Raw genomic sequence first — 72,089 nt, 5'->3', positions numbered from 1 at the left:
CCAGCAGTAGAGAGAGACCTGTGAGTACAATGCGAACATAAAAGAGCTGGTTTTGAAAGCATATGATACGCTTGCAAGTGTAAGTCTGTGGTGATTTACTCTTGGCCCTCAAGGGGATGAGAGATTCAGTAGGCACAGAGATGTTACGGGCAGCGTGACAAGCCGTGGGTGCCATAACAACAGGGAAATCATTGGTCTATTATCACAACTGAGTAGGCAGGTTTGGCTGGGAAATGGAAGTAATGGCAAGTGTTTAAAGTGAAAGCTGGTGATCAGCATATCAATGTCCTTGAACTAAAAGCTGTTTTGGTTACTGCTGCAACATTTCCAGGAACCCTTAAGTGGATCACATTTACTTAAAACTGCAACAGACAAGAGTACAGTGGTGTTTTACATCAACCACCCAGGGAGCACAATATCGCAAACAATGTTGAAATCTGGAAATGGGCAGAAGTACACTTTATGTCTTGGATATCTGCCTACATACTGGATTGTCGCAATTAGAAAATTGATTACTGATTGTTCGCAAATTGTTAAAGAGGTGGTTGAGCTATTTTGAAACACTTGTGGCAAAGCAGACGTCCGTCTATCCAATATGGTTCACAGACAGGACGGAGACCGAGGCTCTGTGTCAGGAGGCATTCACACACGACTGACCTAATTATCTGACAGACTATACAGCCTGCATTATTCATAACTCCATTTTGGCAAAACAGACCATAGTTCCACCTGTTATTGATGTTACTGAGCTCTCCATGGCCATTTTCCATCAGATAAGACCTGCTCTCCCTGACACACAGGTCACTATTTCACAGTGCCTGAAATTGTTGGTCTGGCATCTGGACCCATATCCAAAGTACTGGCATGTTTGCAAGGGGTCAGAAACGCTCTGTCTACATGCAGGTTGTGTGCAAGAAAGGGGAAAGTTCCCACTGCAGTGTGAAATTCTGGCCATTGCACTGTTAACAAAGTTTTAGAGTTTTGCAAAGTCAGCTAGACATATCTGTCTTGATCTACCCTAACGGTGTACATAGCTGTACTATCTATATAACAGAGTCTGACATAAAATGGCCTTTTTTTAAAGACAGCTTCCTTAAGGCCAGGCAAACTGCATGCATCCGTCAGCACACAGTGCCTGCACACTGCTTTGGGGACCAGAATTCAAGCATGTCATGCTGTAGCTGACCCAAGCATTACTGCCAAAGATCCTGACCTATCTGCACTTGCAGATGAGAACATGCCCAAGCCAGATCTGCATCCACACAGGGCTCTCAAGTGCTACGTGAAACTGACTTACAACTTGCAGGTCACTGACCATCTGTTTGTGTGCAGAGGGACGAACCTTTACAGGTTAGCCAATTTGTTAAAGGAACTGCACACTTTCTTTCAAGGCAGCACAAAGAGGAGTGCAGTGACATGGAGTTCACCGTCCACCTTCACCAGATCCTACAGACTAAACGTTGTGTCATTACACCCCATGTGTTCTGTGGTGGGTTTGAATGACTCTTGACCCTCATTCAGGAACAGTCCCTGACTGATACCCACTTTAAGGAGAAAGCAGTAGCAGTACCATGAGTGATTATCATCCTTAATAGAGTACAGTATTAATAGAGTGAGTGAGTGTAATTGTCAAAAAAGTACAATAGTGATTCTCATCATCAATAGAGTACAGTACTAATAGACTGAGTGATTCTCTTCATCAATAGAGTACAGTACTAATAGAGTGAGTGATTCTCATCATCAGTAGAGTACAGTACTAATAGATCGAGTGATTCTCTTCATCAATAGAGTACAGTACTAATAGACTGAGTGATTCTCTTCATCAATAGAGTACAGTACTAATAGAGTGAGTGATTCTCATCATCAGTAGAGTACAGTACTAATAGAGTGAGTGATTCTCATCATCAATAGAGTGCAGTACTAATAGAGCAAGTGATTCTTTTCATCAGTAGAGAGCAGTATCAGTACTTGAGTGAGTCTTAGCCTCAATAGAAACAGTACAAGCATTCGATTGATTCTTCTTCTCAAACAGTATCAGCACTTGAGTGGATCTCACCCTCAGTAAATATCAGCATCACACTCGATTGACTATCATTCTCAAGAGGGAGCAATATCAACACTTTCTATATAGAAAAAGATACCAGCACTTATTTAAGTAATTTTTAAGGGATGCACTGTGCTTAAATAAGTACACTAATATGCAACCTACCTGATATCACCATCCCACTTACACAGGGTTTATGTTTTGTGCAGGTGGTAAAAACATGGCTGGCTGGGAAGGTGGCATTCGTGTTCCAGGAATATTCCGCTGGACAAATCGTCTTCCAGCCGGAAAAATTGTTAATGAGCCAACAAGTTTAATGGACATTTTTCCTACCGTAGTGAATCTAGCTGGAGGACAGCTGCCTAATGACAGGCTAGTACTTGTTACTCATTAACACAAGTGACAAAAATAATTATTACATCTATCTGAACGTTCTGTTCACACTATTTACTTCATATATTTAATTCCAGTGGTAACACATGTAGCTCCTAGCTGTAGTGATTAACAGCACATAATAGTGACTCAGCTGCAATATGTGATAAGCTTTTGTATATCTTTTAGTGAGAAATGAACGAATTGCAAATAATTAGTGTGTGTGTGTGTGTGCTTTAAAGAATTCTGGATGGTCATGACCTGCTGCCGCTGATGGAGGGAAAACTAAAGCGTTCGAAACATGAGTTCATGTTTCACTACTGTGGTGTTCATTTGAGCGCCGTCCGCTGGCATCCTCCTGACAGTGAGTACACACACACACACACACACACACACACACACACACACACACACACAAAGTAATAATAGGTTGAATGTTTTTTTTTCTTTAGGCGACTCAGTTTTCAAAGTGCACTTCTTCACTGCGAATTGCAACGGCACACAAACATGCTTGTGCCACGGCGACATCATCACACACCACGACCCGCCACTTGTCTTCGATGTGACCTCTGACCCCTCGGAGGCAGTGCCCTTGACGGCGGAAACCACACCACGTCACGGCGAGGTGCTGCAGCGGGTTCGAGATGCCGTGCAGGAACACCAGCGGACACTGACGCTCCCTGAGAACCAGCTGTCATGGCCGAATGCGCTGTGGAAACCATGGTTACAGCCATGCTGCGGCGTTTTCCCCTTCTGCTCCTGCTCGGACACTTGAAGGACGTCATGACAGCATGCACATGTTTGGACGGAGAAAACTTTCTTAGTTCCGTTTGAGACAAACTGACGCGTGTAAACTTTAATAAACGCTGCACAAGACTAATTTTTTACGTGCTCAGCCCAGTTCCTGTAATAAACACATCAACGTTATCCATGAGAGTGAGTGTGTGTTGAAAGTATGTGTGATCCATTGTGTGTGTGTGTGTGTGTGTGTCCCAAATATCACCCTCTCCCTCTTTTCTGCAGTTTTTTTTTTTTTTTACAAAATTTTCTCTCAATTCATTCATTTTTATTTCCTATTCCAGAGATGGTGTTGATCAGTTTTCTGTGTAATGCGTTCGTTCTAACACGTTATCGTTTCTATAGTAACGGCTCATTCACAGAACAGTGTCAGCGCTTCTGAGACCGAGCCTGAAGAAGAACCTCAGATTCTGTGCTGATGTTTTTAGTTGAAGAAGTGAAAAGAGTGAGAGCTAAAATGATCCTGAAAAAGGATTTAAAGGATCTTGTTGTTTCATGTTAGAAGAAAAGGCTATCGTGCCACAGAAACAGGCCGACGAACAAAAAGAGAAAATAAACACTGGATGTGATACTCAGTATATTTGAAACTAGCTGTTTATATAATTATCTGATTATTTATCGAGCGCCAGCTCCGTGTTTTTCATGTTCAGGTGCTATTTTTGTGACTATAAGTGCTTGGTAAAAGTTTGTTATTAGCACATTTTGTAGCCCTATACACACCTCAGGCAGGAAAATATACTAGAACCAATCAATTACAGCGTGTTGCAGTTAATAATGATTAGTAATTGTAAAATTCTTCGTGTAACTGAGATCTCTGAGGCCACAGGGAGGCGCCGTTTCACTTACGCCAGTGGCGTCAGTAACGGTGGTAAAATACTGTAAAGGCCTGATGACAAAACGGAGCATGATATCAAATCTATACAATATAAACGCACGAGTGTAATATAATATAATATAATATAATATAATATAATTAATACATAAAGACAAATCATTACGAGAAGAAAATATAGTCTAAAAAATGTTTTAAAAATGCACATGAATTAAATAATCATTCTTAAAATAACAAATATTTGCACAAATAGAAATATATAATTTATAATATATATACGAAATTAAAATTACAAATAATTTATCTAGCACAAGACATTGCTATTATTGCAATTATTATTATTATTATTATTATTATTATTAAGTGTGACAAGCAGACAGACTAACTACATTAAACCTTTAAAATAATTCAGTTGTTTATTATTGTTGTAATGGTTGTAGTCCAAAGTTTTTTTTTAATATATATTATTTTCATTTCATTTTAAATATGGCTTAGTTTTAGTTTTTATTGTGGTTTTACTAGTTCATTTTGCTTTTCTTAGCTTTTGTATCATTTTACTTCATTTTATAATGTTATTTATTATATCCCACTCACATTCTGACAGCTAGAACTCACATCCAGCGTCAGAATGCTGTCCTGATTATTAGAGTCTTTATGTCTGTCTGTCTGAGTGTCTATACGTCTATATCTATCTATCTATCTATCTATCTATCTATAGTCTCTTGTGTGTGTGTGTCGTAATATAATGTCACAGTGAGCAAGAATTTCACTACAAGATTTATATGTTTTATTTGTATGTGACTCTAAAACCTGAAACTTAGGGCTCAGTAGGGCGGATTCTAAGCACTCTCAATATTAAGTTACCTGAAAGAGATAAAATATGTAGATGGATTAAATAGCGTCCAGGAGAAATAGAAAGTGGGTGAAAACTGGCAGTGACTAAAATAAAGGGGGGAAAAAAGATGACTTGGAATGCTAAACAAAGCTATCAAATGGACTCCCACTGACTTTATAAGGTGTGATGTTCATGAAGTGAGGATCCAGAGGATTTACAGCGTAAAATCCTGCCTTTCTCTCGTCCATACTGTCTTTGTAGAGAAAATTGCTGCCACACAATGAACTTGACACCAAAAAAAAAAAAGGAGTGAAAATAAAATAGACGTCCTAATCTCATAACGTGATTTATGACGCCCGTAAGATAACGTCGTCTCTCTCCTCTTAGCCCGTCTCGCTGACAGGAGAAACGCGAGATTAAGGTAAGATTAAGGTAAGTATTTCCTTAAGCTACTGCTTACAGAAAGAGAGTATAAATGTGTAAATCTAAGCCAGGTGAGCTACGAAGCTATTACGAGACTTGTGTAGATGAAGAGCTCTTACTCGAGAGAACTAGCTGAGAGAAGAACAGGACTCTGCATGTATAAATTTGTGCTATCATATCCTAACCATTAGCTATTTAGTAAATATTAGCCTATTGGACTATACCTAACTATACCATCTTTTTTATTTTTATTGCACAATTTACGCAAATCTCGTATTACGTGTGCGTCAGACATCACCTTCTGGTGATCTTTGGTTAATTTCATAATTACCCATAATTTCCAACAGTGGCTATATGATGTTGAGATCCGTCTTTTCACACTGAGGACAGCTGAGGGATTCGAACACAACTATTACAAAAGGTGCAAACATTCACTGATGCTCAATAAGGCAACACTAAGGCAACATTAAGAGCCAGGGGGGTGTAAACTTTTGAACAGGAAGACTTTTTATTTAGCACTGCCCTTCAGGAACTACATAAGATATTTACGTTTCCCAGAAGACAAAATAATATCAATTTACACCTATCATCCTGTTCAAAAGTTTACACCCCCCCCCCCCCCCCCCCCCCAAGCTCTTAATGTAGTGTGTTTCCTTCTTGAGCATCAGTGAATGTTTGCACCTTTTGTAATAGCTGTGTTCGAGTCCCTCAGTCGTCCTCAGTGTGAAAAGACGGAAGATGGTGGAATCGCTGCAATTGCTGCAGGAAACGCTGGCTAAGCGAGAAGAAAATGTCTCCAGACGACGCTAGGTGAGTGACAACTTACCCAGTATGTTGTTCTTGACGATCACTCAGGAATCGGATGCAACGGAGAAAAAAACTTACTTTATTTACAGCTGTAGAAAATCGCTTTTCTGAAGTAAAACAAAACCCGCACTTCTCCACTGCAGCGCTACTCCATCCAAGCTAACTTACACAGCTAGCTAATGTTATCTAGAGGGGAAAATGGCATCCTGAATTATTACAACTCCACACAAATTCATCCTGACCTTGATCTACTCAGCCTACTTTTCAGGATGTTTCATAAAATGGCTGCCGTTCTGGTACATACACTAACCTGAGATGAGTTCTAGCATTTGGAACAAGTTCCATCTCCATATTGTGCTTCCTTTAGTTTTTTTTTTTTTCTGGAGGCTACGAGGCTAACCTCACTAACAAGCAATGGATAATTATTACAGCTAATCAGAATTATGCTAGCTGAAATGATCACATACTTGCCTGAAACTAATTAAAGGCTCAAAACTGAACGACTCCATGTGGTTTGAAGTGAGTATGTGATGATTTCTGCATGTGTATAGCGTAACGCTAATCAGGTCGCCATAAGCTTCTATCACTTGTTAACTGTGTTAGCGTTGAAGCTCCAGTGCAACTACAGAAGGAATTTGGAATATAGCTCGACTTGGAAAAGAGAAACCATGTGTCAGATAGATGTTTACTCTAAAACCTTTTCTTTGAGAGATGTGATTTTTTTTTTCAACAATAGCAGGACTGTTACTTGTCAGCTTTGCTAGCCACAATTAGCTCTGAGGTGAGTTTGAGGCAATTTTTTTTGTGAAATAGCTTAAACTATTTATGAACGTCTGCAAGAAATTATTTGTGACTGCCTGGTGTGTGTATATAGATGCACTCATTGGAAAGAGATGACGGGTTCATCATGGCTAATGTTAGCGCTGATTAGCAAGACACACCCCAGCTGTTTTTCTTTAAATTGAATGAGAATTAGCTTAGCTGAATGGAGCCAGGGCCCCTACTCTGGACATCATAACGACCCAAAACTCCTTTATCCTATTTATACACAAAGCATGGAGCGCCCAAAACCACAGAGGATTAGTGATTTATATCAAATAATGTGAAGTTTTTCTCAAAATCGTTGGGTAAAAATGATTTTCCCACGTAAAAGATGCGGTGACGCAGCGCCCTCGCTGTCCTTCAAGGTAAACGGAGAATGTTTTAAGTTCATTAATGTGAAATAAAATATATCAGTGTGTGTTTAATGCTGTTTTCTCTCCTGCGCTGGTCAGCAGAGTCAAGCCCATCGTGACAGAAATTGGAGTGAGCATATACAAAGGGTTTTACGGTAACCACCAGGTGCTTGTGGGGAAAAAAAGATGCATACTTTCATATTAATTCCTGCATGTAGCATCTTTTTTTCCCTAAAATAGGCAGAAAGAACGTGTGCATGTAAACCTTTCCAGCGTCTACATCTTAACCTAAACAGACAAGTCACAGCTTTTTCCCCTCAAGCACCAGGTACCGTAAAACCCTGTAAATGATTGCGAAGTGGGCGGAGCTTAAGGCCTTCTTCAAAGTTGTTACGTTTAAGATAATATGGTGGACGTGAGTGGAGAAAACCGATGTTTTTTTTAACTACAGTTTAGGAGAAGATGTGTTTGTATATACAATTTATCCAAAAATCTAAAAGAAATGACCAAAATCATCATTTCTACCTGCAGTGGCTCGCCTGAATTACTGCAAAAGTACTGCGAGTGATAAGTTTGTGTAATAAACTAACGCGTAAATGCTAACTTTGGTAGCTGCAACTGATTTCTGTCAGCACTAATTAGCAAAGCACTACTTCACAGATTAGCTAGCAGGCTAATAATACTAGCCTACAGTATTTCTTCGTTCACTTTATAGATAAATAGCTACTAAATATGACGTTTTGTCTTGCGCAGTTTTTAATGACCATGTTAGATCAATCATATAAACCAATCACTGATTGATCTATATTGATAAAATTATAAATTATACACAGATTAAAAATATATACATACAGGTTCAAAATCACTAATGGAGGAAAGCGATGGCTATAATAATAATAATAATAATAATAATAATATTCCTTTGCTTAAAAAAAAGGGGCAAAAGCTTTTCATCTCCAGAAAAGTGACCTCTCTGCCTTAACAGCCTCGTCTACCTGTGGAAACCATTAAAATACGGTATGTATGCCTGTGTCGAATGAGAAGAATCTGTTTTTCGAACCCTTGATTGACGGTTTAATGATTAACATCTGAGCGAAACCAGATTTTGTACGTATACAACAGGCTGAAACTTGAAAAGTCTCAGCACTTCGCTTGTAATGTTAAACACACAACTTTACTTTAGATAAGGATACTCAAGAAAGCCCTATTCATGCAATTCTTATGGTTTGGTTCAATATTTGTTGACTTTCGCAAGATCTAGTTAGCTACTCTACTCTTCCGTTTGTCACACATGAATGTAATTCCCTGTTGCACTGCATTTCGCTTTAATCAGTGTGTTGAAGTTGTGTTTCACTGAAATGCAATCACTGTCCAATTGCTGAAGGGCTATAGCTGTCGTGGACTAATTATTTATAGTAATTCCTAAATACTAATTCATTTATTATTTAAATGTAATGACAAATTAAAGCTTCCTAACAAACCAAAAAAAAAAGCCTTTTGGGAGAAATAAATATTGTAAAAAAAAAAAAAATATATATATATATATATATATATATATATATATATATATATATACATATATAATTTTCTATATCTATATCTATATATATATATCTATATATATATAGATATATATATATATATATATATATATATATATATATATATTTTAAAGAAAATATTCAGTGTTATTATTTATTGTCTTAATATGTATCTCAAAATAATGAAAATTGATCTTAAAATTACTAATATTACAGTGATAAAGTTAATTTTATTTTAGATATTTGACACAACAAGGTCCTGCCTTACACACTGTATTAACTTTATTATATATATATATATATATATATATATATATAACTCATATAACTTCATGAACTTTATATAACTTTCTGAATAACATTTCGCATAGCATAAGCTGTATGTATAGTCCTCAGTGTACTGAGAAACTGAACCACAGAGAATCACACTGTGAACTGACACGTATGCTGTATCTGGACACAAGGTCAGGACGCTCATTAAACACTTAATTGCAGGCTTATTTTGGCCACCAAAAAGCAGATGCCATCGTCTCCTATCTGGGGGTAAATTCATCAACTGGAACTTTCAGTAGCCAAATATGACCTGAACCCTGGGGCACCGTCTACGTTTTATGAGAGTTTAAGGTTTAAAGATTCTGGTTCACTGAGCATCTGCTGCTCTGTATGTTAAACCGCTCAGTGTGACCTGGGCCACTTCACTGCGATTTACGTTCTGATGGACAAGTTGATGTGCAGATCCAGGTTTAATGTGGGGAATTGCCACTGAATAATCAAAAATTATTGGGGCTCCCAAAGTGGCCCAAATCCCCATGATGCCACAGCCGTCAGTGGCCAGGAGTCCAATGCTCTCAGGAATGGAGTGATGGCATACACTCTCTCTCCTTTCCTCTTTCCTAAATATGTTAAATGTTAGACAAAGCCAACGATTGCACTAAAACCTGAAATAGCATGACACAGCAAAACTGCTCTCATCGCTCTTTATAAATATGATACTTGTAAACACGTCTCAAACTCTGTGCCTGAAGTACGACCCCAAATACCGGTCAATATTTCCTTAAAAACTCGACTGAAAGACTGTGGAGAACATTTCCACAAGGCTCTTTGATGTTTTAGCTGCACACCAGGAAACACCAACTGATTAGCGGTAGCATGTGTTAGCTAATGCCATCCATATGGTGCCTCGGCGCTAAAAGAACATTAAAATAAAATGTCGGGAACATTTTCAGGGTATTCTTGTCCATACTGCATAAAGTGTGTTATTTCAAGATATTATGTAGTTATTTTGAAGTATTGCCTTGAAATACAGAATTATGATCTCATTATTTTCTCATTGTTTCAAGATATTATGTCCTTATTTTGAGTAATTCTTTCATTATTGTGTCATGTTTTCTTATTACTTTGATTTGACTTTAATAACTCAATCTTACAAGATATCTCATTATTTTAATTTAATATCTTAAAACAAGTTATCTCATTATTTTGACTTATTATCTTGTTATTTTGACTTAATTATTCATTATTCATTATTATTTTAAGATACTGTATTTTGTCATTGTTTCAAGTTATCTCATTATTTTGATATATTGATATCTTCAAATAATGAGTTATTATCTTGTAATTTTGCCATATTATCTTGTTATATAGATTCAACATTTTGTTATTTCAAGATATTGTGTTCTTATTTAATGAGATATTATCTCATTATTTCATGATATTATCTCGTTATATTATATACTTGATATCTTGAAATAACAAAGTTAAAGTTATTATCTCACTGTTTCAGCAACTGATTTCATTATTTTGACTTTACTCAGTATTTCAAGATGTCATTGGTTATCTTGTCATTTCGTCATATTATCTTGGTATTTGAACTTTAGCATATTAAATCTCATTTTTTGACTTAACTCATTTTTCAATATATCATCTTGTCATTTTATTAAGATCTTGAAACAACATGTTACTAACTAGTTATTTCAACACAAGAAATTATTATTTTAAGATATGTTGTTAATTTAAGTCATTATCTCATTATTTTGTCCATATATTATCTTTATTTCAACTTAATAATTCATTAGTTCAAGATATGATGTCCTTATTTCAAATAATTACCTCTTTCATTCACCATATATTTATTTCAACTTAAGATATCTCGTTTTTTTCAACGTACTATCTTGAAATAAAATTATGTAGTTATTTCAAGTTATCTCATTTTTATCTCGTTATTCCAGTGTATCACCTCTTTATTTTGAATTAATAACTCATTATTTCAATATAGTATGTCATTATTTTAGGCCACTATCTCATCATTTCAACTTAATGTCTCTGTTTGTTTTCGCACTGCACTTGTGTAACCTTCGTGAAGATGCAGGACGCAAGTGCGCAAAATCAGCGGAAACAGGGAAGGCTTAGAAACACACAATAACGACAAATCTTCTCAACAAGACAAAGACAAAGACAAAGGACACTATAATTAGACAAACTAATCAATATCTAAACAGAGAACAAGTGAGTAGACCAATGACAGGACAGGGGCGGAGACAAGACTCAAATTAAAATGAAGTTACATGTCAAATCGTGGCAACGTAATTAAACAAACCAAGAAACAAAAAAATAGCTGAAGGGCGTGTAGGACTGAAAACGCACACGTTTAACTCTTTCATTCACTGGTCATAAATACAGCGATGGAAAAAAGCGAACAAAATACATTTTTGACGATGTTTCTTTCTTTGTTTTGAATTTGCTAAGGCCAGGATTTGCCGTTAAAAACATATTATCTGAAATTATAAGTTTGTAAAAACCATAACCCTAAAGCCAAAGGTGAATTATTCAGGACTCATAAGAAAAAGTGGACACTTTCAGAGTGGTTGAACTCAACATCTGGCCAATCACAGTCATCTGTCACGCTCACGTCCATGAAGAGAAGTGAAGAGTCACAACGGAAGATATGAACCGTAATGAGGTAAGAACTTCTACAGTTTTTATGATTGAATGAAATAGCTAAGTTCCTGTTAAGCAGTTACCATGGACAAAGCTAACATCTTATGAAATATGCTAGCATTCTGAATATAATATCACACAGGCTCATAGGCTTGTCATAATGCAATATCATCGAAAGCTTGACGAACGTATGCTCATCTGTTTGTTCGTTGTGTTCAGTGGGGTCGGGGAATAGTTCACTCCTGTGTTAGCTAGCTAAACGTATTTGTTCCTGCATATTATCTTATTTCGACTTAATAACTCCTCAAGGTATTATCTCATTATTGTGACTTAATATCTTGAAATAATGAATTATTATCTCATCATTTCTCTGTATTATCTCATGAATAGCTCACTATTTCAAAATATTATGACATTATTTCGAGTGATTATCTCATTATTGCGACTTAATTTTTTAACATCCCATAATCTAAGACTAATGTATTGAATATTAGCCTCTTCATTTTTATTCCATAAGTTGTTTCCCAGATCGTAAGTAAGCCAGACGTTGCTTAGGTTGACACGGATATTTGCACTAAACTTGGCAGAATTCTGCAACATTCATAGCATATGGTGAGAATTTTGACCATTCGAATTTGACATATATCTTATGAAGTACGCTAGCATTCTGAATTTAATATCATAATAGTTATCAATATCATTACTGATATAATATCAATAGCTAAAAAAGCTGGACCAATGTATGTTCTCCTGTTTGTTCATTGTGTTCAGTGGGGCCAAGGAAGAGTTCACAACACTGAAAATACTTATTAAAGAAATGGAGGCATTGACAATATTTTAAAGTGTCCATGCTAACAATATTGGGCTTCTTGATTTTCACAACATATCACATGATTAGCACACTTGTACGCACTAATAATGCTAACGATGTAGATACCTTACTGTCAAACACACAGCATTAGCAAGACTGCTGTTTGTCGTAATATTATACGTGCTGTTTGTCATCTAGACTTAAGTGCGTCAAAACCAGACGTTTCGAGTTTTGCTAATGGCCTTACACACCTGCTTCAAAGTCGTGAGGCTGTTATTTTTTGCCTTTTGGTGTTATGGATTCTCATAAATCAATCTGAGGTTTGTTCTTCCAGCCACAAAAAAAGAAGTCTACTCAGTCATTAGTATTTACAGGCCACTGTAGGACGCTCTTCTGAATTTCTACAGGAATTTGTGGACTCTTGAGCCGTCACATCATCATCAAAACAGAGAAGAGCGCCTACACATTTTGTACAGTTGACAACACGCAAAGATTTAAACTGTTTAATTGACTGAATAACAAGAAATTTGGTCAACAGAACAGAAACGTGAGAATGATTCAGGGATTAATTCTTCCCCTGGGGTTAAGAGAGATCTGTGGAGCGAAGAGACGAAGATGTGGCTCGTTTAAATGACAAATGAATTTTTTTCTGTTTTCACTTTTGAGGGGACTTTAAAATACTTCTGACCATTTTTGCACATGAGTAATAACCAGAAATACTTGAAATACTTGCATTGTTTATTTAAAATGTAGATGTAAAGTGCAGCCATGAGCTTCTCACAAAAAAAAAAAAAATTCAATAGCTTTAAAATGAAATTGATCAGTCTTTAAAAGACAAATAAATTAAAAAAGACATAGTAAGTGTTCCTATAGCATGACATAACAGCAAAAAAAAAAAAAAAAGATTCGCAATGCCTATTTTAAACTCCATTTGCAAAAAGATACACCATTACGTGTTTAAATAAGACTCAATAGAACACATTTTGCTATAAAATGCAGTGTTCGGAAACAAATAAATCAATATTCACCACACAACAGACATTACTTATTCAAAAATACAATGTTTGAATTTACTTTAAAGCCTGGTCCTTTAGAATAAACTACTGTATATTGTAGATATAGGTGAATGGAAATATCTTTGTAAGCTCCCTGATAATGCATTTGTCTGTAACATAAAAAAGGGGTTTATTAAACTTTTTACTGTAAATAAAAACCTCAGTACGGATTTTACGGAAACTATTAAAAACAACTGGCACATTATTTAAATGTGTACAATAATATTTTGAAACCAGAGAGGTTTTCTTTATTTCTGTACTTTCCTCCCATGGAAACTACTTTTATTAAAATTGTCATTAAACTCCAGTTAACATTATTTACAGACATAATAATAGTAATTTGATAATTGTGGTTTCCACCATTACAACAAAACGAGAAACCTGCAGACCTCATCGCTTTGCTTCACAGATACCTGGGAGTCCCTGGAGCCCACTTTGAGAAGTATAGATCTAAACCAAACACCATGAATTTCCTCCCAGCATCATGAAAGCAGATGAACAGTTTCTGTATCATATCTGCTGATATTTTTAGTTTGTGATGATAATCATCTTGATTTCAGTTAATTAGCTTTAATACTGTATTTACAAGAGAGTATTTACCAGCATATCCTGTATCTACAAAATAACTCACTCGCTATTATCAGTATTCTCTGCACTGCAGTTCTTTAAGGCGTGTAGGTATTTATATAATATTTTGTATCAAAACACATATACGTAGGTTGCTTTACTATCACTGCCAACCACGTTTTTGGCGGTGCACTTATAGACACCACTGTCTCTGCTCGATGGGTTCCGGATGACCAGAGAGCCTTGTGGATGGATGTACCTGTTGCCATAAAGTCGTGGATGAGGGCCTGACTTGAGCTGGGTTTTATCAGGCATTTCCCAAAGTACCTCCGGCTTTGGGATACCAATTGCCACACAGTCAAGCTTGATTGCAAGTCCTGGTCTTCCATAAGTGACCGCTGCGGGTCCAGTGGTGATGCGCGGTGGATAAGCAATCACAATCACTGCGACTGACATGGACGAGGACCCGTGTTCGTTGGCAGAATTACAAAGGTAAGTTCCCCTATCGTAGACGGAGGCCTTTTGGACTGTTAAGGTACCGTTGTCAAAAATGAAGTATCGTCCCAATCTCTGTGGCCTGGTGAGGATTTCTCCACTTGGTAGAGTCCAGGTAAGCTTGGGTATTGGGTTACCACTTGACAGACAGTTCAACTGAAGGTTTTCACCATTGATAATGCTGACCAATGAGCTGTACTTGCTACTGATGACAGGCTTCTGGCTGGACTCTAGAGTCACTGTCCGTTCCACAGAGCCTGCACTGTTACGGCCCACGCATTGGTAAATCCCTGCGTCTGAAACAGAAGGTTCTCTAATGATCAAAGCTCCATCAGGGAGATGGTTGAAATGGAAAATGCTAGTTCCACTCAATAGGGTTGTTCCGTTGGGAAGGAACCAGGTGATCTCAGGATGGGGGCTTCCCTCCATGGAGCAGTTAAGGATCACAGAGACTCCACTGGTGAATTGGACAGTCTCTGTGGCCAAGCTTTTCAGCTTTGGTTTTTCAACACGCTCTGTAACGTGAAGCTGTACCTGCAGTCTGGCCTCGCCTGCCTCATTGCGAGCTATGCAGAGCAGTTGGACAGAATCACTCTTGCGTGAGTTGCGAATATCAAGAGTACCATTGCGATGAACCATGATCCTGCTGCCATAGTAAGGAGCAGGAAGCACAACATTCTCAGGCATTATCCACATGACTTGGGGATATGGTGTTCCTTCAGCTTTGCAGTGCAGGAGAACCCGCTGGTCCTTCTCAGCGGTCTCCTCTGCTCTGGTTAGGGGACTTTTTAGTCCATTAATGATGGGCGCTGAAGTCAGAACTTCTACACTAACCACCTTCTTGTCTGAACCTGCTGTATTTTTGGCTAAGCAAGTGTAGTTTCCGCTGTCCAACCGTTGTACCTTATGGATTTGCAAAATCCCATCAGTGGTAAGCTGGTACTTATCAGATGCTGGCAGGTCTATGATGTGGTTGTTTGGGGAAAGCCATGCTATTGTTGGTAAAGGCTGCCCCTTTGCCCTGCAAGTAAGCGATGCTGTTTCCCCATGTGAGACTCTGATCACCTCAAAAGTGTTGTTGTGTATAGCTGGTGCAGCTGCCACTACTCTGATATGAATTTTCATTTCATCTTTGCCAATCTGATTCTCAGCATAGCATGTGTAGTCTCCCTCCTCTTTCATACCCACGTCATTGAAATAGAGGGTACCATTGTCAAATACAACATACCTCCTTGTGCGCACTCCGCTGTCATCTGACTGCATGACGCTATTAATCATGGTGCCATCTGGAAGACTCCATTTGATCTCAGGGTTCGGGAGGCCCGATGCAATGCAGTCCACCTTCAAATCACTTCCATAAAGAACTTTGTGGTTATTTAACTGTTTCTGTTCAATTTTGGCTGCTTTCATCATGACATTCGCTTTCAGGAGAGCAAAATCATCTCCAATTTTATTTCTGGCCAAACAGAGGTAGTCTCCATGGTCCTTGTCTGTTACTGATTTAATGGTGAGAGTGCCATTGCTGAAGACTTTCATTCTGTGATCGAAGCTAGAAAGAAGTAAAGAAGGAAATGTCAGATTAATTTAAAGCTAAATAATGATTAGTGAATAATAGCATGGTATGAACAAAAGTGTGAATGTAATGGCATTTTCAAGGTAAAAATAATGAACAGTAAGAAAAGGAATGACACGATTTCCATGGAGTCTAGGGAAACATATGCAGCAACAATAACGCTCTATAATAACAAATACCATGTTACTGTTCCATGAGTAGTATTTATAATTACTAGCACTTCCTCGAGCTTTCACATTTCAATTTGCAAGTCTCTCTGTTCCTAAAATAACTATCTTGAGTAATTGTACTTCCTTACTCTACTTAAGTGCCATCTTGGAAGATTTGTACTTGAATTCGAATATTACTGGAATTGTATAAATGAACTCTTATTCAAGTATGTTTACAAGAAAGAAAACATACTTTTTGCTCTGTAAATTTTCATTTTGACCTTCAAAATTTTTCTAAATTTCTCCTGCCCTCTATGCCATTCACAAGTATTTTTAAAGACAACTAAATTTACATTGATGTCAAATGAAACTTTGCACAACTGTCCTAATTGGTCTTTGAGAAAAGGCCAGCACCTTCCATTAATCAGCACAACACACACCACCTGTCAAGCTGGAGTCAAGCTTTAACAATCAGCAAGATGAGCTTCCATTCCCTTACTTTGGTAAGATGGGAAAGACCATCAAAATTTGCCAAACACATTGAGGTGAGTTAGCTTTAAATTCATAAATTTGCTAGCTAGTTTTGTTTTGTTGTTAATGCCTCCTTTGCATTCATTCCAACAGAGTTCTTAAAGTGGTCAATTAATAAATATATTTCTGAATTGTAAATTGATGATCAGTTAAAAATATTTACTTTTACTTATGAACACTTATGAGTATCTTTACATATAATTTCACTCAATAGCTTAAATTGAATTTCACTTAGGTTTTTGACTCCATAGTTTTAATTAAGATTTTGACACCCATATTTTTACTTAAACATGGTTTCTCTGTACTTTTTCCACCCCTGCATTATGTCTGGTCTGCTGGCGACTGCCGGCTCCTTTAACAGCTTCATGCTTGAATTAGATTCCAGCTGTTTGTGTTACTTAACAGCTCTGGCTTTGGATTGGGTAACTGTCAAATAAATAAATGGAAAGATAACCACTTTATATGCCAAATTGACACATGGCAGCTTTTATTTGCTGATCTAATTGCTTAAGGCTTTGATGTAAGGGTATTATCTCAATAAGTGATGTACATCATATCATATAATATCAAAATATCCTGATATTAATTTGCCACTGACCCAAATCCCTCGCTTCTTGCTTCCCTGCTAAATGCGTGAATGGTACACTCATCTGCTGACAGAACGAAAAAAGACTTCACAGCACTAATGTTGCTTTTTATTCAAAAACTATTTTCCATTTGGAAATCAAAGGACAACCATAATCTACCACAGATTTATCCTGAGTTTATCTTTAAGACCTGTCACCTCGAGTTCACTATATAATGTTCCAAACATGACAGCACATGAATGGGAGAGAAGTCTGGAGAAAATCAACCTGAAGAATATCAACCATGTTGCAGGAGGAATAAAAAGGTAGGAAGGTATCCTGTAATTCATTTATCAGACTAAGAATGACATTATCTTTGCCTCGTTCAATCTATGATTGAAGATCAGCGAAACCTAACCCGAAAGCTCAGTAACAAGAATGTAAGGAAACATCTGATATCATTAAAATGATAGAATTTTCAATTTGCGCAGTTTTAGGTCAAGAAGATTGATGAGTTTCGTTGTCTGATTGAGACACATTAAATCTTCGGTCTGTTGTCTTCTCTGAAACTTGGATGAACTCGTGCACTCTGGGCAAATCTTCCCATAACTCCAGGAATTATGAGCTTGGACTAGACTACTTAGTCAGCTGTCTAGAGCAAAGATGGAGGCGTTTGCTTTGTAATCGGCAACAGATGGTGCACTGAGGTCCAAAGTCTGCTCATCACATCTGGAAGTTGTAAGGACGGCCCTTTTATCTGCAAGTGAATTCTTCTTCTACTACTACAACTCCTGTATATATTCACATTCTTATCAGATGAACTTCCTTAAAACTTTGGACTACAATGTAGACGACACTACATTGATCTACGGTAAGTATTACCAACACTATATTAAACAGCAATCTCTGCGCACAAGAAAAATTTACCAAAAAACAGAATGTTACAAAATGATTAGTTCTGATGAGAGACTGTAGTAGCCTATATATAAAATCTACAGCTTAACTAGATAAACACAAATTAAATAACAAACACTGATCCAGTGTGAAAATTGATTATCTGATCAGCCTCATTCAGATTAGCAAAGAGAGCTAACTGTACTATCTATGTACCCTCACCACAGGCAACAGCAATCTCTGCTATTTCCTTCCAAGCTTGATTTTTCTTCGTAATGTCTCTACAGGTTTAATGAGAGGTTGTATATGACACCACGATGAAACCACGCTTATAAGTTGAATCAAACACTAAATAGGAACTAATTGCAGGTGGGAACTAAAGTTGTGAGCGTGGAACTGAAGAATCGTTGGACCACACACGCCATAGGATCGGTATAGATACGAGCCAATCGGATTTGTCGATTTATTGCATCATACCTAATTTGCACAGACTTGCGAAAGTCTCAGTTGAAATGTCATGCTGCCGCTTTGTTGCTTACCGCTAGCACTGAAAATACAGCTCCATATTGCACACACATAGAAGATTAATGAATGCCTGTCACTTTGTCGCTTGTTAGCGTCAATTTAGGGTTACATGCTTATCACTTGTCATATTAACGTACCTGAAATTCTCATCAATGAGTTTTTTCGCTGGAGTTTTCCAGATGATTTTCGGTTCAGGGCTTCCTGAAGCACTGCAGTCTAACCTTAGATTGCCACCATAACTGATATCAGTTCTTAGGGGCGATGTGAAGGTAATTTTGGCTGTAGAGGAAGTCCTCTTCACCAACACACTCACACTTCTCTTGGCCATGCCCACGACATTCACAGCAACACACTCGTAAGTACCGGAGTCTTTTTCTGTTGGGTTGCGAATGTAGAGAGTCCCATTGGGAAAGACGAACAGATTTCCATTGATGGACTGGGAAGGGCGGATATGCATGCCACTGAAGGTGATCCACCGAATCACTGGATATGGGGCTCCTTTAGCGCTGCAGTGGATGTACATGGTCTGACCCTCAGAAATGGTGTGGTTTTCCTGTCTCTGTTGCTGGATTATGGGTGGAAGTGCAGTAACGTGGAGCCGAATCGACATTGTTGCAGCTCCAGCCACATTACTGGCGATGCACTTATAGATTCCACTGTCTGGGTAACTAGTCTGCTTCATATGAAGTGTCCCATTGCTAAAAATCATTAATCTCTGCTCCCTAGTGCTGACTGATTGCACCACCGTCTGGTTTGGAAGCACCCAGCTTATCTGAGGATGGGGAAGACCTTGTGTTTGACAATCAAGGTTGACGTGGTCTCCCAAGTACACGGTCATCTTATGCTGCCATGGAAGCAGGATTTTTGGCATTTGGGCCAGAACCATCAAGGTAACCATCATCCTATCAATACCATATTGAGTCTGAGCAGTGCAAACATACTGGCCACGATCCTGGAGCTGAACATTGCGGATTACCAAGGTTCCACTGGGCTGGACCTCAAATCGCTGGATTCTGGTATTTGCTGACATAACAGCCCCTGAAAAACAGAAATAGAAAGAAAGAAAAACTTATGTCCATCAATATGGAAGTAATCTGTTGAAGTAATCATAGGTTCTTTGAAACACACTGCATGTGTAACAGTAAATAACTGATTCTGTCTGTGTCACAGAAGGTGCACACATGTTCTTTGGACATGTCATGGGCCAGTAGAGAATATTGATGGCTTTTGCATTTTACATAGAGGCAAGACTCCATGGCTTGTGTCCAACTGTGGCTCAGCATGCAAAATACTGTTATTAAAAAAAAATCAGGTTTACATTTAGAAGACAGATAAACAGACTCAACTCGGTTATTTAGATATTAATCCATGTCTTTGTTTATATTTATTGTTTAAGATGAAGAAATTATGTTTAATATTTGTTTATTCATACCTGTAGAGATTTTGGTCCAGGTAAGAAAAGGTTTAGGTTCCCCCACAGAATTGCACGGAAACTGCACATCTGTTTCAGCATTCACAGTGACTGTGGTATGATTAGCAGTGGTGATTCTGGGCCTTGCTCTCAGTACAGGAACATATGGTGGCTGAGGAAGAGGGACATTCTCGCCAAGGTGCCGGTTTGTAGAGACTACACCTGTCTGAATTGTGCTAAGAGGCTTTGCAGTTGGTGTTGGGCTTGTAGTTGTTGTCCGAGTAGTGGTTGTAAAAGATTTAGGTGACACGCTTGATCTGATTGTACCAACTGAGCCTGCTATGTCTTCCACAGGTGAATTGGTATTAAGGATTCTTCCATGATTCAGATCAGGAATGTGGTTAGTTGGAGTGTTTCTTGAGTAAAATGGAATTCTGTTATCTGCTATCAGGATGCTGGGTTTTAAAGAGATTGTTTCTCCAAAATTGGTGGTTATATTTGGAGTGTTAAAACCAGACTCTGTGGATGTTATTGAGGGTGTTATGGTTGTTGTTGTTGTTGTGAGAGGTTTTGTTGATATGTGAATCTTAGCTTTAGTGGTTGGTGGTGGTGTTGTAGATGTCGTTGTTGAAATGACACCAGAGGGTTTGCTTATGTTAGACAACGGCAACTCTCCATCTCCCACCTCTGGGCCTGGAGTCGTAATGGGAAAAACAGAATCATATTCATCTGGAACAGTATGAAGTGTTGTGGTTAGAAACCCAGGTTGACTTTGTTTCACTGAAGAATCAGAAAATGATATATTTAGTAAATCTTCTGCCTTAGTTTCTTCTTTTGGAGATATAACTGGGGTTTGAAGTGGTTTGACTGGAGCAGCTGCAGATTTGACAGATTTATGTGTAGAGTTGAGTATTTGCAAGCTACTGAGAGTTTTCTCTGGGTGTGATTCAGATATGTGAAGACTGGTGTCTGTTGCTTCATCCTCAGTGACAGGCTTCTGAGATGGTTTTAGTGCTGAAATTCGGGTTGTAAGCCCGCCTTGAGTAGCTGCAAGTGTTTCATAATCTGCCTCTGGCTGAGATGTAGAAGCAATGTGGTAATTCATCTTGATCTCTGTAGTGAATGTCTGCACATTTTGCCAACTCTCTTCGGATATATCTTTATTTGCTCTCCTCTGAGATGTGGTCACAGTCACTGCTGGTGGTGTAATGCGTATTGCGTGGTGTAAACCATATTGTGGGACATTTAGAGTTGGTTCAGTCCTCTGGATTGTGGAAAATTCACTCGCCTCCAATTTGTAGGCAAATGGATTGATTTTGTCAGCTAACAGCGAGACATTCTTTTGATCAATACCATTACCATCATTGTCTGTTAAGGATTTCAGGTATTGGGAAGGAGTAATAGATGTAGCAGTGGAATAGGCTGATGTGCCTGCTGTTAGTGTGCCGGATGTGATTGTAGTGATTGATGGGTTGTGCGTTCCAGTGGCCTTGGATGCTGTAAATAACTGTGGTCTGCTAGTGATTAGGGGCAAAGATGGTCTTAGTCTTAATCGGTTTATTCGTCCCCTGCTTCCAAATCGCCTCCTGGATTTCCAAGGGGTCCTGGAATATGAACTAGATGGAGCTCTTTGCTTTATAACATTAGCTGAAATGACTTTGGTTGTCTGTGTTGAAGTACTAATCCTCCATTGTGCACTGTCATTTTCACTCTTTGTGTAGGACTCCTTAACATCAGCAGACTTCACTGAGATGCCAAGCTCATTCTTTAACTCTGAATTGGTAGCAGCTGGGTTATTTTCCAATTGGTTTCGTCGTCTTTCTTCTCTGTGTGAAGTGCTGGTAGTTAAGGCGTTTACATGGTTCCCCTCCAGGATATTTATCTCAGTGGTAATGTAATTAGGTGCAGCTGTGGTTTTTGCAGGTCTCGGTGTTACTTCATCTGACTTAATGCTTGATTCAGGAGGTGTTATTTGGTGCAACTGGTATTCAATATGTGAAGGAGCTGTGACTGGTTGTGTATTATGAGATTGAGACATGATAATGGCGTTTGGCTCTTCCTTCAGTGGGCTCACATCATCCGGGGAAGATCCTTCTATGTTATTGTGAGATTCTGGATCTACAGTCTGAACCCTTTCTATTGGAATGCTTGTGTTAGACCTAGGTGTTGTGGTATTTGGAACTGTTTTCTCACGAATTTTGGCCAAAAGGTCAGCCCATCTCTGTGGATCTATTTTGTTGTTGGATTTATTCATTCTTCTCCTGTTCCCAAGAGCATCTTTCCTTTGTTGTCCATTCAAACCTTTCTTAATTGGCTTCCTGTGGCCAGGAAAATTTCTCTGCAAATTCCTGACTGGATAGCCCTGTGACCTTGACTGTGGTCCCCTCCTTTGTTTCATAAAACCTCTGTTTGATGGCATTCTCTTCTGGCCTGTATCATCACCAGACGACTCCTCCATATCCTCTAAAATTGCTCTGACCTTTGTAGACACACCTGCCGCAGACAGGGGCCCCATATGATACCGTCGGAGAGGCTGTGTTCCTTGTCTTCTCATAACAGTGAGCTTTGCAGAAAGAGTGTCCTCACCATGTTGATTCAGAGCCACACATTTGTAATTTCCATTATCATTAGGTCTGCAGTGAGGAATGAATAGAGTTCCGTTGGAGAAGATAAAACCTCTAGATGAGTTTGCTTTGGCGTTCATAATACTGCCGTCTGGAAAGATCCAGTTCACTTCGGCATCTGGTGATGCGGTGGTATTGCAAGGCAGATAAACAGATTCTCCAACAAATTTCTCGTAAGCAATCTTGACCTCCTCACCTATGGAGGGTCTGGAGGATTCAACAACTGATAAACGAAAAGGAAGAAGATCTACATCTCCCAGAACCTCAGCGATGCAGTAATAAACACCGGAGTCTGAATGATCCACTGCTTTGATAAGAAGTTTGCCCATACTAGACACAGATATCCGGTTGTTTGGGCTACTGAAAGATGCCCTAACCTTAGAGCCATCAGGCAACATCCATTGAATGCTTGGACCTCCAGAACTCACCACATTGCAGTCCATCTCAATCATACTGCCCACAACTGAACTAAATGTCGTCTGGGTTGCATTGCTATGTTTGATCATAACCCAGGATCTCTTCTGCCGTCTTGGTTGCTCACTGTCTGTGGTGGAAGACATCTGAGTAGTAAAAATGAGCTTTACAGTCTTGGAAGTGGAATAGGGCCTGTTGAGCTGTATATTCACATACGATTGCATGAGCCAAGGTGGATGGGACAGAATATTAGCTTGGACTCCAGTGTAATAGTACGCATCTCTCTCAATGTCCTGTCTGTATCTGTAGCTCAGGTCAGGCCCTTTATTTAACATAATCTCCCTGCGCAGGTGCAGCGCAACCTCGCTGTAGTACGCAAGCAGTCTCCATAAGCTCGCATACTTCTCCCTGTCCATCGGGCATTCAAGGTCTAAAGAGAGAGTCATGTTAGCACTGATCTGCAAAGACTCAGCGTAGTTCCACGTGATTTCTGTGGACTCCCTCGGTTTTACAACTTGGCAGGTCAAGTCCACCGTGTTTTCATGTTCATCTGTCAGGTTCAGCATGATATTTCCGAAAGGTGGCTTGAAATCCTCCAGAGAAAGAAGCTCACTGAGGTATTCCTCATGTGACACGTCCTTCCCTGAAGAGTTGCTAATTACCGGTCCTGTGCATTGGAAATCCTTGTGTTCGGAGATTTCTTTTCCGCTCAGATGCTGTGGCGAGGCACACACTGGACATAGCTGATCTTGGGCATGTGCTTTGTCCTTCTTGCATTTCATCACGCCTAGAAATGAAGAAAAAAAAGGAAGACTTTACTGGATGCTGTTTGTAAACTATAACTGGATGTATATGTTCTCTATATATATTTATATATATAAGTATTTCGTGCCCAACCAAGAACTGTTCATATTTCAAAACTTAACCATGACATTTGATTCCATATGTTGAAACAGGAAGTCAGAGTGATTTCATTGGATGATCACAAGATTAGTACAGGATGAGTCAAAATCACTACATCACTAATACTTATCATCACTGCTGCTTTCAATTGGTACTAAATACCTTTTTCACTTTACCTGAATGGCGTGTCATCCAATCTTGGAGCCAGTTTAGCCTACAGTCGCAGGTCCAGGGGTTTCCGTACAGGAAAATGTTCTCTAGATGTGGCATATTTCTCAGCATTTCTTGTGGCAGGGACGTCAGATAATTGTCTGCTAGGTAGAGATGTTTGATTGTGGAGACCAGGAAGTGATTTAACAAGGAAAATGTGCTGAAGGTAGAAGGATGGAGTTTCTGCAGCTGGTTCCCTTCGAGATGGAGCAGACGAAGTGATGTCATGCCTCTGAAGGCATCCGGGTGGATGAATTCGATGTGGTTGTTGTCCAGGTACAGCCTTACGAGGTGCGTGAGCCCAGACAAAGTGTGACCTGTGATCACTTTGACTTTATTGTAGCTTATTTTCAGGACCTGAAAGAAATATTCATGTCAGTGTTTGGACAGTGATGCTGATTATAATAAGTAAAAATGATCCAAGCATTCAAATATTCTCCGATTCAGAGATGAATTGTTTCCATGTTCCAGTGGTTTGCTCTCTCATGATGATTAGTCATTGATTGTTTCCTTCTCTGTGATTCATGAAACTGAACTGAACATGAAACTGAAGTCAGGGTCAGATATCAGGCAAGTAATAAAAAAAATATTAATCTGTACCTTTATGGGAAAATCACATACATCTCACACGTGATCATGTATAAAAATCGCATGTTTAAATTAATCAGGTATTTAAAAAAATCACATTTGAAAGCAAAAGTCATGAGTAAAAACCACATGTGAAAAATCAGTCACTTAAAAAAAAAAAATCACATGTGAAGATAAATGATGTGAAAAATCATGTGAAAATAAATATAAATCAAGTAAATAAGTAAAAATAAGTAAAACAAGTGTTTTAAAAAATGCTAAGAAACAAATAATCTGTAAAAAAAAATCACATGAAAGTAGATGAATCATTTAAAAAAGATCATGTGAAAATAAATCATGAGTAAAGCTCGCATGTGAAAAAACTCAATCACTTAAAAAAGTGTAAAGAAAGGAATTGTGTGTCAAACACGTGTGAAAATAAAAGGTCAAAATTAATTTTAAAATCAAGTGTAAATAAATGTTTAAAAAACACGTGAAAATTAATTGTGTGCAAAAAACGTTACACATGAAAATAAATGAATTGTGCAAAAAAAAAAAAATCATGTGAAAATAATTGGACACTTTATTAAACAGAAAGACAGAAAGAAAGCTGACTGATGATGATCAGACTCACTGCTGTGTGTAATGGACGTATTTAACCCGAGATTAACTGTTCTTTTAGAATGATCTCATTTTACATTTTTGTTTTCAGTAACAAAAAAAAAAATTACCTGCAAGGACATTAAATCTCTAAAAACACCATCGGGGATTTGATGGATGTTGTTTCCGTGCATCATCAGAAGCTCCAGTTTCTTCAGTTCAGCCAAAGAGTCCTTGTCAAGGCGAGAAATGCTGTTAAACCTGTTAAACACACAAATTCAACACTCTGATGCTGTGTTCACATTAACCTGAACATTAAGCTGTAATTACGCGGATATGCGTTTTTTTTTTTGTTGTTGTTGTTTTTTTTAACAGTAACACATCACAGTTACGCTACAAGTTTAATCCAATGACTTCAGACAACAAGAAGTTGCTACTCAACAAGTAGCAAACTAATCTAGGGTATTCTATTTATTCTTAAAAAAAATTCTAAATTATATAAAATAAACTTTTATTTTTATGAATAATTTGCAGTTTGCTGTTTGACACATAGGTGGCACTAACATACCAGATTTACTTGGCTTTCTCATTAACCTAGCTGTTTATAGCTGCTATAACGTAAGTGCTAACAGGAACAGGTCTCGTGGAACATTAAATGTAACTATAAATGGATAAAAAGTATGACGTGGTGTCCTTTACTAAATAATAAATTGTAATGGTTGTCAAATTGCTGTCGTATGAGAGGAATAACAGACCTCGATACGTAGCGTTATAGGAAATTAATCAGCTTCAGAGTGGGAACAGTCACTCCGTGTCACGTTGTTCCGTATCACACCACCTCGTCATGGATTATTTTCCTATAACTGCACACCGCCGAGGCTGTGATTCCTTACTTATTCTAAAAATTCTCACAATAAAATCACAGTTCTCGTAAGGGTTCCTCACAGCGTAGACGGCGCTTACCCGAGATTCATGCGCCGGACTAATCTTGGCACTCCGGAGGGGATGAGGGCGAGTGAACGGAAGGTGCAGTGCACTTCAGAGGGGACGTAACAGGCGCAAGGACGAGGGCAGGACGCGGCAACATCCGGGAACAGGACGAGTAACGCCAGCATCACCAGCAAACACCGGCCCGCGGCTCCCATCCTTCTTCGCCTTTCCATCGGCTTCATGTCAAACACTGTGGGAGGAGAGACAGAGAGAGAGAGACAGAGAGAGAGACAGAGAGAGAGAGAGAGAGAGAGAGAGAGAGAGAGAGAGACAGAGAGCATATCATCTGCAGAATTATTGGCACCCTTTGAGGCCATGAAATAACTAAATCAACCAATAAGTGATATTTGAGGATTAAACATGTGTAGATGCTGTATAATTATATTGTAAAACATAAATTTTCGATTTTATTTATGAAACACAAAATTTTCTCAGAAATTTATTCAGAAATGATCTGGGTGATTATTATGATATGAAATATGTTGATGTGATAAATTATGCCACAGGACACTATTCCGGATACCGTGATACGTTTATATTACATTTATTAAATATATATAAAAAAAAAAAACAGACTTGAAAATGTTGTTCAAATTTTGTTCTTAATCATTATCAAGATAATCAAGATAGATAGAAAGATAGAGAAAGAAAGAAAGACAGACAGACAGACAGACAGACAAATAGATAGATAGATAGATAGATAGATATAAAAATTTACAGAGAGACAGATAGAAAAAGAATGATAGACAGACAGATAGATAGATAGATAGATAGATAGATAGATAGATAGATAGAGACAGAAATAACATTAGATAGATAGATAGATAGACAGAAAGAACATTAGATAGATAGATAGATAGATAGATAGATAGATAGATAGATGAGTAATTATATAATGGCAGTAATTTACCTTTAGGAGCCTGCAGTGAGTCAGTTCTGCTGTCCACACGAGTAATTAAACCTCTTCATGACCTCACACTCATTCACTCTTTCACTCTTTCACTCATTCACTCATCACCAGCTTCTCTCTTTCACTCCATGTCCCAGGACCAGACATTTATAAGATAATACTGAATATTAAGCTGCATTAATCACAGAGTCAGAGCAGCGCGTCAGACTGCACCGTGAAAAAAACAGAGAGATAAAGAAAAGAAAAAAAAGAAGGAAAAAAAAAGACCCGAGGTCACTTTAATAAAATGGAAAAGTTTCCTGCGCGCGCGCGTGTCGCAGATGTTCCTCCGACCCGCGTGCAGGAAGAAAGCGGAGAGGCGCGCGCGCGGCGAGGAGACGGCACAGGGGCGCGCGCGCGTCCGGTCTGCCGCGTGATCCCGCCGAGGAGCACTGAGAGGCTTCAGGAGACGTGCAGCTGTTTTACACCGAGCTAAAAAAGAAGAAAGAAAAGCAAAGAAAAGAAAGAAAGAAAAGAGAAAAAGAGGAGGAGCAGTGAGGGAGGTGTCCTGCTGCTCCTGCTCACACTAGAACATTTATACAACATTTATACAACATTTATACAACATTTATATAACATTTAACCTTTAATTAAAAGATACAAGACATAAAATTCCACAGTCATTATACATTCTCATAAATTTTTTATTGCAAAATGATTGATATAATTAGATACTTTTATGTGATCACAATGCCATAGTCACTGAATAATAATAATAATAATAATAATAATAATAATAATAATAATAATAATAATAATCACGTGTGTGTGTGTGTGTGTGTGCTTTTCATTAAAATTAATTTGTCAGAAAGTATTATTAGTAATAAAATTTGCGCTGTCGAATTCTGGATTCTGATTGGTCGTCAGATGTTGATGAATTTTCTTTAACAGCAGCTCTGACAGTAGTGCAGCTGTAAATCTCATTGTAATACCTTATTGTTGCTATAGTAACAGCTCATCATTATTATTATTATTATTATTATTATTATTCACGTCAGCCATTTTCTGCTCACGTCTTTGTTTATTCATGTGATGTTTTCTTTGGAAAAGACAATAATAAAGTATGTTTCTGTCCATATGTTCCATAAATCAGGCCAGGGTTGTGACAAATACATCTACATGATGATAGACTGTGAAAAAGAAATCTGAAATATACCATAAATATTATAATATAATGACGTCCGAGAGACAAAGACGTAGCTTTGGTGCTGTTTTTGTTTTCATTTCTAAACTTCGAGGAGGGCGTGGCCACCATGTGGACTTAAAGGCATGAAGAAAAAGGGCCTTGTTGATTTATCAGGTCAGTTTGGGGGAGCTAGCGTCACGTGTTTCAGCTGTGCAGCTCAGAGTTCAGGCTGAACAACTGTTCACACGGCTAAAAATAAAAAATCACCAAAATAAAAAGGTGTAAATAGTTGGAATTGTTGTGGCTGTGGCTGACATGACGCAACAACCTGCATCCGCTGTGTTTCCGCCTGTCACAGGAAGCAGGTTTAACGTTATTGCATTCGAAGATCTCAACCCACCACCAAGGAAATCGTTTACGGCGCGCGACAGCAAATTCGGGCCGAAAGTAAAACATCTCGCTATGTTCTTCACAAGTTCCTCTGTAGATACATCTTTATATAATCAGGCTATGATTAAGCGTCTAATACTATTTTAAATAAAAGTGCATTAAAGGTGAATTAGGTAAGATTAATCTTTTTTTTTTTTTCAAGATTACATCTGTGACAGTTAGGTGGGTTCAACATTTTAATTATTCCTACCTATGTTTCATAAAGCTCCGCCCCCTGAATCTACAGTGGCCCGTACAGTAGAGTGTCTACAGAATGACTGACAGGAAGCAGATCCAAACACAAACAAGCGTTCCGGACCGGAAGCCAGTTTTCCAAACAGGTTTTCCCAGCGCCTTAATACACTTTTGCTAAGGCTACGGCTTTGTATAATGTTCTGCATATCATGTTATTTGCACAAGTATGAAATTTTAAAAAAAGAAGACTATTGCACCTTTAATGTTATGTAATGTAATGTTACTTTTCCAGCTGGATGGTCAGGGAGGAATAGTGAATAGCCTCAGGACTGGTTTGTGGAATGTGCGTGCAATCTATAGCACCAATCACTGACGGGAGTCCTACTGAAGAACACAACAAACCTCTGATAAGCAACTGTTATTTCATTATTAATAATAATAATAATAATAATAATTACTCTATAAATGTACTTTAGGCTACATGCTCTTCTGTAAAAATCCATTTTCATGTCCAGAGTGGGTAAATGTGGAATGGGGGTTTCCTGAGATAAATAAGAATTTGCAGTATCATGCTCCACAATTCCACAAAGTTACAATATTCCCTCTTTGCATATTCCATAATGCTGATAGGACAAATAACTGTGAATGCCTGTAAGTTCACTTGAACTGTAACATGACCTTTCCACACATTTTCAAGAATGGTCAAACTGTAGCTACAGTGGATTTCCACTGAATTTCCAACTTTCTGACTTGGAGTACCTGTTCTGGAAGCCAGGAAAGTGCTGTCGATCCCAAATTCAGCATGATGTCATATCAAAATGGCTTCCACTGCTCCATTTTTAAGAGATTACACTCATATTAGATATTTAATCAATCTATAAAATTGACCGCAAAGTTCACTGTTTTGAGAAGATGAACAGCAATCATATCACTTACGTTAGCCAAGTTCCAACAAATGCAGCATTATTAGCGCACATCAGTGGGAAAAAAGTGCCTGTTTGGCCCCAGAGAAGAAGTCAGGTTAGATGTTCAGTATAAGTCACCATGGCAGTGTAACCTGGTGAAAAAAGTGAGACAAAAATTCCAGGGTAAAGTCAGTCTTGCTAACAAATACATTCTGATAAGCAACTCTGCTCAACACCATGCGAACAGCTTGCCCAATGTGAAGCACGGTGGTGGTAGCATGTTGTTGTGGGGATGTTGTGGAGTGTTTGAGACAGGGGTGGAGCTTCACCTTCCAACAGGACAATGACCCTAAGAATACTGGCAAAGCTACACTAGAGTGGTTCAACAACCAATCAAGGACCTGAATGTGTTTCTGGGAATCTGTGGCAAAAATTCATCATCGATCTTCATCCTATTTCACGCAGATTGATCAAGAAGAATGAGAGGGTCAAAATAAACAAAAGAAACATTTTGCACCTTCAAATGTTTGATATGGTATGTTGTGTAAATCAAATGGTCAAAATCATATTTAAGTCAATTTCAATTGTAGGGTTTAACACTACAAAACATGGAAGAGTTCAAAGGGGTGAATACTTAAGTGAAAGCAAGTAGAGTTTTCATATCTGTAGGATGAAATGAACAGGACCAATTTAACTTACCCCAAACAAGGTACTTTCACTTTTTTTTTTTTTTTAATTCAAGAGATTAACTGTTGGTTGTTGGTAAATTGAGGTTTGTTTTGCTTCAGTATGTTTAATTTCATGGCATGTGCCACATGAATGTGTGTAGAGTCGCTGAAATGTGTGTATATGTGTGTTTTTAACCATTAAACCGTTCACTGCTGGAACACAGAAAGGTGACAAAGGTCACGTTCCCTTTGGCCATGTTGTAAATTTTTTAAGAAGGTCAACCAAAAAAAAAGGCCCCTGAGAGAAATAGCAGCAGTCATAAATAAATAACAAAGGATATGGGGTTTTGTTACCTTTAGGCACAGAGATAAAGCACAGGTTATGAGTCTGGAAGAGCAACAAGATCTTTAGCTCAATATTATTCATCCCACATTGGCCTTTTTCACTGATTTCACAGACACGTCCTGTTTAGATTTCCTAAAGCCAAGTTGTACGATTTCAGCTTCTTTTTTTATTTTGTTTAAAGACTATTCCTTGCCACACTGCATGAGATGATCTCAATAAAATCTCGGCCGAATTCTGTGCAATAAAATTTCTCCGTGTCAGATGATACGACGATGATACTTTAAAAACTGCTTCAGCTGGGAAGCATGAAATAGTTTCACGCTGTTGTGATTAGACGTTAAAGAGGCTTTCTGCTGTATTGGCTTTTACAATTTCACAAAAAATATCAATCCCGGGATTAGTTAGCCCCACGACTGATCCCTGAGTGAGCTAACCCGAACCTGTACCCACCTTGGAACATAACGATGAGCTCCAACACCATACCCAGATTATTCCCAACCACTTTTTAAAAGTCTAGTCTGTTAGGAATAATTCATGCTACCACCACCATGCTTCAGCAACTTTAATAACATAGGACAAAAACAGATCCAAACGCATTCTAAAAAAAAAAAATATCAGATTAATAAAGTCACTATAGGTTGTCATTATACTGGCCAACTGAATCTTGCAGAATTGCACAAAGTATTTTGTTTTTAATATACTCCCAAAGACAGGATGTTAGTGATAACATAAATCATAACGACTCAGTTTCAAAAGAATTCAAAAGCATACTGTTATTACTGGAAGTGGTTTAAAGCTGGAGTGGGTTTAAAGCGAGTATAAAAAAAGTTTCAGATACACTTTTGGTGCAAATTGGTGTGGTATCTAACTGAACCTTTTTTTTTTTTCATTTTGCTGGAGCTAATTATTGCCCCCAGCACATTTCAAAACAAAGTTATGTCTGTCATATTGCCACAAATAATAATCTCTGACCTCATGTGTTAACTTCAGGACTGTTTTTTCTCCAATCCTACACGCTCCCAAAGGAATTCAGATCAATCCCGCTCAGTGTCGCCAGCTCTTTCCAGAGCAAAGCAGAGTGTGGGACAAACAATACTGCTCAGTGATTGGTCAGTGGGAAACATGGTGATCAGTGATTGGAAACATGGTGATCAGTGATTGGTCAGTGGGAAACATGGAGATCAGTGATTGGTCAGTGGGAAACATGGAGATCAGTGATTGGTCAGTGGGAAACATGGAGATCAGTGATTGTTCAGTGGGAAACATGGAGATCAGTGATTGGTCAGTGGGAAACATGGTGATCAGTGATTAGTCATTGGGAAACATGGTGATCAGTGATTGGAAACATGGTGATTAGTGATTGGTCAGTGGGAAACACAGAGATCAGTGATTGGTCATTGAGTGGGATTTGTTCCCACTGACCAATCACTGATCACCATGTGTCCAATCACTCATTTCCATGTTTCCCACTGACATGGTGATCAGTGATTGTTCAGTGGGAAACGTGGTGATTAGTGATTGGAAACGTGGTGATTAGTGATTGGAAACATGGAGATCAGTAATTGGTCATTGGGAAACATGGAGATCAGTGATTGGTCATTGGGAAACATGGAGATCAGTGATTGGTCATTGGGAAACATGGAGATCAGTGATTGGTCATTGGGAAACATGGAGATCAGTGATTGGAAACGTGGTGATCAGTGATTGGCAACATGGAGATCAGTAATTGGTCATTGGGAAACATGGAGATCAGTGATTGGCCAGTGGGAAACGTGGTGATTAGTGATTGGAAACGTGGTGATTAGTGATTGGAAACGTGGTGATCAGTGATTGGTCATTGGGAAACATGGAGATCAGTGATTGGTCATTGGGAAACATGGAGATCAGTGATTGGAAACGTGGTGATCAGTGATTGGCAACATAGAGATCAGTAATTGGTCATTGGGAAACATGGAGATCAGTGATTGGCCAGTGGGAAACGTGGTGATTAGTGATTGGAAACGTGGTGATTAGTGATTGGAAACGTGGTGATCAGTGATTGGTCATTGGGAAACATGGAGATCAGTGATTGGTCATTGGGAAACATGGAGATCAGTGATTGTGCAATTGACCAGCTTTTGCAAATCACAACTCACGCTTTGCTCACTGATGGTGTGTCGAGTGAACCTGCTCTCTCAGCAGCTGTGAAGTGAGCTGTAGAGCCGGATCGAGTGCAGGAAGTCACTAATGTACGCTACAAAAAAAACCTAAAGCATTAAAAAGCATTTATAACTTATACGCAACCCCTTTAGTTTCCTACACAGACAAACCTGGGATTACACATCAAAAAATAATTACACAAAATACTTAAAATTCTCTGTAACACTTTATAAGAAACGTAATTAATAACTGAAATGACGTCGTATACATGTAATTAATGTTTTCTGGTTTATTGATTACTAAAGAAATATATTGTAAAGGTACATGAAATACAGCAGTGTCATTTATAAAAACTCATAATAACTCAAATTTAAATTTGTAGTTATAAATGATCCAGTGATTGTGCATTCACACTTTAGCAACTAACATCAGATCCTGAATACCTAATGATTTGTTCATATCTAAACAGTATTTAGAATAGGAGAATTAATCACACACAGGTGTACACTCATTCATTCATTCATTCGTTCGTTCATGAAATCACCTGCTCCTTCTCCAAAACTCCTCCCTACATTAATTCTGCTAATCAAATCTTCTCCATACTCCACCACAGTGCACAGCTACTTAAACGTCTTTGCTGAACTGTCATGATAAGCGCGCTAACACAATGAACGGGATGTGAAAAAAAAAACAAAAAAAAGAAAGAAAAGAAATGGAAGAGGAGCTCAAATCAAACTCTGTTTGCTCTCGAACCTTAAATCTTGGCCATAAATCTACTGTTTCCCAACAAACATGAGTGTGAAAGGGAGGAGACTTGGAGAAGGAGTGGATGTTTATATACTTTATATAATCGCCCAGACAGCATCCTGCTGATTGTGTGTGTGTGTGTGTGTGTGTGTGAGAAGTGGAAGTTTTCCTTTAGTTCACAAGCATGCTGTGGTGAAAAAGCACAGAGAGTCAAAAACAAAAGTACATAAACACAGCACCGCGCTCTCTGTAACGCCGGCCTCCCTCGTCCTCGTTCTCCTCCACGACAATGTGCGTGTGTCCCGTGTGTATTTGTGTTTATTTTGTTGCCCCACGTTGGTGTAAGGATGGACCTGCCATCCTGATACATTTACAAAACCAAACTAATTTGATATGAAAGATTAAAAAGACTTCTTGGTCATCAGTGGTGGAAAGAATACAAAACACACTGAGTTGATTTGAAGTAGTAATATTATTAGTAAGAGTACACAATACACAACTAATCCAAAAAATGTGTATTTTTTATTCTTTTCTTATGGTAAGTAATCATAAGAGTGAGCACCACTTCCATTATTAGGATCATTTAAAGAAAGGTTATGCTACTTAACTAGCTAATGTTGATTTTATGGCTATTTTATGATAATTCATACATGCTTCTAGCTAAATAGTTGGCTAGCTACGAAAGATGCCGCTTACACTTTATCATAATTATAGCGTTAATTATAGGCTGTAGATACAGTGTACTTAACACGACAGACGAACATTCTTTATTCTAATAAACTTAAACATCTTAAGTTTAATACGGAGCTTTCGTACTATAAAACATCAAAAGATCTGGCTAGCTAGTCTAGCTCACTCAGCTAGCTAAAGTCGTAATTCTTCATGTTTCCGCAGGTTGGATGATGAACTGTGAATATCGCCACAGCTTTTAAAACGAAAGATAGCAGGGAAAGGATGCTTATCCGTCTCCACTGTCTCAGACATTGCTGCTGCTGCTGACTAAACGTTTTTGTCGTTTGGGTCTCGAAATGGAATTAATTTCAAAGTTACGCATATTGTCTTTTAATTGGATTACAGTCTCTTTCCAGGGTTAAAAGAGTTATTATTCGTTACCTTATAACAAATAAAAGTACTATGTAAAAGTACTATGATTTAATTATGCACAAAAAAAGTGAGTGAACTATGTACTCAAGTACAGTAATGAGAGTTTGTTACTTTTCACCCCTGTTGGTCATGAACTCAAGACTCTTGGACTTTGACAAATATTTACCCTCCATTTGTTCAGCTGAGGAATGTGTGAATGCTTTTCTTTTCTTTTCTTTTTTTTTTCCTCAAGTGAGTATGAGATCTGTTCAGTCCTGAATCAGCCAAATCCACACACCTCAGTCACTCCTAGAGCTAATTTGTTCAGTAAAGAATGAATGTATAGTTGTAGAAAAGCATAAAAAGTGTGTAAAAAGGTAATGTAATAAACAACAACAACAACAACAACAACAACACGCTAAATGTGTGGTCATCATTTATTCCATCTGTATCACGTATCAAATCCTGTCAGGAACATAAACATAACAAGGAACAAAATGCTAGTTTAAGGAGCTAAAATGCTGAGTCATGCTTATTTTAAATACTAAAACATCTATTTTGTAGTTCTGTACTCAAATATTTCATATTTCCATCTAGGACGTCGACGTCGACGTCCAAAACTTTAAGCACTAATTTACACATAAAGGTACAAATTTTTGTTATATTTTTGTTGTTGTTGTTGTTGTTGTTGATTAGCGAGCTGGTTAAGTTACGATGGTGACCAGGAGTGATAGCGTTAAGTGGTGATTAGTTTCGGTTGAAGCAAAATAGTTAACATAACTATGACGACAACATGACAGCAAATGCTCAAACATATGGATTAGCATATGCCCATTAACTAGCTAGCTAGATATTTACAGAACCCTATAGTAGTAGATTCCTCTCTTTATTTGATAGAAAAGCAAAAGCTCTTTGTTATGGTATACTGTACTTACTTATGGCTACTTTTTCTAACTAGCTTGTATTATAGCTAGCTACTTTATCAAATGGCTAGTTCAGCTGTAGCTTAGCTATTTTAAATCATGAGTAGCTTGACCAGTTACAGTTACAGAGTAGCTTCCCTAAAACCCCCAACATCACAACCACAGCTATGCTAGCTATTCCAGCTATTCAACGTAGCAAATGTTAGACAGCAAATATCGTCCGTGCCTCATGTTGAGGAAAATTAAAGAGCTGTAACGTTAGTTTTAGCCATAACCACGTTAAATTCTACACCTCAGGCTCTGCGTACACACAAACATAAGCAATTCCTTGGATAAGTGGGTTTTAGTGAGTTTTTTATTTTTTTTGTGCTCATCTTAGAGGTGTTTAATCATAGATATACACTTTATTAGGAACACATTCATGCAGTTATCCAATCAGCCAATCATGTGGCAGATACAGGTCAATAGCTTCAGTTAATGTTCACATCAAACATCAGAATGGAGGGAAATTGTGAGCTCTGTGACTTTGATTGTAGCGTGGATGTTTAGCGTAACTTAAACATTGGCATGGATGTTGGTGCCAGATGGGCTTGTTTGAGTATTTCAGAAACTGTTGATCTCCTGGGATTTTCACACAGAATGGTGTGAAAAACATAAAAAAAACACTGAGTGAACAACAGTTTTGTGAGAGGAAACGCCTTGTTGATAAGAGAGGTCAGAGGGAAATGGCCAGATTAGTTCGAGCTGCCTATTTTGCCTATAGTGCAAACTGCTAATTCTAATTGTAATCTTATAATTAAATGTTTGGTGTACGTTGTCCTCATCTGCTGTGTGTTAATGTCCAATGTTTCTCCTTACACTCATTTTTAGTTGTCATGAGTCAAATGTTGACTCCTAGCACCAATCCAAAGCACTTGTTCAGTTCGTATTAGTCACTTCTCATTCACAATTTCCCCTCATTTTAGTTCGCAGAGAGACGTTTTATGAGTTTAACATGAGGTTAGTGTGAAACTGGTGGCTGGATTTTATATGATGCTTAAACTTCCATGAACTTCCTGCTGCCATCATGCACATGTCCTTCTTCTTCTTACCCGGATGTCATAATCTGCACTCAGAAGAGCCTTCGCTGATCTTTTACACAGAGATCTAAGGCCCGACTCCTGAACTGGATTTGCATCTGGATTTCTTTGAAAGAAATGTCAGCTGTCGTCTCAGCTGCTCTGTTGTGCTGTGAATTTCAAGATATTCCTCACCGGTTGAGAAGCTCTGGCACAAGAACCAGACAGTCCAACTTTTATCCCTACTCAGGTGTAAAATGAGTCAAAAATGTGTTTTCCTCATCTGTAATCATTACATCACTGCCACAGGCTAAGTTTAATTATTATTATTTAGTCTTTTATAAGACTAAATTATAATAATTTAACAGCAAAAAAACTAATAATAATAATAATAATTTCTGAAAACAACCTGAAAAGAACAGATAAAGAAGGGCACGAATGATAACTACAGCCAGATGAACAGCCTGAGAGAAACATGGAGTAAAAAAAAAGAAACAAACACCTGGAATGTTTTTGAGGACCAACGCCAAGACATTTTGGCCTCAGGAACAAGACAGGAACTTTATAGCATTTCAAGATGTACCATTATTATTATTATTATTATTATTATTATTATTATTATTATTACCAAAATTTATGCAGTCAGGATTCATGCATAAGCACAGTTCAAAATCAAAATTAGAAAAAAAAAACAAGCATCAGGAATGTATTTAAAATGCAAAAAAAAAAGAACAGAAAAGGAAAAAAAACTCTGCCTGGGACAAAACACAGAGTATAAATCATAAACAGTGCAGCTTCAGCAGCTTCTTCCAGGAACCTTTACGTCTTATTCCATAATCTGGTGTACTGGACTTGGACTCTACTCAAAAATACAGAGTTAATGGATTGTGCTGTTACTAAATAAAAGTCAATGCTGCTTGTTTATATAGCTTATTATTGCACCTGGGTGTGACTGAGTGTATGAATGTGTGTGTGTGTGTGTGTGTGTGTGTGTGTGTGTGTGCATGGTGCCCTGCAACTGGTATCCCAACCCGGATGTATCCCTGCCTCACGGATCCAGTGTTCCTGGGAGCAATTCACCAACATTACGACTCTTAGTCCACCATGAACCTGACCAGGATCAAGCAGTTCCTTCTTTTTGGAAGAGTGCGCAGTGGGCTATTCCAGTGAATGCATCTTTCACCTCACATGATAGACAGACAATTTTGCTGTTTATATACAATACAGTACAAAACAATTCAAGTGTCAATGTTGACCTGTGCACAGTTGTTCAGGTTAAGGTTACAGTCTGAGCAGCGTCCACCACAAATAAGGAAATTCAACTTCCTCGGCAGAGTTTGCATGTTCTTCGTGTTCCCCGTGCTTCAAGGGTTTCCTCCTCAGTCAGTCCCCAGTCATGTGTTGTAGGCTGATTGGCATCTCTAAATTGTCCACAGTGTGTGAATGTGTGTGCGATTGTGCCCTGCGATGGGTTGGCACCCCGTCCAGGGTGTCCCCCTGCCTTGTGCCCGGAGTTTTGAGAAACCTTCATGTCAACACACCGCCCAATGCACCAATGACTGCCCAGAACTTTCATTCAAAACCTTCCTGAGCCTTCACAGTTTAGAGAACTTCTGCTACCATGTTCACTTTACACATCATGGCAATGGTTTGTTTCTCACTGCACTGGGAACAACATTGGGAAGAATCTACATCGTTAATTATCCTGCTGACTTGGTTACTGGCTATAGAGCATTGTTCACTCTCCCACCTGCAGAGGTCAAATGTTGCATGACTTGGAGAATTGGGGACATCAGTGTGACTAATACCAAAGGCAGTGAAAGAGAGCAGTCTTCATCTCTATCCTCTGGGGTAAGGGTTGCTTTCACAACATCATTTGCATCACTGCATCATCAAAACAATTTCAGCTGCGTGGCAGCAGGATCTTTACCCCTCATAGCACCTAGTAGCTAGGAACCAAAAGACAGTAGGAAAAAGAGTGCAAAGCTATGGAGGAGAACATTAAGCAGGGTCTTCAGCAGTGCCTCATTCAACCCTCTTAGTCAGGTTTCTTCTTTTTCAGAAAAAAAGTGGTGATCCAGGTATAGATTATTGTGGCATCAACAGCATAAAGGGTAAACTGTAATAATAGTGCTGCCCCTCTTACTTCATTCATCAAGGGAAGCACTTTCAAACACAGACCCTGGGAGTTCAAGGGGTTAAGACCTTAAAGGCTCCTGCAGGAGGGGTACAATCTCAGAGACAACAACAGAAAAGTTTCACCCTGTCCTCTAGAGAGCGCAAGTTTGCCATGCTCTCTGGGTGAGAGGGATGGGATTAGTCTCTAGCCAACACTAGCCAATCTTCGGTGCCCGTGACTCTTTCCATCCAAGTGTGTTCAGCTCAACTTTGAGTGAGCATGAATAGATGCAGTGGCTTCACGTGTCTTGCAGGAAGCATGAGCTAGCCTTCACCCTCCCCGTTTGGTAGCTGTTGTGTGATGAGGAGAGCTGGCTGGTGGGTGGGAATTGTCAAATGTAGCTATATACGCTTTCAAAAAACCCTCTGCAGATGAAAGCAGACAGAAACTACAATCTGCAAGATTGGCGATCGAGGTGGCCCAGATAAACTCTGTACTAAGCAAATTCAGAGGCTGTGAAATGAGCACTACTGATAAATTACTGTATCCTCTTTCTATTCAAATGAATAGGCTTTTTCACCAGGCAGATTTTATTCATGCCTGGTGTGGCATTAGAGGAAAGGAGATGCTGTTTGGAGGACCACAACTTCCCTGACTGCCAGAACTCTTGCACCATAACCCCAGAGCCATGTATTGCTGCACCATCTAGGGCACTGATCAGGATATTGATGAGTACCAACTGATGACCCCTTTTGACCTTTGACCATCTGACCAAACCATATGTACCAAATGAACCAAAACCAACTTATGCCCTTGATCACATCTGCACATCATGTCTACACTTTGTAAGAGACGTTCCTTGCTTCCAGTCTATCATGGGTTATCATCTTTCATTTTTCCTGTGAAATCCTACTATCTGGAGGGTAAGAGGGAGAGCCACAGTAATGTAAATGGTTAACTGGGATGCTTTGATGGCAGTGTAAGATCCTTAAACGCTTCTACTCTTGTGGAGCAGTTGAGGGTTAGAGGTCTTGTTAAAGGACCCAACAGTGGCAGCTTGGTGGTGCTGGGATTTGAATTCACAACCTTCCAATCAGGATTAACCACTGAGCCAACACATCACTTGCTGGTGAACCACATACACTGCTTACCAAGCTGCTCAAGTATGAAGTACTTTCTTGGTTACATTCTTGGCCCATAAGGGGTGCAAATGAGCAAGGTGAAATTAAAGCCATTATACCACAGCACTGAAAAAGAAAAAATTCAACTGTCGTTGACTATTTTCCTGTAACAGCGTGCCCCCAAGTGTTTTATTTCTTATGTAAGTGCCCAAAACTAACCCAAAAAAAGGAATTACAGTTCCTGAAATGTGCTTACTTTTACTGCTAACACATTTGCAGTTATTGCTTTCGAGTTTCGTTATATTTTTTGTACTTGACATTTTGTAGCTCAACAAATCATCGCAAGCAAAATATCTTTTGAAAAATGTTATTTATTACATAATCAAGCATCTCATAACATCAAACAAACAAAGAGTAGCTATAACATTGGTTTCATTAGCATCATACACATACGGTTACAGCGTGAGACACGATCACATCGAGACAGGTCAAATTGTATCGAGTTAAACAAATGGATCTGCATAGATCATAAACATAAGTTGCATAATCATTCCCAGAGAATAGACGGGTATATTTGGAGTAACTTGCATAACAAACAAAACATCTAACAAAGTGCATAGATTATAGCTACATTACAAGGCTACACATGACACAATAGAACAAGACCAAGTGGAAACAGACATGTGCCGATATGTAGTTTTCATCTCGCCATAATTTTACGATATTTCATTATAATGTACTTTTGAAAAATTGCTACATATTTACTTTTTGTTGTCCAACATTTAACCCATTAAATATACGCAGTTTGCTAGCTGGCTGCCAGGTGGCTTTACGTGACGTCTTACGAAAGTCGCTGCAAGTTTACCTGCTAGTCTTTCTTAAAATAGATCTGTAAAGAAACAGATGACCAATATAGATACCTAGCTAAGCTGTTATGTCACATTATATTAGCTTTCGAAAACTGTAACCATGACAACGAATCCTGGCAACCTACAAACGTGGAAATTACAGAAGCCGTTACCCGTAAGATGTTAAAAAAAAAATTTGCTACATTGTTATTTTGCCTCACGTTAATTTTACTTAATAACTCATTATTTGGAAATACGTTGATAAATACGACAAAATAATGCGATAATATGTTGAAATTACGAGATAATTCGAAATAACAAGTTAATAAGTTGAAATAAGTTATTAAGTCAAAATAACAGGCGAATATATTGACAAATTAAATCGACGTGAGATAATAACTTGAAATAACAAGTTATTAATTCAAAATAATGATACAGAACTTTTTTCATACCTTTGCAGTTCAGGATTTCCGTAGAATAATAACTATTGGTGAAAACAGTAGCGAAAAGGTTAGCTATGAGACAGGCAGTTCATCGAGATGAGTAAACATTATCCTTAAAAAGAGTGACCATGGTGTCCGCCATGTTGTTCAAACTTTACTGGAACTCCACATTTTGAATGAGACAAACTTTATCTCAGGAGCTCTAACATCATCCCGAAATGCTGCCTACTTGCACCATGTATTCCAGAAATGCAGGATGACTCCATGAGTATTTTGAAGTAACAACAGTGTGCTCATGTTCAACATTGCGAGACGTATCGTACCGTCAGATTATCGGCACATGCCCTTAGTGAAAAGATGCAAAAGACACGTAAATAAGTACCAATAATTGTGTTTGTATTCAAAAGTTCTTAAAAATTTCCAAGTCCCTTGGGGAAACGGCAGGTTCTTTTTTGCGCTTTTCTTCAGGATAAGCTTCGAAATTTGACGGATCGCCCTCATGTGCGACTTCGGGAATGATGACTGGCTGACTCGGACATAAGAAAAGCAAAATTACTAATAAAATAGATAAATAAATAAACGAATGAAGCATTTGCACCAAAACTTTTCCACACTAAAGACTAGAAAATGATTGAAACAACTTCAATAATAATTCATTCTGATAAGAAATGAGTCAAAACACAAATCAGAAAACGCAGTACAGGACAAAGTTAGCTACGTGATCTAAACATAAACATAAACATTTTGTGTTCCTGTTGAACTTAAACAAAAATGTACTACAATGCGTTCAAAATTATTGGCACCCCTACGATGGTTATTTTGTGCATCCTCCCCTGGAGAGAAAACCATCAGATAGATGAATTTCTGTCTTTGATAAAAGTAGTCTTTTTTACAAATGTCTAATGTACGTCAAACTGACACTGATAGATTTGACTTCATACGAACGAACTCAAAACATTCTCCACTTACCGTGACAGAAAGCGAGGATGACGCGTCAGTGCATCTTTAAAGTGAGAAAATCGAGTTGAGTCGAGAGCATTGGCCAAAACGTTATTAACGAGAGGTGGAGGAAGGGGGCGGAGCTTCGATGGTAATATCAGAGAGTTCAAAACACCTACGCAACTGTCATATGTCAACTGGCTCATTTTTATTAGAGTAAAAAATAAAGACTCCAAAAGGCCACATAAGCGCCGACTCGCACAAACTCCACCCTCTTCCAGATATATACACTATATATAAACATATAAACCACTTTTCCTGGTTAGAAAAGGGAAACAAGGTGCAGGAAGACACGCAGCCAAAAACACACCAACCAACCACATTTGGTGAGCAAGACACGCCCCCAGGGGGCGGGGCTTATATATGTTCTAGGGGACTTTTAATTCAACGATCATGAAATTTTTGCTTGTTTTCCCAGACGTGATGAACTTTACAATTAAACTATTTTATTTTGTATTGTTTCCAGATATTCTATCGTACTGATGGCTCAAACACCAACGCTGATTTCACTTTAATGGTTTATTTTTATACACTTTCTGTAAAGCTCTTTGGTTTTCCACACAGTGTTTGATTTCAAATTTATCCCCAGAGAAACGGAGTTGGTCAAGGGCAACAAATTTCCTGACGTCAGTTTGAATCCTTTTTTATTCATTGTGAAGGGTGCCAATAATTCGGAAGTTGCTGTATAACTTTACTTTTTTTTAAAAAAATAATAAAAATACCTTAAGTTTTTTCTGAGGAACGATTTCCCAGTCTACAGATCGAAACCATTTGTGGCTCTTCACGTCCTCGGCTCCACCCTGAAGACAGGATAAAAATAATAAATAAAAAAATTTACAATTTTTTTCATCTGCATTGGAAATGAAAGAAAGCGAACATGTAGCATGTAGCATGATTAGCTGTGGAACTGAAAACTATCTGAAAAGTCTCTTTACACACACCATTTGCTTTGTTAAGAGGCAAAAAAAAAAATCTGTGTTAACACAGCTGACACTACACACACACACACTCACACACTCACACACTCTCTCTCTCACACACACTCACACACACACATCCTGAGGACTGTAATCTCCTGCAGAGACGAGACACAAATACAGATGTCTAGTTTCTGTTCTTCGTGAAGTGCGCTGCTTTCCTTTTTCACCTTTAAAAAAAAAAATTGGTCCCGATGAAGGGAAATATTTCAAACCTCAAATATTCAAAAAATTTCAGAGTAGTGTTTCTAAAAAAAAAAAGTCTTCTGTGCATCTTTAAAAAATGAAATAAAAAAAATCCCCCTTTGAGAGCAACTTGAACTTCTCCTATTAAAGTTTACTGCAATCGGAGTACGAGTTGCCATAGTTACCAAGATAAACTAGCGCAAACTAGCATTGTGTGGATTTGGCCTAATTAATTAGCATAGCTAGTTGAAATAAACGTAGAAGCATAAACGTAGCCTGAATGAGGGGTTAAAGGTCGGCGCACTTGGTAACGACGACAGAAATGCGTCCAACTGAGACGCCAAGAATCGCTGAGAATCTCGTGTCCTTGAATGAACTCGCTATAAACGAATAAAGTGAATCAATCAATTTTCTTGAGTTTTTTTTTTTTAGTTAGCTGCTAAAGTGTTCAGAAATTCCTGTGAAGCAATCACTGGATGATCTCATGACCTTTGACCCCACTACTGGTTAATCTTCAGTCAGTCTGGAAGTGTGTGTGTGTGTGTGTGTGTGTGTGGGGTCAGAACTTCCACTTCTGGTAATGGGGTTTGTTTGACCTCGAATTCGGCGTCCTCTCTGACTTCCAGGATGCAATAAACTATAAAATGGCGTGGTGTCGAGCTGCGGCTCGTTGGGGGACCGTTAAGGGAAAAAAAACAAGATCAAAGGCAACGGCTGTAACGGTGAAAACGTCACTTTACGCGAACTCCAGGTTACAAGATAAGACATTACGAGATTCTTAATACGAGATTCTCTAAAAAACAAACAAACATAAACACAGTGGCAGCTTATTGAAATAAAAACCTAAAATGGCTGACGTTTGTCCAAATATAACCGACATTCCTCCTCCTCCTCCTCCTCCTCCATCAGCTGACGTTGTTTGAGGCCACAATTTGGACATGAAGCTAATAATGCTAATCATAACACGCTACTAAAAAGCTAATCATTTCTTGTTAGCTACATTGGCTTCAGTGTAAAGCTAAAAAAAGTAGCGGAGTTTAGACGTTATTCGCTGCTATCTCTGAAAACGCACCACAGTATGTAAACACACGGAGCCGAAAACACGAGCACGAGGAGAACAAACGTTAAATTACAAACTAATCCGTGATTTTTGTAACGTTTGCGGTTATTCAGTCTACAGCCAGATGCTAACAATGCTAATGTTTGATTTTAACGTTTTTTTTTTACTTGGATTATTGAATATAATCTTGTTTGAAATGATCACTTACTCTCAAACTTCCAAGTCTCTTTGTTTTATCGACGACGAGAAGCTTCTTGATGAGGTCTCTAAAGAGAAAAAAAACAAAACACACAATCACGATTACACACTAAATTATCCAAACGCGAGGATAAAAATCGTACGAAAACAAACATTCTTGCTTATTTTACGTAGAAAATCTGACATTTGCTTGAGGATGCAAATAAACAAACCTTTACCCTAAAAAAAAAAAAAAAAAAATTAAGCTAATCTCAGTGTTTTGTTGTTTAAAATACAATTAAATACAAAATACAAAAAAAATAACAAAACTTTTTTTTTAATTTAAAAATATTATATCATACTAACTTACTTTACATGGAAACCCAACACCTACTTGGAGTTTAAATAAATTTTCAACCTATTTTTTAAATAATAATAATAATAGTAATAATAATTTTCGTTTATTATTTAAAATAAAATTAAAAACAGATTTCAGGGATTGCAAATAAACAAACCTTTAATCTATTTATTATTTTTAAAAATTAAATACAGAACATAAAAACAAGCAAAAAAATGCAATAATAAAAATAATTTTAAATATTTTACTGCAGTAATTTCTGCCTTATGCAGAACTTTATGTAGAAACCCAACATTTTCTCGAGGATGTGAATAAAAAACTTTTAACCTAATCTCAGTGTTTTATTTTATTTTATTTTATTTTATTTTATTTGCAATGGAATGAAATACAAACCATTAAAATGTATCGTATTGTCCAAAATTCCCGCTTACTTTACGTAGAAGTCCAGCTGGCGAGGGATGTTCAGCTTGGCAGAAAGAACCTTCTGGTAAATACCGAAGGGATTGTCGTCAAAAAACGGCGGATACCTTACAACAAAAGCAAACAATACAAATAATACAAATGTAAACGTGGATTATTTCACATTTCCTCGTAAAGACGTCAGCAGACGCACTGAACAACGCATGAAACGTTCATCGCTTTGAGTTCGCTGCAGATCCGGCGACAAAATCACGAGTGAAGAAAGGAGCATTCTCGAGTATCTACAAACATCTGGTTCACCTGAAGTTACAAAAACGGAGCATGTGAAAGAGGACCTGAGGAAGAAAAGTGTGTTTTGAGGACGTGTGAACGGACAGATGAGCTGTAACGGAGGTCAGGGACGTTTCTAACTTCAAAGTCGGCTCTTATTTATTGACGCAGAGACTGTTTTTTAATTTCTCGGAAATCCACCGGGAGAAACATCTCGGTTTATTTAGACAGAAACGACCAAGACAGCGCTTGCATGAAAATGAAACTAAAGCAAATAAACGAGTGTTGTTGACAGAAGGAGAGCAGCTCCTGGGTGCGCTCTCTATCGTAAAGCAGAACATACAGGAAAGTTCTGAATTCTGATTGGTCAGAAGGTGTTCAGCAGCTCTGACAGTAGCGCTTCAAGCGACGCTGGTGAGGGAACGAGTGTTTATAGCTGCTGTAACGTGAGTTAAAAACAGTAACCATGTAACTAGAAAAGGATAAGAAGTGTGCTTATGTGGTTTGAGAGGAATAAATCACTCCAGGACGTGCTGTTACAGGAAATTAATCAACTTCAGTAATCAACTTCGTCACAATTTACCTTTGTTGATTACGTTGCTGTAAGAGCACGCTACGGAGTGTTTGCTTCCTTACGTTAAAAACTCTGACGCCTGTACGAGTGCGTGCGCTTGAACGAGGAAAACGAGCCGCAGATCACTGAAGCCTCGTGAAAGCGAAACAGTCGCGCATGGCTGCAATCTTATTTGCTCTCAGGCAACAGTAAACGAGAGAAGAGCCCAACTTCCTTCCTCCTGTGCGCTCGGGCCAAACCTAACATTACTGCTTGACCCACACACACACACACACACACATACAGAGAGAGAGAGAGAGAGAGAGGGAGGGACAATCTTCTTTTTTAGCTGCTGCAGAGAAATCAGTTTGCTATACAGCTACAAAAAAGCTGTGTTAAATGCAACCTTGGAGTCTCAACTCCTAAAAATCTCCCGTTTGTAACTCTATTCTTAACTTAAAGTTAAAAATCTGCTGGCTGTCACTAGAACGACCACCAACAACAACAACATTTAACATCAAGTCAGGAGTTAAAACCGTCATTAAATAAAAAGGGAATGAAGTCATATTTGTTTTGGCTCACACCAAAATGGAGTCTGTTTTGTTTTTTGTTTTTTTTTTCTTTTTCAGGATGTCTGCTTTATGTCTCTGTGTTTAAAAAAGACACACACACACACACAGACACACTCACACACAAATTACAAACAGGGAGCCCTCAGAGAAAAACAGGACGTTTTCCGAAAACCTGCGAATCCGAGAATTATTAGATATAGAGACAGAAATGGAATCTGTAACTCTACACTCCTACTGCTGAAGATAATTCATCCCAGCTTTCAGATGACAGGGTTTCATGTGTTTCTGCTGGTCTGCGATGGTGGTTTAATGGCATATTTCGTTCCTAATGGTTCCTAATGGTGATCGTCCACCTGTGAAAGAAGATACTGGGGTTCTGGTGGTATTTCCGATGGAACAGTGATATGGTAGGAGTTCCATAACCACTCTTTACAGCCGTGCTGAGCAGAAAAGCATCACTCTCTTTACACATATACACACACAGAAAGGTTCACATGGCATCTGGCTGAGACTAGAGACAGTACAGTGTCAGTGCATTATAGTATATTAAATAAAATATCTAAATTCTCCACAATGTTCTGAACTTTTTTAAAACACATACTGTATGTTCTTACACATGACTATATTAAAGACATTCACACTTTAGCAGCAAATAACAGTTTAATAATAATAGTCGGAGTGATGTTCAGGAATCTGTGCAGGTTAAATGTCAGATTTTAAGCCCCACACCGTGTCACTGCAGCGCTGGTTTTTAATTTTTAGTTTTTAATTATTTCAATTTAAAAAAAAAAAAAAAAGAGCTGTGTTCCAAAAGTCCTGTTTATATGAAATAAAAAAAATTATTTAGATTAAATAAAAATAAAATATTAATAAAAATTAATAGAATTTATATTTATATTAATAAAATATAAATAAAAATAAAATTATTATTTAGATTCAAAATTAATAATTAAGACATTACAACTCATTTTCTTAGGTGTTTGGTTTTATGATTTTTTTAAACAATAAAAATAAAATAACTCATAGCATTTTCTTTTATTTCTATTAAAAAAAAAATAGTTAAGTAAAACTTGCACTAACGCAGACAGCATTTCCATTCATTCATATTAAAATGTAAAAAAAATCAAACTCACCCAGAAAGCATTTCAAAAATTAGCACGCCCAGGGCCCACCAGTCCACCGCCAGACCGTGACCTTTGCCCTGGATAATCTCAGGCGCCAGATACTCTGGAGTTCCGCATAATGTACACGTCCTACACACACACACACACACACACACACACACATACACATACACACAGAGTCCACTTTATCAGGTAAACCTACATTCAGTATTTTTAAATTTAAAAGTGTTTAATGAAAATGAAATGATTTTGCCCAAAAAACAGTAACTTCATGAATGTCATTTTTGTAATGATTAAATTATTATTTTATTCTTATTTACGCTGTTCGGTATTTCATCAGCATTTCATCCTGCACCTAATGAACCCCAGAGAGTGTGAGAGAGAGAGAGAGAGAGAGAGAGAGAGAGGGAAACAACAGGAGAACATCAATGAGAGTAAGCGATGGGGGGATGGAAACTTAGTGAATAAGATGGAGGTACATGAAAGAAAGAGAGATAAATAGAGTGAGAGCGGAGAGACAGAGACGAAATGTCACCGTTAACGACTGTCTCGTTCCCTCCATCTCTAATTAACACTCCTACCTGTGTACAAACACGTGCTGTGGATAAGATGGGAATTATCGATATGTCTATTTCTATATCTTTGTATCCATATTTCCATATCTATATATCAGTGCATGATTAATGTTCTATAACAGCAGCTCTGACAGTAGTTCTGGCTGTAACATCACAGGTTTATATTAGTGTATAATATAATGTATAATACGTTTCCATAGTAACAGCTCTTTCACATGGACTTGTATGACGGATGAGCCACATAACCCAGACCTAATAATATATTTTTTTTAAATACATGTTGTTGTTTAAAAAAAGAAAAAATGTTTAATTGTTGATGTGGTGAAGTTTTCTGTAAGGAGACGTTTATGTAACATTTATGGAAGGAGTCTCCAGTTCCAGGACAGGAACGTCTTCAGGACAGAGGAGTTTACGCTTCTCTGTAAAATAACAAAATATTTCTAGTTTTGTTCTTCTTTAAGTCTTCTTCATGTTTGCTGAAGTACTGCATGTGCGCTTTAATTTCGGATCCTAACCGCATGCATTTACATTTTGTAGTCAAATGTGTCTCCGGTCAGACAGACTGAAATCCTGCACCGCGCATTAACATGCAAATGAGCTCTTTTCATTTGAATACCAACGTCCAGTGCTGTTCCGTCTCATATGTGTGCCGATTTCACTAACTTTGGCATTCATGGAGTATGTGCAGCACCTATTTGGAGGGGGTTTAGTTCTCAGATGTTTCTTGGAGATGCAGATGCATTTAATCCAAATTTCCATTTGGATATAATTCTGATACTCGAGACACATGATAATAAAATAGGAGTGTGTAATAAAGTGAAGTAAGTGTACACCGTGTTTAAAACCCCAACAACAGCAGCAACACATCTGTGCCAGATACACTCATACCATGTCAGGGTCACTGATGTACTGAGAATAAACCACCACCCAAATCATATCTGCTCAGTAGTGCTCCATTTGCACTGACAGACAGGGCAGAGGGGGCCAATACTTTGCACAGAGTAACAGATGAGCTACAGTCTCTGAAAGGTTCACAGAGTGTATTAACCAAGTAGGTGAAGCTACAAATCTCTCGACTAAAAATGTTTCTGTTATTCAGAGTTGGTTACATAAGCTTGTATTTAAGTTTAAAAGTTACATCGATATCTATGCAGGGAAAGTTCCTCGTATTCAGACTCGACTTACGAACATGCTTAAGATGATTTTCTGCTCATGTCTCCAGATTATTCTTGAGTAGATCATTCCAACGGTCCCATTATCCCTATACATCCATAACAAAGCTTTCAGAGCTAAACTCCGCCCCCTACCTGTCTACGACCTTCTTGGCAAATCCAAAGTCGGTGAGTTTGATGTGACCTTCGCGGTCCAGCAGGATGTTCTCCGGTTTCAGGTCCCTGTAGACGATGTCTTTAGAGTGAAGATACTCCAGCGCACAAATGATTTCCGCTGCGAAGAACAGGCCCGTGTCGTTACTGAACTTTCCGCGACTGCGCAGGTAGCTGAAGAGCTCGCCTCCAGGCACGAACTCCATCAGCATGAAGAGACACCGATCATCATGCCATGTCCAAAACCTACCAGTTTAGAAAAGTGAGAAAGTGACAGGAAATTTAGCATTTTCCTGAAAACCTTCATCTCTTAACCTTTTAACTCTCAAATGTGTCAGTATGAAAGAGTCCATCTGAAGAACCAAAACTGTTAGATGTTTGTTTTTCTGCATCATTAACTCCAATGCACAAACTACACATCATTAGAGCCAATTAAGTTTTTCCTCGAGGTGACAATGAATTTCTTCACAGCAGACGTGCATTTATGTGTTTGTTCCACATACTATTATGTAATTCGACACAACTTCAAACATTCCAGCTAATACATTTTAAATTATGCTGTGGCTTGGAACAAAGAATTCCCAACAGAAGACTTTTTCTTTGGAAAAGTCAGCTGGACAAGAATTGCCACCGAACGATGAGCCTGAAAAACGTGTTCAAATAAAGGATCATGGTAAGGAGACTTGTTAGTCACACAGAGTTCTAGTCCACAGCGGGTTGTGCTTTATTCATTTTGAAAATGACAAAAAAAAAAACAAGAAAGATTTAAAAAACGAGTGCTGCTCAAATATCATGTGTTTTGGTTTGGGTTCCCCTTGTGCTCTTGTTTATTATGCCATATACCTGTGTTTATGTTCTAGACCTTTCTCTGTGACCTGTTTGGTGTTCGCCCTTGATTAGTTTGCCTACTTACACCGATCAGCCATAACATTAAAACCAACGACAGGTGAAATGAATATCACTGATTATCTCATTAGAATGGCACCCGTCAAGAGTTGAGATATATTAGGCATCAAGTGAACAGTCTGTTCTCGAAGGTGATGCTGGAAGCATGAAAAATGGGCTAGCGTAAGGATCTGAGTGACTTTGACAAAGGCCAAATTGTGATGGCTAGATGACTGGGTCAGAGCATCTTTAAAACAGCAGGCCTTGTGGAGTGTTCCCGGTATGCAGTGGTTAGTACCTACCAAAAGTGGTCCAAGGAAGGAAAACCGGTGAACTAGCGACAGGGTCATGGACTCCCAAGGCTCACTGATGCACGTGGGGAGTGAAGGCTAGTCCGTCTGGTCTGATCCCACAGAAGAGCTATTGTAGCACAAATTGCTGGAAAATTTAATGCTGGCTATGATAGAAAGGAGTCAGAACACACAGTGCATCGCAGCTTGCTGCGTATGGAGCTGCGTAGCTGCAGAGCGGTCAGAGAGCCCATGCTGACCCTGTCCACCACCGAAAGCTCCTACAATGGGCACAGTCCTGGGGAAGAGATGGCACCAGGATGCAGGGAAAAAGCCGGTGGAGGCAGTGTGATGCTCTGGGCAATGTTCTGCTTGGAAACCTCGGGTCCTGGCCTTCATGTGGATGTTACTTTGACACATACCACCTACCTAAACATTGCTGCAGACCGAGTTACACCCCTTCATGGCAACGGTATTCCCTAATGGCAGTGGCCTCTTTCAGCAGGATGATGCGCCCTGCCACACTGTAAAAATTGTTCAGGAATGGTTTGAGGAACATGACAAAGAGTTCAAGGTGTTGACTTGGCCTCCAAATTCCCCAGATCTCAATCCGATATCTGTGGAATGTGCTGGACAAACAAGTCCAATCCATGGAGGCCTCACCTCTCAACTTACAGGACTTAAAGGATCTGCTGTTAACGTCTTGGTGCCAGATACCACAGCACACCTTCAGGGATCTTGTGGGTCAGAGCTGTTTTGGTGGCACAACACAATATTAGGCAGGTGGTGTTAATGTTATGGCTGATCAGGGTACATACCCTGGTGTGTCTATGTCTCGTTGCAAGGTTCTGTCAATTATATCACGCATTTCGGAGCCTTGTAGTCTGCGTCCGTGTTTCTCTACCTTGTCTCCTTGTACTCTGACCCCACTGTATGAACCTCCGACTACTTGTCCTCAATAAATTCACACGGATTTATTGGCAAAATGAAGAGGCACCTCAATTATATGGTAGTATTTTGGCTTCAAAAGAGATGACCACAGGCAGACTGATGTTATATGTAAAACATGTAAATCACGGGTGGCAATGCAAACAGGACTACAACACTACAAATCTTTACAGTCACCTTCAGTCAAAGCACAACAATTTGTATCAGCTGTGTTCGGCAGAAAAATCTTCAAACACAGGTAAATCAGCCTTCGTTTCCGAACCTAAGCAACAACCCATAGCATCAAGCTTAACACCATATCCTGCAAGCTCCCAGCATCATAGAGAAATAACAGAGGCCATAACACATTTACTAGCAAAGAATATGGTGCCGATGGCCACAGTTGGGAAACCAGGATTTGTGCACCTGATGAGTACCATAGACAAATGGTACAACATTCCCTCTCACGCTCATTTTTCCCAGACCGCTATCCCCCAAATGTACGAGCAATGTCACTGGGGATGTCAGCGAAGTTGGACCTGAGAGATGTCAAACATTCTGCGTGTACGAGGACCTCTGGTCCAGCAGGACAACAGAGCTGTACATTAGCTTGACAAGTCACTTTATTGTCGGTGCTTACAGATGTCGTACTTCCCAGCGAGCACAGCGGGGAAAACATAGCTCTGGGACTGCGAGAACCTTGTCTGGTTGGAATTTGAGTGAGGAGCGTCTAGTGTTTTACTAGTGTTTTACCACCGACAACAAAACAAATATGGTTGGCCCCGACTTCAGGGCTTTGGGCACAGACTGCACCTTGCCATTGGTAAGTGTTAACTTTTTATTTCAGTAGTTTTAATTATTCATTTTAATATATAATAATTTTTTCTTAAACGTTTAATTCTATATTCTGTCCCCCCTCCTGCAATGTGATGTTAATACCACTTGTCTAGTGATTTAAACTGGGATAGCATTATAGATGAGTTAAATTAGATAAATTTCATATATGAAACATATGTTGGTTCTATCATTTTCAGTTTTTAAATATATAAATATACTTATAGCATTATCGTATTGCATATCACATTTTTCTTCAATATCGTGCAGCCCTAGTTAGGATACACAGCAGCAGTCAAGGCACAGGCATGTCCAAATATATAAGACTTCGCAACGAAACATGGAAACAGCAGACAAACTAATGAAGTGCTAAACACAGAACAGGTGCACACGTTTGAGAAACAGACAAATGAAATGACAGGGGCGGAGACAGGACTATAAAAAAGCATGTGGTAACACAAACAACAGCACAATTGCGAGCAGTGCTCACTGAGAGGTGGGATTTGTGACAATTTTTTGTAAATTATTACATCAACGTAAGTGTCAAATTCCATATTTGAAGTGGGAGGAAACCGGAGACAGGGAGAACATGCGAAACTCCACAGAGAGAGTAACCTGAGCTCAGGATTGTACTGGGAACTCTGGAGCTGTGAGGCAACATCCAACAGCAGTATTAGCTAATGAGCAAGCTGTAGAGGTTTATATCCTCCTGGTGTCTTGGAGCTAATTCAAGAAACCAGCTACATGTAGTGGGAACTGAGAGAACAGGAGAACACAAGAACATTTACTGAACCTTTCAGCTCCTGAGTCAAACCAATGATACATGATACTTCATGCATTTTGTATGCCCTGAAATTAGATGTTAAAAGCCCCAGAAATAAGCTGCAACACAATACGGCTGCATTAGATGCCTTGTAGGCCATTAGCAATAAATATAGCAAGAAATTCAGCGTCTGGAGCATCAGAGCAGTTTAAAAATGCATCATCTGATATGCGGAGAGTCCTTTTAGGAGAAAGCTAAAAGTCTGACTGGATTTGGACAATTTCAAACCCTCAAAGTGTTTGTGTGACTAGTTACAAGAACGAAAAAACCCAACAATCTCCACCATCCAGTAATGTTAGGAATATGAACATAGGAGTTGTTCTACAAATGCGGTGGTAAGCTGAACATCTTTTCCATCAAAAGTTTGTCAAATTCACAAAATATACTGTATATTCAACAAAGTCATATATATATTTTCCAATTTGAAACTAACACCACTGACAGTAACACCACTGATAATATTGCACAAATGTGGCAATTATAAAGACTTTAAATACGAGTAATAACACGTGGTTAATTTTTGTAGCCATTTTTTATTTTTATGGCTGTCTCCCAAATGCTTTAGTTTCTTGAGAGAAAAACTAAAACAATGTAGTTTGGAACAGTGTAAAGAAGAGTCGCTAAAAGAAAACGTCTTAAAAGATGCACAAAAAGTGCATCTGAAATTCAGATACGGTGTCTGAATTTTTGTCCCAGTGTTGCCCTAGTGCTACATGGCTAACTTTGCTAATGAGTAACTGTAGCTTCGAACCACTAATTAGCATCATGCTAAGCGTATTTACCTCAAAACTCATTGAGGTGTTCAGTAAACAGACTTAAATATAACTTACAGTGCTCTAAAACTACTAATTAGCATCATGCTAAGTACATTTACCTCAAAACTCACTGAGGTGTTCAGTACACAGACGTAAATATAACTTACAGTGCGCTAAAACTACTAATTAGCATCATGCTAAGTACATTTACCTCAAAACGCACTGAGGTGTTCAGTAAAGAGACGTAAATATAACTTACAGCGCTCTAAAACTACTAATTAGCATCATGCTAAGTACATTTACCTCAAAACGCACTGAGGTGTTCAGTACACAGACGTAAATATAACATACAGTGCTCTCTCTGACGCTAATTTTGCTGTTTATGAGGTAATTTATGAACAAATGGCATTTCCTGATTATCCATCGCCTCAACATTAGCCTCGTAGCACCGGAGCTGAAACTTAAAAACCAGTAAATCAGTCTAAATTAGATTTTTGCGTAAACTACACCTTGGACATCAGCACGAATGTGCACAAATTAAGAAATTCATTTGTTATAACCTGCTTTAAATAGCCAATCAGTGATTTACCTCTTTCTAAAAAACGAAACCAGCAAGCGGAACTCACAGTTTGACGATAAAGGGGTGATTGACCTCCATGAGGACTTCTTTCTCATTGTGAACGTGTTGCTGCTGTTTCAGTCGGATCAAATCCACGATCTTCATGGACTTTAACGCAAAATAGCCCTTGGTTTTGCGATCCTGGACCAGCACGACGCGACCGAAAGTCCCTGTACCTGTGTGAAGAACATGCAGAAGGAGGAAAACAAAATGAACAACGGGGCAATTATTCAGGCTCGGGCGGCCATTTTGGATTTCTACAGCTGTGACCTTATTATTATTATTATTATTATGTTGTTGTTGTACGAGTCTTATACAGTCTAAAACATGATTATGGCCTTACGTAGCTTTTACATATTGATATGCGTAATGTCCGTGTTAATACAATTAAAAAAGTTCGTAAATGTACATATTTCTATTTAATGCGTTTAACGTAAACCGGCCATAATTTGCGTATTTACTTTTTGTTGGACTGACAAATTTTATTTAATGGCCTTAGTAAATAAAAATAAGAATTATTGTGTATTATTATCATTATAATTTAGTAGTATTACTAGCGTAACTTTATTGCTAGCGCTACTACTACTACTAACAATAATAATAATAATAATAATAATATCTTGCTCCCACAGTAAAACCTGATGATCTCTTGTCCATGCCTTACTATGATGATCCCGTTTCCACACGTTAATAATAATAATTCACGTTATGTTTAATTAAGATGGGATGTGAGCAGCTGGCCTCGGTTCGCCCGAGCGTTAGCGTCCTTTCTGAAAAACAGCTGATGTTCTCGTATTCGCACTCAACAGCCACGACTTGTAGCGCTTCGCACGCAGCCTGGAGCGGCTCTGCTCACATTTAGTGCTCGGTAAGCAGCAATTCCACACTCTTCAATCCATAAGGTTCATTCGCAGTCTCATAAAGAATTCAGGCCACACACATTCCCCACCTCTGCAAACCGTAAAATGGATTTTTTTCCCTTTCCTTGCCCCCGAGGTGAACGTCGTCCTGCTGCAGTGGCGTTGTGTCCAGCTGGAACGACCCACGCTGGCCAATTATCACCTGCACTGCGATCACTAAACACCTTTACACCACGGCGCCGCTCAATCCTTCGCCTCTGATTGGTCAGGTTTATGTCTTATACCTTACCGTTTCTATAGCAACCTTCACGCTGCTTTGGTGCTAGCTGCTATAACGTAAGTGAGAACTTGTCTCGTGGTCGTTCCACAACCTTAAATGTAGCTAGAAACGGATAAAAAGCATGACGTTCTGTAATAAATTCTCGGAGTTTGCGTGGTGTAAGAGGAATAAAACACTTTTTTCGGTGTGGTCACAGGAACTCATGACTCTGCCCACATCCACCCCAGCGTTATTGATTATTTTCCTGTAACAGCACGACCCTGAGTGTTTGATTCCTCACACAGTAATCATCTGCGTGCAGCAGGCAGGTAGTAAATACAGCGGCGGTGTTACTGAAGTAATCAGACGCATCTTTTTTGCTCTGTTGATGGTGAATCGTGCTGTCGGTGCGGTCGCGTGCCGTGTCGTTATTCGGTGTGTGCTGGCTCACCCACGGTGGCGACCGACTCCAGCACGCCGAGGCTGAGGTGCGCGGCGCCGGCCTGCTCCTGGGACGCTCTCGCGCTCCCCTCAGCATCTCCGTCCGCGACTCCTCTTCCGCCGCGTTCGCTCGAGCTCCGCGCTGCCGTCATCGTCGCTTCACGGCGCGCGAGACCTCCGTGCCGCGCGCTCCGTCCGCCATCGCCTTCTCGCACGCGCGCCTCCGGCTCCTCGCAACACACAGCGCTAGCGGCGAGGCTCGAGCCCACGCATCCGCTCGCGCGCACACCGCTAACGTTTACGCGTGAACGCTAATAATGAAGCCTGCAGAAGGTATCGCGTAAAAGCGCGCGCGCTCCCGCCCCTCTGATCGCGCTGCTGAGTCTGCGGTCTCGTGCAGCCTGCGCGCGGTGCGGGATTTTCACTGCTGCTGCTGATGTGCTGAACGCGAACGAGTCGACTCCTGGAGTCGGTTCTTTGAGCCGAGTCTATTAGGTGAACCTTAAGAGTCGACTCGCACATATGAGTTTTTTCTTTCTTTCTTTCTTTCTTTCTTTACATTACATTTTTATTTCGATTAAGTACTCAAGATATTATCTCATTTTAGCTTAATAACTCATTATCTCAAGATATCATCTCATTATTTTGGCCTAATAACTCATTATTTTAATATATCTCATTATTTTGGCTTAGTAACTCATTATCTCAAGATATTATCTTGTTATTTTGGCTTAGCAACTCAATTTTAACATATCTCATTATTTTGGCTTATTAACTCGTTATCTCAAGATTATCTTGTTGTTTATCTTAGTAACTCATTATCTCAAGATATTATCCCATTATTTTGGCTTAGTAAATCTATCTCAAGATATTATCTCGTTATTTTGGCTTAGTAACTCATAATTTTAAGATATCTCATTAGTTTGGCTTAGAATCTCAAGATATTATCTTGTTTTTTATCTTAGTAACTCATTATCTCTAGATATTGTCCCATTATTTTGGCCTAGTAACTAATTATTTCAAGATATTATCCTGTTATTTTGGCTTAGTAACTCATTATCTGAAGATATTATCTCGTTTTGGCTTAGTAACTTGTTATTTTAAGACATCTCATTGTTTTGGCCTAGTAACAGCTTAGTAAGTCAAAATAGCAACTTGGTAAATCAGAATAATGAGATACTGAGTAATGATTAACACACGCCAGACTGTTTATTATTTTAGTTCTAGCTGATGTGGCGCGTCCTCCGTCTCTGTGAATGAGCTGTTACTATGGAAACGATAGGGTTAGAACAAGAGCATTGATGGTTAAAAGAGTCGACTCTTACTGGTGATCTGAATCAAACTCACTGAACAGAGCCTTCAGTCCTGGCTGGTTTTTAAGGCGGTGAGGCTTTTGATTGGTTGGTTTATGCAGTTGTTAGGCCAGGAACACTCTGATTGGCTGCTTTTTACAGCTCAGTCCCCAGGTGGCTTTTTAAATTTATAAAACCATGCAACTATTTTGAGTTTTTCACTAGTTTGATTACTGGATGAATTTGTGATTGGCTGATTCATGCAACTATTTTCTGAGGAGCTTTTTGATTGGTGGATCCATGCAGCCTTCTGATTCATCACTGTATATCGTAATGTATCATTTCCCAGGATGCTTTTATTGGCTAAAGTGTACAACTAATTTCCTTCTGGTTGGTGTGGAGAGTGTAGCTGGCATATGTGTGGAAGTTTAACTTGTTTTTATATAAGAAAGCTGTATTATATGAGTTATTATGAATATCAGGGTGTGTCAGAATGTCACATAAGGCACACAGAGGTATTGTTATTGAATGTTAATTACACATGGATGTGCACTTTCAGACTGCTGAAGCATGAGTCCTATGTTCTTTAAAAGCTTTGCTGCTGACTTCAGTGACTCCGGCCTGAGGATAAATATTTTAGATGGCTATTTGCTTTAACCCAGAATGTGCTGGAACTTACAGTAGTGATGGGAATTACGGCTCTTTTCGGCTCACTGTTATTTGGTTCTAATCCACAGATAAAGTCAGAACATGTCTTTTTGAATAAATGATGATATCTAATCACAAATATAGCCACACAGGACGCTCATGTGCTGTTTGGGCAGAGGAAGGCATGAAGGTTTCATCTGATTTGATTAACAAACATCACCCAAACCCTGACCAGGATAAAGCTCTTACTGACAAATTTTGATTAAAGGTGCATGAACAAATAACCTGGAAAATATGATAAAAAATGTTTTAAGTATATTATACTTATTCTCACGAAGAAACATTGAATGATTATTTAAAATGTATCTCTATTAATAATGAATAATGGGTTGACATGCACATATGCTGCCTATTACTTCCCATCTCTTTCTTCTGATATATCCAAGAATCTCAAATTTGGCTCCAAAGACTTTATGCTTTATTCTCTTGTTTTAACTCTCTGCAGAACTGTTCTCCACGACACCTCTGAATCCATGCTCATGGTCCAAAGGTCTTCAGATCCTCAGCCTGCATGCGGCTTGATTGTTTTCTCTGTTCTGTCCCTGAAAAACTGCTAGTCTGCTATTTACCTCGGGACTTAGTCAGAAACGAAAGGATCTGCCGATGGAAGAAGACCATCAAGACCATGTCAAGCTTGAAATGAGTAAAAAAATATCTAGATCTAGACTGAACTGAGAGATCTTGTATTTGTTGTGTATCACATAATCACATCATGAGAAATAGCAGAGAAATTCTCCTATACTCAAGATATTTTTATTATTTTTTTGTGCAGTGAAAGAGTTCTTTGAACTAAAACAGAAGGACGAAGAGGGAACTCATCAATGTTTGATCACCCTTCTGTCCTCTTTTCTGCCGCAGGTATAAAATGGTGCATGCTCTTCTCCGTTCCTCTACACAGCAGCTCTTTCCCACCAAATCCCCCAAAGCAACATTTACTGTATAGTTCTGCAGCTTAGCCATTCCATATAAGAGCCCAGACAAAGAGCTGCACCGTATAGAAACCACACTGTTGAGTGGCCACTTGTAGCACCAAGTGCTCATATCAGCAATCGCAATTACATTTTGCATTATTTATGGATTTCGGCAGACGCCCTTATCCACAGCGACTTATATTTATCTCATTTATTCAGCTGAGAAGTTGAGGGTTAAGTGGCAGCTTGGCAGTGCTGGGATTTGACCTCATGACCTTCTGATCAGTGGAAGTGATCCATTTTATGAATCTGCATCAAAACATTTAGGACCAACCCAAATTAGCTAAGAATACACCAAGATGCAGATGCAGATCCAAATATTATTTTAATACCTGGCCCAAATCTGGCACAGATCCGCATCAGAAGTGGTTCAAACTGAAGTCAGAATGGCTGCACATCTCCATCCTGCATCACTGTTCGTGAAACCAAATTCACAACATGGCTTTTTTTTGCTAAAATGTTTGTACACACACAGATTCTCGAAATATCCATCATTTACCTTCAGCTTATCTTCTCTTCAATGCCTTTCAATCTTTCAGTCCATGTTTTCAAATAGCTTCTTAACTGTTTATTCAAAGTCTGTGACACTACCATTAAAATATAGCCATAAAATCTAGAGTTAATATTATTAATCATTTATTATTCATCTTTTCTTCAACATTGTTATTGGATGCAGTCATACCATGTTCAACTGAATTCAGTTACATTAAAGAGGCAGAAGGTGGAGCTGTGGCACCTCTTCACTCTCACTATTATACACACAAATACACACACACACATTTTACTATCCTTGTGTGGACCCTCCATTGATATAAACATAAATGCAGAAAATTAATGCAATGCCACTCCTAAATCTAACCTGAACCTTAACCTCAGTAACAGAAACCTTTCGGTTTAACCACTCAACCTTATAAATATATAGATATATATATGGAGTATATTCTTTTAATAAACCCACAGGCATCTATCGTCTGAAGTACATGTCGTCTCCTGCTTTGACGATAAAAGCTCTCCTGAATTCCGTACAGTACAAATGGTGAGCCAGACAATAAACAGTTAAATGTGTCCACTGAGCTGTGAAATTATATTTATTTCACTGAAAGAGGAGCCAATTTTCTCAATGAACATTATCACAGTCTTGTACTTACGGGTCTGTCCAAAGCAATTGTACCTTTTTTTTTTTTTTTTGGGTAATTATCCTTTTGTGCCTTTGAATTTCTATAATGAAGGCAATCATACATGGCTAACAGTGTTCGCTGCTAGCTTTTGAAAGCTCATAAGCTCAACCTCAGCATTGTATTTACAAGCAGTTGAAGTTTTCATTAACTGTTAGTCACTCGCTGTCAAATTCCTCACACATAACATAATTCACGTGCCAATAAGCAGCTTGTTCCTGACAATGTTTTCTCCACGGTAAGTGTCTTCTATGTGCTCGTCAGTGCTTCTTAAATTGCTAGCTAGATGACTAGATATACCGTAGAAGCACTGGCGGGCACAGAATATATTAAAAAGGGCTTTTCTTGTTGTTTCTGCTCCTCCTAAACCCAAGTCTTTAACGATTGTCTCTGTTTGCACAATCAATCTTAATTGTATTGCAATAGCTAGTAGACGTTGTGTGTGACGTTAGCATGTATATTACAACATCACATACAGACCAAAGCAATTGAAAAAATATCCTTTGCTCAGTTTTATAAAGGAAAGACTGAATTTTAAAGGAAAAAAATATAAACTGTTGAAGGCAACATCAATCTCATGAGCCACTCTAATGGCAAGGCCCCTGAAAGCTTTCCCCTGAAACACTTCCAGCAGGACTTAGTGAGCAGAAGTTGGTAATGTTTAGCCACTGGACACCCAGGAGTGAACAAAAGATGAATGGGCCCATTTGATTAGTTTATTACAGTGATTAGGAGGCTTATAGGTTTTCTCTGTGGGTCATTGAAGGAATGTGGGATATTTCATGTGCGCTTGAGTGATCTTGTGATCTATGTCCCAGATAGTGTCTCCTGTGAAACAGGATTATACCAGAATGGCTTCGCGATTGAGTTCTCAGGGAGGAGCTGGGTATATTCAATGTGGAACAAGAAGAGATTGTTTTGGTGGTTGGTATAGACTACAAATGGGCATTCATCTCATTCTAGCCAATGTCTCATTTCCTCTATTGCTAGTTTGACAGCCAGTAGTTCATGGTTACCAGCATCTTAATTGCATTCAAGCAGAAGAGCTTCTTGGAGAAGAAGGCCACTTGCTATAATGTGGAAGGATCTCCAAGAAATTGTGACAGGATTTCTCTGAACATTTTATGAGTTAAATGGGTAGAGCTGGAGTAAGAAGAGATGGTGTCTATGTAAGCAATGATGAACTTAGCAGGCATTTCTTGAAGAAGGGCATTGATAAAAGCTTGAAAGACAGTGGGGGCATTGATCTACCAAATGGCATTACCAAATATTCATAGTGACCAGAGGCGGTGCTAAATGCAGTCTTTGATAAGGTTGTAGGTGTGTCTAAGGTCAAGCTTGGTGAATATTTCCAATGAGGATGGCTAAAGGTAATGAGTAAAAACGATTTCACTCTGACCTGATTCAGTCCTCTATGATCAATGCATGGAGAAAGTTGCACAAAAAAGAAGCCAGCAATGCCTCCCCAAAGCTTTGCTTTCTGCTGTCAATAGTGGGTAGACAGGAGATTGAAGAGGTGCCATATTGGAGGGCAGCTTGATTGTGCAATCATTATCATTTTACTCATATGGCTGTTGCTTTTATACAATGCAATCACAATTGAGACAGGATACAACTGAGCAGGATTTTTCAGGGATTAAGGGTCATGCTCAAGGGCCCAACAGTGGCAGACTAGCAATGCTAGGATTTGAACTCACATCCTTCCAATCAATAGGCCAATGCCTTAACCACTAGAGCTACCACTGCAGTCTTAGGGATCATAGCTTGTGGGCGTAATGCATATGCTTTCATTCTAAATAGCATGGTGATATCTCAGGGATTTGCTCCAAGCCAGGTCTATCAAGTGATGTAGATGCAATGGTGATAGTAAAACATTCCACACATTGTGTTCTCTAGCCAGGGGAGGCCCAGAACATGCTAAGGCGATGTGGTATTCAGAAAGGAAATCTCTTCATTATGCAGGGCATTTGTCTACAAACAGCTCCACAGGATGCTATGGGTGATCACTCTCTTCCCTACAGGTTGACCATCCAGTGCTCGAATGTGCATAGGGGTCCCTAGTGGTTTTATGTCCAGTTGAAATTCCTGGGCCAGGATTCTGGTTGATGAAGTTCTCCACAGCTCTTCACATGTTGAAGAAATGCTGTATAAATAGATGTCTGAATGGTGTAATGTAATTTAAAGAATGAAAGGCTTGTGGGAAAGAATGTGTCTGGCTCAAAATTACCGCACTAGCGAATGGCCGATTGACTATGCGTATTCCCATTTGAGCTGTTTGCCAGATGACAGTTTAAAAAACACTGTGTGCTGGGAAACTGAAGTCCATTGTGATCTTGCGAGCATTCCTCAGGCACTGTGACTAGTAATCATCATGTAAACTTGGGAGTCTGTATCCTCTGATGAGTTCTCACCACTTGTGGAGTGGAGAGGCTTGTATGTGTGGGTGGTGCAACAGCGATACAAAAAGGCAAAATGCTCTCTATGTTACAGTTAAAGATGTTGGTGAGGATGTTAGAGGCCAGTCCAAACTGGTTTCTGGCAGGCATACCTTATGACCGTGTTGGGGTAGAGGGACTAGGTGAGATGATAAATATACAGAGAGGAACTTTCTGCTGGTGTTTTCTCAGCAGAGCTCTGATCTTCTTGCCAGTATATAGGCCATCATATCTCTATTTGTGATGAAACCCAGGAAGGATGTATCATCAGCAAACTGAAAAATAAAGGTGGGATCTCCTGATGGCCATAATGACCTGTTTCATCACCTTCCTCCCACCTGGCTCAACAATATATCCATTGATCAGAAATATGTTGTGTAGAATAGCACAACACACATTGACCTGACGAGCTATCTGGTTTAACTTCAAGGGTGACTTGAATGATACCTGGACCTTAGAATGGATTGCACTGGGTCATTAGTGAGATTAGTGGTACGAGGCAAAAGATCTCCATCTTTAAGAAGATATAGTCTACCAGGTGATACAGCCTTTTTGTGAAGATGATGGACAGACCCCAGATAGCCCACAAAAATGTCTAAGAGTTTGCCTTGGTAATCAGACAAGTACATTAATATGGTTTATCCTCCACCCACACTTCCAAAAAGCCTCACTGCCTGACAAATGAGCAAATCCAGATTCTACTAATGCCAGAGCTTGTGGTGATGGAAAAGTAATGATGTGCAAATGTGTACAATCATATGAGTAATGGTCTGGGGATTATGTAACACCTTTTTGCTACCACCCTGTAGGATGTGGCACTGGCAAGCCTGAAGATAAATACCAGAAACTCCCATCAAATCCACGGTCCCATCTATGCTCCTGTGGACTTCGGGGCACAGCAATGAGGTATCCCTAAATGTATGTAGCTTAGAGACAACAGGAGCACAGATCAGATTTCTGTTCTTCCTGTCTTTTTGTTTCTTTTCCTCTTTTTAGTTTTTGGTATTACTTTATCAATATTGCTCCTTCGTGAGGGAGGCTTTCTACAAAGTTAAGCCAATATTAACAGTCAGTTGAGAGCTGCTTAGAGGCTGTTACCCTAAACCCTGCAGTCCGGGTAGTCATAGGAATGCCCTTGTCAGATAAACCAGAAATAACTATTGCATTACTGCAAAGATTAAAAAAAAAACATTGAAAAACAGAGAGATCTAGAAAATGATTTTGGAGTGGATTTTAGGTAGTTATTACCTAATGCTAGCCAATGCTAATGTGGATTTTTCTCCTTTTTCATATGCATAAAGGTCAAGCATCTTTTGATGAAAGGCAAAGTAGCAATTTTTCAAGCTAAACGACTCTGGCAGGTGTTAAACCACTCCGATATGAATTGTGAATGCACCAGACTCTTGACCTTTTCCCTAAAGAATTGTCATTATTTTCGTTATCATGTCTTTCAACCGCAGCAGATATGAATGACTGTACAGTCCACTTACAAAGAACTGTTATTATTCCATCAGTCATCAAAAAACACAAATTATATTTCTTAAAGTTTTAAAAACCGAATACTCCAGTGGCTGAATGCGTAGGGTTGGGAGATGGTAAGGGACAACAGTGGCTAGCACGTTCTTCAATGTTTGAACGTTCTTCAATGTACTTACGCTTCCACATTTAGGAAACAATTACAAGACTTAATTCCTATGAAAAGTTAAGGATTGGGGGTGAGGTTAACCTTTTTTTGTGACACACCACCTTTGTTTGTTTGAATTTGGGTGCATTGTACATGAGATCAGGATGGTGTTGTCGTGAAAGCACACCTTTTTCTTTTTTAAATCTATGGTAACATTTGTGGAAAAAAATAATAAAGCAAAATAATGAAGGATTTTATAGAACAGCTAGATGTCAGTTTCATATGAGATATTTCATATCACACACTTTTATATAAACACAGATAAACTTATGAATAAACATTAAATAAGTTTAGTTCATCAAACCTTTGATCATTGTCAATACACCCACACAGACCCCTACACACACACACACACTACTTCAGCGATCAGCACTACAAGGCCTATTGACAAATGTCCTTGTCATTGCATGTTTCTAAGCAATCTTGCATTAAAAAAAATCTCAGTAATGAAAATAAGTCACGAAGCATCTCTCCATGTCCAGAGCTCACATTATAAATGGAAAAAGGATTTGTCTTCACTCATTGAAGAAGGCCAGATGGAGATAGGACATTCAATTGAAGTCTATGTATTGACATCATGTCAAAGCATTTATTAAAACCTTGATCAATGCAACAATGGAATTTATTTATATTTGAGTTTAAAGAAATTAAAATCAAGAATCATGCCAGGACTACTGACTATCAGTAGTACTTTGTCAGTTGCCATTCTTCACTTCAACATGATAACATTGTGCTTCTTTCTTTAACTGCAATTTTCCAACCATCTAGCTGAATACAGGAATAATAGTGTCAGGTCCATCCAATTAGCACTTTCTGTCTGGCGAGCCATCAAATTGGCGTATTTCAAAAGCATTTATTTCACGAAAATGGCAAAGTCAATGTCATGTCTCTAAAGGAAATAGTCAGAGAATTAGTTTTGTATTGAAGTGAAGGGCAAGTCAGTTCGCTTAATTGGTGAAGAGACTCTCGCTGTCACACCAGCGGGCGATGCTAATTACACCACTTTACACCGAACAGTACGAGCCAAGAAAATTTGGGTGCTTAGAAATAATCCCAGCTCCTGCTCGATAAAAGGAGATGAACAGTGTGACAGAGGGGAGTTATGTTTCGCGTGAACTCGTATCCGAAAGACTGCAGCTTCATTCAAACTTTTACCAACCACGACGTGTAATTTTTAGGATATTACATTTATACTGACAACCTCGCATGTGTTTGTATTTACAGTACAATACAAGTAAGGGAACAAACAGGGGTTTGATGGAGTTACCACCCTAAAGTTGATTATTTTCCTAAATAACCACATGTCCTGATGTGTTTTATTCCTCTTATACCACACCAATTTACCAACAGTTACAATTTCATAATCATCAATTAAAGGTTATACTTTTTATGCACTTGTAGCTACATTTCATGTAGCTATACATCAAGTTACGTCAAGTTAACATCAAGCTAGTTCCTGTTCTGCCTCACGTTATAGCAGCTATAAACAGTAGTTTGATTATTAGTTCGATTCGAGTAGTCAGATTATGTAGATCATCTAGTATACAAGTCCCCGTGAATGAGCTGTTGCTACAGAGACGATAGCGAATTAGAACATACACATTAATAAAAACTTGTGGTTTGTAGCTGCACTACTGTCAGAGCTGCTGTCCTAGAAAATTAATCAACATCTTCTGACCAATTGAGAATTCAACAGTGTTTGAATAATTAATCCAGGTTTAAATGGGAACATGTTTCCTTAACCCTTCGAATCTCGAAACCTATTAGTGTTACGAAATGATAGATAAATGAAGCAGTCAATATTTTGTAAATGCCTTTCTTTTTTTCTTTTTTTTTTTTTAGGTTTGCGACACAACAAAATACCAATAACAAATGGTTCCTTTGGAATGTTATGCCACCACTTTCATATCATGCCATCAGTATTCAGTATTAGGAGGCCAGCGCTGATCCTGGTATCATGAATAAGTAGATAAAATTGTCTATAGATAAGAAAGAAGTCAATAAAAAGCCAAAAAAAAAAATCAGGGATAGAAAATGCGGACTGAAGAAAAAAATAGTGTTTTTTTGCTGTCAAATTTAATATGAAGGAACATAAAAGCAAGGAGCAATTAAAAAATGTAAAATAAACATTAATATGACGATTAATGAATGAGAAGATGGCGAGCGTGGAAGTAAATTTAATAGGAAGCTACTACTGTATATCGCCAATATATTGCTGCATGAATAATCTTTGTTGTGATTAATGTCATAATCACTGGTTTAATTTAACAAAAATGATTTGACAGCTTATAAAATAGCACTTGATCCAGCGCATACTGTTATTTTCAGTTCTACTCCTTTATGTTACAAACCAGCAGTTAATTTTGAGCACTACTTAATATAGTACATGAAATCGCACAGTGAGCAACATCTGTAGTTACGTCTAAGGTCAGAATACCGGTGCGTGTAATTGTTTGCAATGTGCGCAAACTTGTTTCGCTAAATTAGTCCACAAAGAACTTGGTTTTCTGTGGCTTATCAGCCCAAACAGTACCTTTTTACAAACTGTTCAAAGCTAACTTTACTAGTTAGATTAGCTAGGTTAGCTACTCTCGTATTTACAAAAACAAAGCCTTAAAAAAGATGCCACAGTTTTACTGATCTATGTGTTTGTTTGTTTTTTTTTTCTATTGTGCCAAATTCATGCGCTTGTACTAATGCACTTTTCATGAGTTCGAACAATGAGATTTATTTTTTCTTGAAATGGAGCAATTGACTGTAGAAAATGTGCCTAATGGCGGAGATTGAGCTCTCACACCAACCCTGTGAGTGCAGACGCATACATTTCATCATGGCAAGGAAAGGCTTTTTTATATTCCTGCGGGAGTTTGCAAAAAACAGATCAGTCAGCACCACCTGTGAGCTCTCTCAGCAACATTCATTTGGCAAGAAAGGATTTCACTTCTTCAGTTCATTTCTGGCAAATCATGCAAGACTGCAGAGAGGCTCAACAAATAGAATTTTTTTTAAAAAGTACTTGATTTTGGCAAAAAAAAAAAAAATACATATATACCTTCGTTGAGTCTTGGAAATTCTCGGGAGAAAACCTGCTGTCCATCGCTGATAAAACCAGACTGCTTTAGTGCTTCTGATGCAGGAAGATGTTCAGAACCTTCTTTTAATAAACGGAATGAAATTACAGTCAGCGAAGCGGGCCTTAACTGTCTTTGCCATTTTGTTGAAGGATTATCAGAAAACACTTTGCTGCAATCCACTTGAAAAACTGACCAAAATGCTGTCATTCTCTCAACAGACACATACATATCACAATGTATACAATCTGTCCATCCATACGGAAATGGTCACATGACCAGTTTATCGTAAGTGTGTCATAACCAAATGCAGAAAAAAATTCAACATGGCCAAAGGTTTTAAAATGAAAAATGACAAACACAGAGAATCTTATGTGTGGTAAGATGGGACGATAAGATGAGACTACTGCTGTAGGTTACACTTCAAAAAATGTGTTCTTTGTTGTTGTTGTTGTTGTTGTTGTTGTTTTTTTAGAAAAACTTCTCTTCAGTGATGCAAAACGCCGTTTTCAAAAATACGTTTTCAAAAGCTACATGTGAACTCAATATATATATAATCTACAGTGAAATCCTGTTTGTGTGAGATGTTTTAAACTGTAATCTGCATTCAACTGCTCTAATCCACGCAAGCTGAATAGCTGTTCCTCTGGCACACCATGAGCCATTCCCAGCACACTTTCTGTGTTTTCACCTGTCCCTTGTGCTATCACTCTTCTAACAGGATGCAGCTGAATCAGCAGACTCGTCCTTTGCTTTACTTTCCTTTTTCTCTGTGAGTTATGAGGTGCAGCGCTGGTACAGAACTTTACTCTTACTAAAGTATATTCAAATCTGTTTTTTGGCATTCAGATTCAAATAATTTCTGTTGCTTTCGAATACTTTATGTTTTTAAGTTTGTTGGATTGTGTAGGTGGCTACATGGGAATGAACATTTACAGCTAGCTAGCTAATACTGGTCATGGGCAAATTGCTGAAAGAGTTAATGCTGGCTATGCAGTGGAGCAATGGAAGAAGGTCTGACGAATCACGTTTTCTTTTACATCATGTGGAAGGCCAGATCCGTGTGCATCGTTTACCTGGGGAAGAGGTGGCACCAGGATGCAATATGGGAAGAAGGCAAGCTGGCGGAGGCAGTGTGATGGTCTGGGCAATGTTCTGCTGGGAAACCTTGGGTCCTGGCCTTCATGTGGATGTTACTTTGACACGTACCATCTACCTAACATTGTTGCAGACCAGGTACACCCCTTCATGGCAACGGTATTCCCTAATGGAAGTGACCTCTTCTGGCAGGATAATGTGCCCTGCCACACTGTAAAAATTGTTCAGGAATGGTTTGAGGAACATGACAAAGAGTTCAAGGTGTTGACTTGGCCTCCAAATTCCCCAGATCTCAATCCGTTCGAGCATCTGTGGGACGTGCTGGACAAACAAGTCGGATCCATGGAGGCCTCACCTTGCAACTTACAGGACTTAAAGGATCTGCTGCTAATGTCTTGGTGCCAGATACCACAGCACACCTTCAGAGGTCTTGTGGAGTCCATGCCTCGACAGGTCAGAGCTGTTTTGGTGGCACAAGGAGACCTACACAATATTAGGCAGGTGGTTTTAATGTTACGGCTGATCGGTGTAGATAGGATATGAGTGCTAAACAGATAGTCGTATCGTGTTATTCTCCTCAGGTGTACATTCTGACTCCTCAATAAAGGATGTAGATCATGCCCTTATTAAGAGCTACAGCAGATTGAAAACATTCTTTATATTCATCTAAGCAACTATGAGCGGTTAGAAGAAAATTGTGAACATTTGGACTGAATTTTAAACTACATGAAAAAAAACCCCTGCATGGTTTAAGGCCAGAAACCAACCGTCACCATTTGTTGATATGAAGTGATGCTGAATTGGTCTGATGTCCACCAGGTGTCCAACTGCACAAAAAATGCCCAGGGAGCTTGTGATTTGGACGTTTCCTCCAAAAAAAAAGAAGTTTGGACATGGGACTTTGGGTTTTATATGATGCATTAGGCACCGAAAATGTCCACAGTTTGAAACAACTGAAGGCATTTATATCAAATTATTCAGTAAAGATGGATGGGAAAGGTGCTTTGGCACTGGTCAGTGAATGAAATAACAGCTAACAAAAAGCTACAATCTTTTAATATACTTTTATTTTAGAAATGGCAGCAGAAAAGTCTCATACATGGCGAGCCAAAAGCAAACATTTCAAAAATAACTGCGAGTTTACCCTGCTGTCTAACAAATCATTTCTGTACTGGGCCGAGACATGTGTTAGTCCTAGATAGATGACTTCAGGATTCATTTACATTACTCTTCTGTTACAGTAGACCAGCATCAGATCATTTTTTATGAAGCCTGAAGCCATATTAAAGATGGATTAGTTTGATCTGTAATCAACAAATCATCAAATTCATACCAACAGCCTGGATGTATTCATCATAGCGCAGATGTACAACAACAACAAAGCTCCATATTTTGTTATTACGTTACCGGGAGGTAAATTTGAACTTTTACGTCGGGTGGAATAATTACTTGTAAGACAATAGACATTTATAGTAGATTAAAATAATAATCTTGTTATATAGTACTTCCTCAGATTAAACAAATCCAGCTTGAAAATACAGAAGAATAAATATATACAAGGACTGCCTTTATAATAAAGAAAAAAAACTCAATGTAAGTATCAGAAGCCATACACAGAGAAATAATGGCTAAATGAGTATCACTTTGAAACAAAACGTTTCTCTTCATTCTCCCAACTTTATGCATGATAGTCAATAGGTCAGGAAGAAGTGACTATAGGCCACACCCCCTGACATGCATTTAAGAGTCTGTGAAGCCAACAGATGATGAGTCTTCAGCAATAATTAGGGGTCCAAGCACCAAAGATGATGGAACCGTACAGTTTTTGCTCGGATTTTTCTTTTTGTTTTTGTTCTTCTTCTTCATATGCTATTTATCAGGCTCTGATGGTGATGCTATAGCTCAGTTTTTTTCACCATGAGTTATACTGTGGGAATTCTTTTGTTTCCTGATTCCTTGCCATCAGCCAAACAATAAAGTCTCAAGAACAAGTTAGCTCCAAGCTAACTCCGAGCTAATATCCAAAAAGCAGTCCTATGATTTTTGTCAAAATACTTAGTTGAGTCTGAACCTCAATAATTATCTCAGGAACTGTAAGTCTGGTCGAGCTGAAATTTGGTAGACTGCATCTTTGTTCTAATCTGTATGTTGAGTTTTTACGACGACCTGATTATCTAAAAGCATGTCCGTCATCAGCCAATCAGAATCCAACAGGCATTGGACAGGGTTAACAAGGGGCACTACTTGCGAATGGTGCTTGGACCCCGCAGATGTTGTTTGCAGTTATATTTATGCAGCTATATTTCTGTTTCCTTTCTTAGTTTTTCATCCATAAAAGTCAACAAAATGCAACGAAGTCTGAAACCTGAATCTTTCTGGGGATGTTTCGAAAAAAAAAAAAATCTCTCTCTTTCTGAAAGTCTCAAGGTTAGCAAGAATGTTTAGTAGACTTTTTCTAATTCTAAAAATATTCTTTTTGCGAAACTGCATCAATCTGATAACAGTTCCGAATTTCAGAGCAGTGGTTTTAAAGGGCCGTGCTGTATGACATCAACACACTGCAGATGGGAGTATGGTTCTTAGAAATGTCTCTATGATTCTTTGCCCTTGGGAGACTT

At 38.7% G+C, this 72,089-nt stretch overlaps 4 protein-coding genes and 1 long non-coding RNA gene across 10 annotated transcripts in view; 2 read left to right on the top strand and 3 right to left on the bottom strand.

Annotated features, from left to right (window-relative positions):
* arsh (arylsulfatase H) overlaps positions 1-3,789 on the top strand; it is an 11,539-nt gene extending 7,750 nt beyond the window's left edge. For all 3 annotated transcript variants that reach the window (XM_053233837.1, XM_053233838.1, XM_053233839.1), the window contains 3 exons: positions 2,254-2,416; positions 2,659-2,780; positions 2,869-3,789. In XM_053233837.1, coding sequence (XP_053089812.1) covers positions 2,254-2,416; positions 2,659-2,780; positions 2,869-3,191 — 608 coding nt within the window. In that variant the 3' untranslated portion in view covers positions 3,192-3,789. The remainder of the gene's footprint in view (positions 1-2,253; positions 2,417-2,658; positions 2,781-2,868) is intronic.
* A 9,506-nt stretch (positions 3,790-13,295) lies between these two features.
* On the bottom strand, positions 13,296-28,016 carry LOC113524313 (matrix-remodeling-associated protein 5-like). 2 transcript variants are annotated; one of them, XM_026910505.3, is made up of 7 exons: positions 27,560-28,016; positions 26,623-26,839; positions 25,791-25,920; positions 24,459-24,849; positions 20,363-24,166; positions 19,068-19,968; positions 13,296-16,241 (listed from the first exon to the last, which is right to left on the bottom strand). In XM_026910505.3, exons 2-7 carry the CDS (start codon positions 26,829-26,831, stop codon positions 14,330-14,332), a joined length of 7,347 nt encoding a protein of 2,448 aa, XP_026766306.3. In that variant the 5' UTR covers positions 26,832-26,839; positions 27,560-28,016; the 3' UTR covers positions 13,296-14,329. The 2 variants fall into 2 exon arrangements, with proteins under 2 accessions (XP_026766306.3, XP_034160144.1); XM_034304253.2 differs by lacking the exons at positions 19,068-19,968; positions 20,363-24,166; positions 24,459-24,849; ... (1 more) ...; positions 26,623-26,839; positions 27,560-28,016 and adding an exon at positions 16,668-17,792.
* Positions 16,899-18,084, top strand: LOC113524353 (uncharacterized). The gene is made up of 3 exons (XR_004578165.1): positions 16,899-16,959; positions 17,765-17,837; positions 18,003-18,084. It is a non-coding gene; the product is annotated as an uncharacterized LOC113524353 (long non-coding RNA).
* Positions 28,017-40,812: 12,796 nt separating the features above from the next.
* Positions 40,813-57,471, bottom strand: LOC113524339 (cAMP-dependent protein kinase catalytic subunit PRKX). The gene is made up of 8 exons (XM_026910549.3): positions 57,048-57,471; positions 55,485-55,653; positions 50,327-50,590; positions 48,454-48,573; positions 45,937-46,032; positions 45,179-45,236; positions 43,470-43,547; positions 40,813-42,274 (listed from the first exon to the last, which is right to left on the bottom strand). The coding sequence occupies exons 1-8, from the start codon at positions 57,187-57,189 to the stop codon at positions 42,149-42,151; spliced, it is 1,053 nt and encodes a 350-aa protein (XP_026766350.1). The 5' UTR covers positions 57,190-57,471; the 3' UTR covers positions 40,813-42,148.
* A 13,045-nt stretch (positions 57,472-70,516) lies between these two features.
* nlgn4xb (neuroligin 4 X-linked b) overlaps positions 70,517-72,089 on the bottom strand; it is a 23,896-nt gene continuing 22,323 nt past the window's right edge. For all 3 annotated transcript variants that reach the window (XM_034304268.2, XM_026910516.3, XM_034304269.2), the window contains exon 6: positions 70,517-72,089. This exon is cut by the window's right edge and continues 2,662 nt beyond it. The gene's annotated coding sequence lies outside the window, so the exon portion shown is untranslated.

Source organism: Pangasianodon hypophthalmus, chromosome 5 (assembly GCF_027358585.1).
Source record: "Pangasianodon hypophthalmus isolate fPanHyp1 chromosome 5, fPanHyp1.pri, whole genome shotgun sequence".
NCBI classification, from domain to species: Eukaryota; Metazoa; Chordata; class Actinopteri; order Siluriformes; family Pangasiidae; genus Pangasianodon; species Pangasianodon hypophthalmus.
Note: the sequence above shows the minus strand (reverse complement) of the source record. Positions and strands in the feature narration are given on the sequence as shown.

Coding starts and splice junctions, on each gene's coding strand:
- LOC113524339 (XM_026910549.3), bottom strand. CDS start 57,189: ATGACGGCAGCGCGGAGCTCGAGCGAACGCGGCGGAAGAGGAGTCGCG. Junction 50,591..55,484: donor CACCCCTTTATCGTCAAACT/GTGAGTTCCGCT, acceptor CTAAACTGGTAG/GTTTTGGACATGGCATGATG. Junction 43,548..45,178: donor AGAGACTTGGAAGTTTGAGA/GTAAGTGATCAT, acceptor TCCTGTCTTCAG/GGTGGAGCCGAGGACGTGAA.
- LOC113524313 (XM_026910505.3), bottom strand. CDS start 26,831: ATGAAGCCGATGGAAAGGCGAAGAAGGATGGGAGCCGCGGGCCGGTGT. Junction 19,969..20,362: donor CTGGACCAAAATCTCTACAG/GTATGAATAAAC, acceptor TCTGTTTTTCAG/GGGCTGTTATGTCAGCAAAT. Junction 16,242..19,067: donor CTCATTGATGAGAATTTCAG/GTACGTTAATAT, acceptor ACTTCTTTCTAG/CTTCGATCACAGAATGAAAG.